General features: G+C 38.5%; 2 protein-coding genes and 1 pseudogene across 3 annotated transcripts; 2 read left to right on the forward strand and 1 right to left on the reverse strand.

The window, feature by feature from the left end:
- Window positions 1-8,167: 8,167 nt before the first annotated feature.
- On the forward strand, window positions 8,168-13,211 carry CLEC4E (C-type lectin domain family 4 member E). 2 transcript variants are annotated; one of them, XM_026502524.4, is made up of 6 exons: window positions 8,168-8,416; window positions 9,237-9,329; window positions 9,952-10,041; window positions 10,750-10,901; window positions 11,560-11,675; window positions 12,879-13,211. In XM_026502524.4, the coding sequence occupies exons 1-6, from the start codon at window positions 8,380-8,382 to the stop codon at window positions 13,027-13,029; spliced, it is 639 nt and encodes a 212-aa protein (XP_026358309.1). In that variant the 5' UTR covers window positions 8,168-8,379; the 3' UTR covers window positions 13,030-13,211. The 2 variants fall into 2 exon arrangements, with proteins under 2 accessions (XP_026358309.1, XP_057159303.1); XM_057303320.1 differs by having other exon boundaries at window positions 10,750-10,781; window positions 12,879-13,205.
- Window positions 13,212-16,199: 2,988 nt separating this feature from the next.
- On the reverse strand, window positions 16,200-23,357 carry CLEC4D (C-type lectin domain family 4 member D). Its single transcript, XM_057303321.1, has 6 exons — window positions 23,130-23,357; window positions 21,896-21,985; window positions 19,357-19,461; window positions 18,500-18,651; window positions 16,986-17,101; window positions 16,200-16,655 (listed from the first exon to the last, which is right to left on the reverse strand). Exons 1-6 carry the CDS (start codon window positions 23,155-23,157, stop codon window positions 16,511-16,513), a joined length of 636 nt encoding a protein of 211 aa, XP_057159304.1. The 5' UTR covers window positions 23,158-23,357; the 3' UTR covers window positions 16,200-16,510.
- Window positions 23,358-38,339: 14,982 nt separating this feature from the next.
- Window positions 38,340-41,943, forward strand: LOC113258093 (coiled-coil domain-containing protein 127-like; annotated as a pseudogene).
- Window positions 41,944-72,089: the final 30,146 nt, after the last annotated feature.

Consider the following 72,089-nt stretch of genomic DNA (forward strand, 5'->3'; position numbering starts at 1 on the left):
ATTTGCGCTCCCCCAAAATTTTACCAAAAATATTTTAAAAATTGTTCATTTTTATGCCGTTAATCTCTCTTCCAAAAGAGTGATATAAACCAGGTGTTTTTAAGAACAAGGACTTCTCTACGATCATTATAGAAACTTAATGGGTTTGGCACCCACCTCCATTCATTCTCCCTCTTGTTTGTTATGTATTTTTTAAACATGAATACTAAGCACTTGAGAATCCAAGAGAAAGAACATAAGCAATCTGACTTCCGGGTGGGGGGAGGAGAAGCAGGAGCAGTAACCATACTGTTGCAAGTGTGTGTGGAAATGTTTGAGAAGCATACTGAAATGACACGCTGCTAATGAACAGCCTGTGGGCCATAATAACAAGTCTGAACTTTATTTTAAAAGATGTGTAGAGAGCTCTTGTTGGATTTAAATTATAGGAATAATATCAGATTTGCATTTTTGTAAGATCCTCCTACCACCCCCACTGCTTGTGGGTTATAAAGGAGATGGAACGTCCATTCAATGTCATTCTTTTGCCCAGTCCTACATATCATGATGTTTGAAATGTGACCCCCAATCACTATTCGATGAGGGTATGGTACCCAGTCTCTTCAATCCCCTGATGGTGACAGCCTGGTTGGCATGGGAGCAGGGGGAACCCTGGGTTAGGCCAGATGCGGCGTCCACAAAACCAGGGCATAGTTAGAACCTTCATTCAGTGGGAGGGGGCCACTATAATCAATTTGCCAGTCCCTCACCAGCCGGGAACTCTGGTGAATGACCCCCGCCACCTTCTGGCAGTTGTCCTGGGCCTGGTTTAGAACACACAAGACACACTCTTACTGCATTAACCAAGTCACTGTCCTTCAGGGGCAGTCCAGCACTCCCAGCAATACGCTATCCTGGGTGACATGATGGCACTGTGATGGCCACTCTTTCTGTGCATCCAATCCACCGTATCTCCTGGAGGGTCAGTAGCAAAGGTTCACACCTGAGCGAAGGTCTCAGCTTCCTGACTGGGGGGCGGGGGGTGTCAGTGCCTTCTGAACTGGGACATGAAAAACAGTGAGGGCCACTCAGGCTTTTGCAGATGGACCCAAATGTCCCTCCACATAGCCTGACCCCATAAGGGCTTATTCATAATCATCCACCCCTTGGGTTCCTATTGTCCAAATCATAGTGTTAATCCCTTTAGAGCAGCACAACTGTCAATACAAAGGGTTAACAGCCAGGGCACATGGTGATCATCACTGAGACTGCTCTGAGCTCAACCCACGGCCTTTACAGTTTGTTCCTGTTTCCATTCAGATGGTGTCCGTCATCGGGTGGAATAGCGACAGCAGTCCCTGTGGGTGGACTTCCTTCACTAGACCCATCTGTACACCAAGCATCTGCAAGAATTTCCTTTGCCCCCTCTTTGCAGGCTACAGGGGCCACCGTAGAAACAGGGGAGGGGGCATCTGCAGGATCTGCATACTCCACAAGCCCTCATAACACCCACCTTTCTAGAGACAGTGGGCTGGTGGACAGGGTGCTCCTCCGCTACAAAGAGACATGTCACTTATTCAAAGCAGGGGTTTAAGCCATGGCCGAGGTGGGTCAATGGAACATTCTCAACCCACCCCCTTAACAGGCAGAGAAGTTCTCAACACAATCTGCTGTTCCTTCATGGGAGGCTCTCCCTGGAGGAGCACTGTGTACTCTGTGAGGAGCTGCTGTTCCATGGGACTACACTGGGACCAAAATCCAAGGGGCACTCTCCCCTTCCGTTGCCTCCGCCACAGTGCCTGACCCATACCTCCCGCAGTCACAGACACATCTAACCCCAATGCTAGCCCTGCTTGGGAGATGCCCAGAGACTTAACATGCCTCTCCAGCACTTAGGCTTTCTCGAAGGCACCTTATATCTCAGATTCCTGGCCGCGCATGTGCTCTTTCTTCACCAGGTGACTGACATAAGGGATGGGGGGACAGTGCTAGGTGGGAAGAAAAGTCCTCCACAGCTCTGCTGTCCTACAAAGCCTTGCACCTCTTTCACATTCTTGGGGGTTGGGTAGGCTTGCAACTTGTCAATCACAGCTTCTGGGACAACATGGTGTCACCAGCTGGACCCCAAGACCTGGCCTTTACTGCCCACCTGCTTGTACTCACTGACCATTGTCCCACATTTTACCTTAAGCTCTTCTTTCCAGTTTATCTCTTCAGTCAGGCAAATGGAAACCGAAACCACCCCTCAAACGAAGTGACTGCCCTGACAAGACCTCCAGCCAGCCTAGACCACCCAGACCAGTTCGAAAGTAAACCCCACTCGTGCCTCGCAGATGACCATGGAGTGACTTCTGGAAAGACTGACAATTACCTTTACTTCATTATAACACTAAAACCTCCACCCAGGGAGGACCACAAGCCTCATTTACATAACATACAATGTCTGTATAGGCATGTTTCCTTAAGGTAAACGCATGGCCTTATGCCCACCTCCATATTCGGTGACAAGGTTTCCCTATCTAAATATTCGTCCAAACCCTAAATAAAAGGAACCCATTCACCCTTGCTTGGGGGAGCCATGGCTTTGGAAGTTATTCCCTGTGATCTCATTTGCTGCAAATGAAGTTTCATTTGTGCAACAAGTCCACCTGGTGTTTCTGACTCACCAAGGAGCAAACTCACAATGATTTGGTTGTAATGGGTTTTACCCAAACAGGAGACCTGCAAAAACTTTACAGCGGTGCCTGAGCCTTGAATTTTCTGTGGGTTCCCTGCCCATCTTCTTCCTCGAAGATCCTCCAGCAAAATCTGCAGAGTGTCCTGCAGCAGAGGCCAGTCTTCCCACATTGTATCATCAATGTCATTATTAGCATTCTTTGAATCGTGTGTGATCATTGGTCATATACCCACATAGGGAGTCATCTTATTTAACCAATGAACCTTTGTGCTCCTTTGGATTCATTGTTAATGCTTACATATTTATTTAAGTTTAATCAAGCAGCAGACATATAAATTGAATTTAAAAATCTCTACATGATCTATTTGTTGAAACCCCTTTCAGTGTGATGAAATACAAATCTATATATATTATCAAGAATAAAACGCTACAATAATGGTTTTGAAAAAGCTGTTTAATTTGTATACAAAGTCAAATATCAAGAATTTCATTTAAAAATTATTTAATATTAAATAGTTATTAAAAAGGTCATTTTTTAAAAAAATTTTTATGGGTTCAAATTGTGACTTTATGGGGCGCCTGGGTGGCACAGCAGTTGGGCGTCTGCCTTCGGCTCAGGGCGTGATCCCGGCGTTATGGGATCGAGCCCCACATCAGGCTCCTCCGCTATGAGCCTGCTTCTTCCTCTCCCACTCCCCCTGCTTGTGTTCCCTCTCTCGCTGGCTGTCTCTATCTCTGTCAAATAAATAAATAAAATATTAAAAAAAAATTGTGACTTTATTTCTTACATCTTAATGCATGGAGCATGTCCTTCAACCTCTCTAACTTGGTTTAATTTACTCATCATTGAAATGAGATTAATAATAGGACCTCATTATTGATTGTTGTGATTATTGAATGAGATAAACAGCTTAACCCAGTGAGTGACATATAGTAAATAACAAATGATTAGTACAGTTAGATGGTAGCTGTGGAGGTATTTCTTGCACTACTGTTCCTTTTTCCTACTTGAATTACTATGATAATACCCTCATGAACAGGTCCTTCCATCCCATCCACATTGCTGATGCTTCATTAAATATTTGGGAAGATGTTATGTAAGGGTACAAACTTGCTGCTAGTAGAGAAATAACTCGTGAAGTTTTAATACTGAGCATGGAGATTATAATCAACAATATTATATTATAAAATAAACTTCCAAGTTGCTAAGAGACCAGATCTTACTTCCGCTCCAAAGAAATAATAATTATATGATGTGATGGAGGTGTTAGCTAGTGCTACAGTGGTAATCATATTGTAATATACAAATGTATCAAATCAGCATAACATGTTGCATACCTTCAACTTATACAATGTTATATGTAAATTATAGCTCAATATAAATTTATGAATTGTTTAATTCATATGTGGAATTACAAATATGTAGAGAATGTGCATTTTCCTTTGCACTACTTTGTAAATTCAGAGAAAAGGCTGTCAGAATTCCATGACTGCTCTTTAAATCCAGGGTTTGTGGTCTTTTGATGGCAAACCGTGGAAAGGCCGCTTTATTTTCTCAACTGCCATTGGGAGAAAACCTACTCGGTAGTAAGGAGGCAGGCAGGAAATAGGAAAAAACAGCACTAACCACTGATACGAGAGATCTGAGTCTTACACCTTGTTCTGCCACTCAATATTTCCATGATCTCCAGCAAATAATCTCTCTTATTTGGGACACAGTATCTTGTATGTAATGAATGTATTAAATTAGATCATTGCATTGAGCTCTAATATTCTTCATTCCCGATGCCTCTGCCTTTCTCTTTGCAAATATGTAGAGCTCACAGAGCAAATCTCCTCAAACATTAAAAGCCACTGTTGATTAGAAACTGAGATGATAATTGAATTTGTGATAGAAACTAATACTTTCCTTTATCGAGATGTATGAGAAGCATAAGGGAAACATTATCAACGTATCAAAGACAGTTTGATGGGGAGTTTCTATTGCCAGAGGAAAGAGATTTGATTTTCAGCTGCCAAAATACAGTGAGAGCTGACTGAAACCTAAAGCAGAATTTTTAGAACCAAAGGCAGTAGCATCAAATTGGGACGAGCCTGGGTAAAAAGCAGATGAATAACTTGTTCTTGTCCCACAAATAGATTTCATTAGGACTTCAATGAAAGATGCTTGTTTCCTTCGTGTGTTTTACATGCCATTCCTGTGACTTAGCTCATCTCTGACTCAGTCCCCAACAGGCCTGTAGTGCCCTCTTCCCAGTCTGCTCCAAACAGATCCAAACTGGAAGGGAGGGGAGGCTACAGACAAACTTAACTGAGGGCTTAGGACCTGCATGTCAAGTAAATTCCTTAAGGAATGTGCATTCTGATCTGATTTAATCATCATCACAGCCATTTCAAGTAGTTATATTCTTACCATCTCTGTTTTAAAGCTGTTTATTTGTAAATTACAAAAATAAATAAGAAAATTGGTAGTGACTACAAATATTTAAAAAGAGTGCCGGGGCACCTGGGTGGCTCAGTTGGTTAAGTGTCTGATACTTAGTTACGGCTCAGGTCATGATCTCAAGGGCTGGGGATGGACACCCGTGTTGGGCTCCACACTCAGTGTGGAGTCTGCTTCAGATTCTCTCTCTCCCTCTCCCTGAACCCCCTGCTCATGCTAGCTCTCGCTCTAAAATAAATAAATACATCTCAGAAGAAAAAAGAGTACAATGTCTGCATAGTTTTAATAAAATTATTCACAAAAATTTAAATAATATGCTTCACATACATTTATAAAATTTGAGATAGGAATACAAATGTAACAGAAATTAATTATAGCATAATTTTAATCTTCACAGAATACCTCCGTTAGACATAATAATCTTTAAAAATGAGAGAAATCATTTGTTTTGTTACTTAACTTCCATTTAGACTACAAGTCTTTTAAGTTAAATTCTACATGAGAATTTTTCACATCTTACACGGATGAATTATCAGCAGAATATCAATTTTGCCAGCTTGAAATTTCATAAGGGAGAAAAATCCCAAAATCTTACTTAACAAAATTCATGGAAAATCATATATGATACAGAAAGAAATTCTTGTTGTTAAGGAATAGGAATAAGAAGGGATTTGAGAAGAGTAAAGTATTCAAAAATATCTTGTTCTCTATTCTCTCACAGTGAAGAGGAAGTTTGTACCGTATGAAAAAATAGCAGCATACCGATCACAAGAGTCATGTACCAGCTGCTCTGTTGAGTAATTAATGCTCCCAAATGTAATGTCATTGTGTTATGCTTATCTAATAAGGTTTTAATATTTAATTGCAATGAAAATTGCCTTCAGACAAAGTTTTATATTTCTGGTTATAGCCCAGAATGTTATTCTATGATGAACGCTCAAGCCAAATAATGATGTTTAACATTTGGCATGTACCATTGAGCCAAAAAGTGTGCACCTGCAAATATGTATAAAGGTAGCCATTACCTCTTGTGTTAGAGGATGGAAAAACTAGAAATTAATTGTGCCCATTTATAAATTACAGGAAAGTTTAAACAATAGAGTTAAGATAGATACCCAAATACATTGATGAATATAAAAGTGATTTTTTAAAACATAAAAGTATTTCAGGTATGATCTTATTTGACTAAAAATGAGTAAGCAATGTATTATATAAACTCAAACGTGGAATATATAAACTTGGAAAATGTCTCAAGATATATACAAGAAATCATTAAGCATGGTTGACGTTTTTTTTTTTTTTTAATTTATCTGAATTAGGGAGAGAGAGCACAAGCAGGGGGAACAGCAGGCAGAGAGAGAAGCAGGCTCCCCACTGAGCAAGGAGCCTGGTGCCAGGCTCAATTCCAGGACTCCGGGATCATGACCTGAGCCGAAGGCAGACGCTTAACCAACTGAGCCACCCAAGCGCCCCAAGCATGGTTGACTTTAGAAGAGCGCACTTAGAACAGATGGGAGATCTTTTACTTGCAACATTCTTCTCATGTTGTTAACCATACAAATAATACATTTATAATTTGGAAAAGGTGATAAAACAAAGGATAAAAACATATATGTATTTTGACTGGTATTAAGATATTAATCTGTTAATTAGTAATATTAGTTAATTGCATATTTATAAAAATACTAACATATGATTATTTATTGATATTGGTCATTACTGATTGATCATTACAAATAATTGACTATAGTCATTATGATTCATCACTTAATAATTCATTTAACTCATCCACTAGGTAATATTTTTTTACTGGTCAAAAACCATTTGCTCATAAGACCCATGTTAGAGATGCAAATATTTTATAATGTATACATGTAGAATTTTTAAATTTTCTTTTTTTTTAAGATTTTATTTATTTATTTGCTAGAGAGAGAGACAGCCAGCGAGAGAGGGAACACAAGCAGGGGGAGTGGGAGAGGAAGAAGTAGGCTCCCAGCAGAGCAGGGAGCCTGACGTGGGGCTTGATCCCAGGACCCTGGGATCACGCCCTGAGCTGAAGGCAGACACTTAATGACTGAGCCACGCAGGCGCCCCTTAAATTTTCTTTAATAAATCTATATAACTATAAAATAGAGAATGCCGAGGAAATTGAGCAATACGTGAAAACAATAAAAAGTCCCTTTGAGAACAAGGGTATTTTCTAAGATGTGAAGTCTGCGTCATTGGCATGGGGATTACCAGTTCATATATATATATTACTAATGCCTCCTGATCCTTGTGAATTTTAACCAATAGAGTCCAGTTTGATCTTGTTCTTAAGTATTTTTAAGAAAGGGATTGGAACACTACTACATCTATCTAACCTTCCAGAGAAGCATTATCTTTTCATGTCTAATTGAAATCGCTTCTTCTGACATTTCAATTTATTTCTCCAAATATAGGCCCTAGTATAAAACAAAAACCCCCAAATAATTTGAAAGAATAGAATGAAACTACCTGCTGCATCTCAAAGGCTCCAGAAGCTGTGTTTGGACATAAGGAATGGATCTGAATTTCAAAGTAGTCCTACCACGTGAGGCAGTTCCACTGGGGTGGACCTGTGAGATGGCCTGGTGGTAAGCACTTTGACAGAAGAGATATAAACTCATAATGCAACATACACAGCATGAGAGAAATCCAGAAGGTTCAAGAGATGCGAGTGAAGGAGGAAGAAAAAACAAACATAAAATAGGAAAAGGAACTCACATGGCTAAGTTGTAAATGCAAATACTATACGCCCAGCTCTGTGCCAAGTGTGAAGATTTGGAGTCTGTCCCCTTTCCAGTTAACAAATGTGTGGTGGCAAGGACTGAAATTGGAAGTGCAGAGGAGGGCCCCACAAATGTCAAGGGCAGACTGAAGGATGAGTGAGGCCTGGAAGAAAGTAGAGAAATTTTATCCACCAAATTAAAACTGTATTTTTAAACCCCTGATGTGCTCACACGCTCAGCCCATTTCTGTTGATGATTAACCACTTCACCATTTCCCCATTTAGTTGTTTCCTAAAGTAAGGAGACAGATGTGTCAACTCGTAAAGCCCCTTGTCCTCCTTATGCAAGAAAGGAAACCCTGACTGAAACACAAAGCCACAGAACACATTAATATTATGAGGTCTTAGGGTCACAGTTCCTAAAAAACAGAAAAAGATTTGTTTTCCTTGAATCTTACCAACAAAATTCTCCTGGACTCAGAAGCTGATGAGAGAAGAAGAGAAAGAGAGAGAGAGAGAGAGAGAGAGAGAATGAATTCATCCCAACCATCTACATCACAAGGCACAGGTAAAATTTGCAACTCTCCCTTTCTCTCATAGATCTTTCTTTTGGGAAGAGGGGGTAAATATTTTGAGGGAAGGGACAATAGAAAAGTCTCCACCAGAGCAAAAGAAGGGAGACAGAGACAGAACACAAGAGAGGAAGCTGAGGCAGTGGTTAGAGACTGTATGCTCTACTGAGGATCGCTGGTCTGGATTCCAGGGAGAGCTGAATCAGACTGCTCTGCCCACCCTTTCCCTGTGTCATGTTGGGCAAGTCACCTCACTTCTCTGGAACCTACTTTCCCTGTCTGTAAAATGTGTATCTGGAGGGAGGGAGAGAGGAGCTACTAGAGGATGGCTCATGTTTTATCTGAATTGATTTACAAAGGGCTTGGGAAATGAGATATCGAAAAGAGGAAAGCAGGAGAGAGACAAGAAAAACAGAGAGGAAAAAAGGGAGAAAAGGAAAGACCAAGATAGGAATAGAAGGGGAAAAACCTGGGAGACTTAGGAAGGAAAAATTGCCTATCTGTCTCAGTTCATGAATGTTAGGATTAGCAATGGCTTATTCTAGTGGTTCCAAAAGATGGTTTCCAGACCAATAGCTTCAGCAGCTTCTGGGAACTTGTTGGCTCCATACCATGTCTAATGAATTGTTAATTCTAGAGGTGAGGTGCCATCACCTGTGTTTCAACACACTGTTCAGATGATTCTGATGCATGCTGAAGTTTGAGAATTACTCCATATAGAACAGTGCAAGTGGAAGGAAATAAGTGGTTGAATAAGAATCTCTTTTGTATCTTGCTAGGGGAAGATTGACCATGTTTGCATATTTCTCTCTACAGAGAAAGGATGCTTGTCTTCCCAAGTGCTCTTATGGACTGTTGCTGGGGTCTCCATGCTACTGCTCAGCGCCTGTTTCATCACCAGATGTGTTGGTGAGTTCAAAAGGTTAAGTTTAATCTCCCTGGTGAATATTAGGGGTAAAATCTTTCTTGCCTGTGGGTTCTCTTCCCCCTCGAAGGGTATTTCTGTTCCACTTTCTTCCCTATTTATCTCCAGGTTATTGCTCAACTAGAACCCCAACTAGTACAGAACAGTTACCAAATTTCAGTGACCTCTGACACATTTTTCATGATAGACAGTTTTCGTCTCCTTGCTGGCCTTGAGTCTTCTCCTTTGTACTCGTATCATTAGGATAAACTTCTCTACGGGATCCTAGCCAGAGGCATGAAAAAATAGTTTTTTGGAAGAAGGGTAGGGAGGGTTGGCATAAGAGAGAGTGAAAACACATTTGTTTTCTCTGAGCCTTTGGACCTGAAATAATATATTCTTCTTCATAAGTCAGGAAAACCATGAAATGTGAATTCTTTGTTCTTTCTTGAGTAAGTAAATCTCAGTGACTTTCTGTGTAGAAGGACAAATAGAAAAAAAAAAAAGAAGAAGAAGAAAAGAAAAAGAAACCATGATGATTACTGGTACTTTTGTTATAAATACAAAATGATAAAATTTATTTTTTATCAAGAGTAATGAACATTAACTCTGCGCCTTTCCTTACAGTGACATATCGTGTCTTTCAACTCTGTGATGAGAATAAGTTCCAGCTACATGAGGCGTTCATGGACTTCTCCTGCTCCAATGATGGATCGGGTATAATAGTCCTCAAATTTGAACATCAACATTTATATATCAACACTTTTTAAAAAATATTTTATTCATTTATTGCAGACAGACAGAGAGCACAAGCATGAACGTCGGGGAGGGGCAGAAGGAGAAGTAGACTCCCCCCTGAGCAGAGAGCCTGATGTGGGGCTTGGTCCCAGGACCCTGGGATCATGACCTGAGCCAAAGGCAGACGCTTAACCAACTGAACCAACCAGGGTCCCCTATATCAACACTTTTTTTTTTTTTTTTTGGCTTCTAGACTGATTTGGGGACAAGTAAAGTAGTTGGATGATGTTTTGTTTTTCAAAAACAAGATGTAAAATCTTGCCTGTACTATATGAGAATGCTGAGGAATTGGTAAAAAGACAGTTCTAGAACTTTGGAAATGCAATTAGCATCAGGACAGGAAATCCTGGGGACATTATAGAAAACTTTTAGAGTAAATTTGAGGTATGTCTCAACAGAAAATCTAGAAGTGGAAGGTACTATCTCCAGGAATGAATTCTCTTTTCATTCCTCACTTGCTTCCAAATGAGGTAAAGGAGAAAAAAATATATAAAATAGGGAATTTAGAAATATCTCAGAAATAGACTCCCTATGCTCTTATATATATAGTCTTGTTCCAAGTCTTACCAAAATGCTACGTGATGCTCCTCTGGGCTAGGACACTCATGGAAACTTCTCTCCTCCTAGGTTCAGTCAAGAATTGCTGTCCATCAGACTGGGTACATTTTCAATCTAGCTGCTACTTCTTTTCTACTAACACCATGTCCTGGGCATCAAGTTTAAAAAACTGCTCCGACATGGGAGCTCATCTGGTTGTTATCAACACACAGGAGGAGCAGGTAGTTGGAGCACAGCCTCCTCCAGCGTCAACGTGACCTTCTTCACAGGATCTATCCCTTTCTCCATATGTGTATACAGTGTTTGGGCCACAATTACTATTTGTTAAATGAATGTATTGAAAGGCATGTCATTCCTACTATTTCTGTAAGTCGATACTCTATTTTCATCACTAGAAGAGCCTTAAAAAGGGGGAATTTCCTTTAAAACAAAGGGGGGGGAATTTCCATGCTCAGTTTCTTTATTAGGAAGACGGGGGGAAAAGGGGGCTGGGAGTTCATTTTAGAATGGCTATTATGTTGATGAACATATCATATGATTTTGTCAGATATGCAGAGATATGTCCACTATCTTTAAGCTATGATTAATAATGTTTCACGCTGGATATACACAGTAGATTTTGCTACAAATAACAGTAGATAAACTTTGAATGAGTTATTGAGAACCTCCTTCTCTGTTAAAGGTTTGATTCGATGGTATGTATATTTTTACCACAACGAAAAGAATCAGATCATCCTCCATGATCCTACAATTTCAGAGCCACTTATCTATCATCTGTAGTCTCTGTCCTACTTTATTTCTCTTAATAACAATTACCCTCAACACTTGTTCAAAATTGAAATAATTGATCTATTTTTTTTTATTGTGTTGCTTCCATAGGAATTCCTTTTCTTTGCGAAACCTAAAAGGAGAGAGTTCTATATTGGACTGACAGACCAGGTGACCGAGGGTCAGTGGCAATGGGTAGACGGAACACCTTTCTCAGAGTCTCTGAGGTAATTTCCTTCTTGCAGGAGAATTTTAACACTGTCTCCAATCCCAAAGTTAGACCATTGTTGAAGGGAGTTCTCAGAACCTCCTTCTGTTCCACGAGGTATCTTCAGGTCAACCCTTGGTGATAGGACGTGCAAGAAGGTAGACGAAAGCAACATGAAGAGCTAGTGCTCCCCCTTCCTGAGACTCTCTGAATAAACGGGAAATAACAGACAAAGAGAAGGAGAGGGTTAGAATTAAAGACTAATTCATTGGGAACGCAGCAGAGACAGAGTGAAATTCAGAGCTTTGTGCCTCAAATTAGTAAATGAGACAAAAATAGTGATTGGAGAAAGTGGATTTACAGAGTGAGAGTGTGGAACTCCCTCAATAATGTCTCTTTTCTCCTTAATAATGACCTTACATCATTAGAGCACAGCACTTTGGAGCTTTCAAAGTTTTTATCTCATTCATTATTTCATTTTACCGAAATTATACCTTTCTGACATACATTAATAGTATTAATGTTCACTCAGCATTTGAGGAAACTAAAGGTCAGGAAGGTTAAGGTCAGTTCTAAGAGTACAGCCCAGATGCACTGAGACTTTAGAAAGTTGCTTCACTATGGCACAGTAACACCGCTGAAGTATGTACGTCAGTGAATACAAACTCAGTGTGGAAGAAGATGAGATTCGAGTGTGAAGGGAACAAATCCATGAGAATATCAATAGCTACTCATTACGGGTCGACAACCATCAAGGAGCAGGACAGAATAGAGTCAGGAATATCCAGTTCAGCTTCACTCCTATAAACTCCATAACTTAGACAAATGGTTTAGCTTTTCTGGGATGCCTTTTCCTTATCAATAAAATGGAGATTATAGGGCACCTGGGTGGCTCAGTTGGTTAAGCTTCTGCCTTTGGCTCAAGTCATGATCTTGGGATCCTGGGGTCGGGCCCCAAGTGGGGCTCCCTGCTCAGTGGGGAGTCTGCTTCTCCCTCTCTCTCTCTGCCTGCCACTCCCCCTGCTTGTGCGCTTTCTCTCTCTCTCTGTCAAATAAATAAATAAAATCTTTTTTTAAATTAACAAATAAAATAAAATGGAGATGATAATGCCTAACTAACAAAACTGTTGTGACGTTATACAGCACAAGTGTCATGTCACATAGTCGGTCACTTGGCTTCTTGTAGCTGGGATTTTAAATCTCCTGCATTATTTTCTTTCAGCTTCTGGGATGTCGGGGAGCCCAATAATATAGTGACAGTGGAGGACTGTGCCACCATCCGAGACTCTTCGAATCCCAAGAAAAATTGGAATGATGTGCCCTGTTTCTTCAATATGTTTCGGGTTTGTGAAATGCCAGAAATAAATGTTTAAAGCAACAAAAAAATTATCTAAGAGCAGAAAGCACAACTTAAATGCATAAATACGGAGACACAAGAGCATGAACACAACTGCACCCTGAGAGAAGTGTGTACTGCACTTGATGAGGACTCCACAGGGGCTTCAGGGGGACTTTGCTCCTTTCACTACCAATAAAAATAAGTCGTTTTGAAGGTTATAATTTGTGATGCTGACTGACGCGCATCTGTCTCCATATTAGTCTCAGGACTTCTCAAAACTTACCTATCAGTTCTCGAACAAACGCCGGGAAAAGTATGCTCCTTTGGGCACATTTGCTTTATTTGTGAACACTGATGTGAAAATAGAGGGACATAAAGCAAGTACAGAGCCCAGCAAGAAGAGGATTTTCAAAGTGACTTTGAACAATCCTCTGAATTTAGGCTCTGATCAATTCTTCTTCTTCCTGGCTCCTGAAAAGTCTGCCTTGCTTTCTTGATTGCATACCATTTTTACCCCTCCCCGAGCAGGTATCCTCGCTATGGTTTCCTGTACAATGAGTAAGAAACTCCCTCAAGTCATGAAACTTATTCTTGCTCCAAAGACATGTGGACTTCCTGGGTAAAGGCCTTGATTGCCCCTTGCTAGGAAAAGGCCATGCTAAGCTTCAGCTCCAAACAATTATTCAGTCCGTTCACCCCAAGAACTCTCTTTTCTCTTTATTCTCTTCCCCTGAATAACTGAATCTCACCTGAGGTTATGGCTATTGCTCAGCTAGGGTCCAACAGCCAAATTGTTCTAAGAGAACATTGAGCTTGACAATTTCCTATCTCCAGCCTATCCACTACTTGCATGATAAGGTTATTCAAGAATATTTAGGTAATATAGCACCTTTAATAACCCTGGCTCTTCCACACAGCACCATAAAGAGACCCTCAAAATTCGTACATTGGAATGAATGTGGAATTATGAAATGGGAAAATTCAACTGAATAAGTGAATAGAATATATTCTCTTTCCTTACAAAGGTTTATTCCTCTTAGGTATAAGGGACCACATGCTGTTTTGAAACCAATACGCCTTTAAACTGAAGGCCATTCAACCTAAAAGTAATCCAGTACATATATCTTCTATTTTCTAATTCCCTTTTTTCAAATTATAAACATCAGTGAAAGACATATGGAAATACTTTTGTTCACCATTATTTCTCTGTTGGCTATAATTGGTTGGCTATAATTTGATATTTTAAATTTTATTTCAATATTGAAAGATATATGAAAGTGTTAGTATGCATTATTTCACCATACATTTATAATTTGTTATGCAATTAACTTTGTCTTCAAAGTTTGTCAAGAAAAGAAACAATCGCTCAGGGTTTAGTGGTTAAAGATCAACAGAACCCAGGTTATTTATCTGGAATATTCTGAGCGGTAGATCATCTGGTTGAAACTATTTTAAAATATAATATTTTACAAGAGGACTTACAAAAATACTTAGGCACCAGAAAATCCAGAAAGTTCCAAAAAATAAAAGAGTAGGTAATCATCCATAGTTCCAAGAACGTAGTCCCGAAGTAAACCACTGTTAAGATGTAAATATTATCATTTGGGCCCCTAAATATTTTAAAGAAAAATCATTCTAATACATTTGGTGAAAATGATACATACTCATTATCAAAAATTTTTACTCGTATGTCATTATGAATATGTAAATATTATTCACAGCTGAATCTTGTACTGTATCATGATTATATATTATATTACATACTTAAACACATTTTGCTTTTCATATAGGTAATATTGGCAGCATTTTTTATTTATCTAGTTTTCTATGTACTGATTAATAATGCATCCCTTAACTCTACAGAATTGTACATCACCTCTCAATGAATTCAAATACATTCTATCAGTCCCATATTTTCATGAGGAAAAGAAATCCTCTTGGAACTGTCTCGCTTTTCTGATCTGAACAGGGATTGTTCTCATGGTTTCTTTCACAGCCATTATTTTGCTGATTTTTATTATATAAAGGAAATATTTTGTCACTTAAAGGTTATTTCAGATTATGATATACCAATATAATGAAACACTACTTAGTTATATGGAACAAGGTACAAAACATTCCCCAAACTATATTTTTAAGTAAAAAATGCAAGATGAGGGGCACCTGGGTGGCACAGCGGTTAAGCGTCTGCCTTAGGCTCAGGGCGTGGTCCCGGTGTTATGGGATCGAGCCCCACATCAGGCTCCTCCGCTGGGAGCCTGCTTCTTCCTCTCCCACTCCCCCTGCTTGTGTTCCCTCTCTCGCTGGCTGTCTCTCTCTCTGTCAAATAAATAAATAAAATCTTAAAAAAAAAAAAAAGGAAAAGGAAAAGGAAATGTGACATTCTGTGATAAAGACATCAGCAGGGTCCCTGACTTCTTTTACAGTGCCATCATGGACTGAATGTTTGTGTCCCCCACCCATGCTGGCACTGTGATCTCAAACATTCCAGCCTCTAGAATTGTGAGATATAAATCCCTGTTGTTTAAGCCACTAATCTACAGTATTTTGTTACAGCAGCCTGAGATCACAAAAACAAGTATCTAGCAGCTTGGAGATCCTTCTTAAATTCTAACTTCCAAAATATGGCCCTTTACCTGCCTTCTTCCTTAAGCTACAATATTACTTTGTTTATATACATATACATACACACACACACACACACACACATATATATACAAACATAAATATATTTAGTGATCTTGAATGAAATACTACTTTGCTATGTTAAGTTGGAAGTGGGAAGAAGTGCCCCTCCTCCTCCTCTCTCTCACCTCCTCTCCCTCTCTCAAATAAATAAATAAATCTTTAAAAAAAAAAAAACTTTTAAAGGGTTTGTCATAACTGGGGCTAAAATAGTGGCATACCACTACCAGTTGGAATACCCCGCGTTTGAATCTTAAGAGCTAAAAATCTGAGCAGAGGAAAACAATGACTAAGAGATTGCATCATTTGAGCCATTCTGTTCGATATATAATCGATGCACACCAATTGAAAAGGAAATACTCTGATATACTAAAAAGAAAGCAAAGTTAATGAAAAGATTGTCACAGAAAAGATGATTCCTGCCACCATACCACACAGAAACACATTATCTTTTTTTATTATTATTATGATATGTTAGTCACCATACAGCACATCATTAGTTTTTGATGTAGGGTTCCATGATTCATTGTTTGTGTATAACACCCAGTGCTCCATGCAATACGTGCCCTCCTTAATACCCACCACCAGGCTAGCCCATTCTCCACCCCTTCCCCTCTAAAACACTCAGTTTGTTTCCCGGAGTCTATAGTCTCTCGTGGCAGAAACACATTATCTTGAATGAATAGAACAAAAATAAATAAGCCAATCATAACTGAAAATGTTCTATTTTCTCAGAAGGTTTTCTCTGTTTCAACGATGCAGGTGCATTCTTTCCTAGTCTATTTGGTTCTTCTTTGCCATCCCCATCACAAGGACTCCTTTGGAGGTTTCTAGTTGAATGCTGTTCCAGGTAATTTACAAATCCTTTTTGTCTCAAAGTTACAAGGAAAATCATTCCAGGCCCATTTGTCTTGAACATTAACGAGGACAACACAATTTTCTTCCTGATTGTTGGGTTCACCCTCATGCCCTAATCTGAAATGAAAGAAAAAATATATATATATTTATATATTTAAGAGGAAAATAGCAGTTGGACTGGAAGGCTCTCCAGTGTGTGTGTGTGTGTGTGTGTGTGACTGTGTGTGTGTGGGTCAGGGGACATGCAGAGAAAATGCCTCTGGTGAAAAATTTAGAGCTGCATTGTCTAATAGAAGTATCATAGTATATTGGTATAGAGGTTACTCAACACATAGAATTATTCTGAGTAAGCATTTCTACAACAGTATACTCCAGCCCAAATGAATTCTGCTTGGTATCTTCTCACCTTTGCCTATAAAGCTCTTTCACCCCAGTCAACATACTCACAAATTATGTGGGTTAAATGGTGTCTTGTCCACCAACGACCACCGGCCTTCATGGTTCTCATCTATATGTCCCAGGAAATACGAAAATCGTCTATCCAAAAATTGAATAATAAAGTTCTGCATAAAAATGTAAATTTTTATAAGTATATTTGCATTTATCATTTAATAGCTATTATGTTAGGAAAAGAGAGAAAAGGTCAGATAGGTTACTAGCTAAGCACAAAAGCGTTGTCATCGGACAGATCTGCTTTCAAATCCTGCCTCTGCCATTTATTGTGAAATGTTAGTAAGTACTCTAATGTCACCAAACCCAAGATTTCTCATCTCCAAAAGGACAAGTCTACTACTTCACAGATAAGATCATACTTGCAAATCACTTAACACAATGTTTAATAGGATCAGATTTTTAAAAAACTTTTGTTTTTAAAATTGTCTTCTTTGATTGTGTGTGTATTAAATTAAGTTCCATTTTTTTCAAAGAGTTGATGAACCTGTAGATATCAAAGCCATGGGAACAGAATCCTCCGAGAAACCCCCCTAAGAAAAGAGTAGAATATGAGTTATGGTACATATATGGAAGTATATTATATGAGGAAATACATTTGTTTTTAAAGAACTGATTTATGGTGCCCTGGGTGTTATATGCAAATAATGAATCATGGAACATTACAACAAAAACTAAGGATATACTGTATGGTGACTAACATAACATAAAAAAAACCATTATAATTAAAAAAAAGAACTGATTTAAACTTTGGAAATTTTTTTAGTTAGAATTACAACCATACAGGGGCGCCTGGGTGGCACAGCGGTTAAGTGTCTGCCTTCGGCTCAGGGCGTGATCCCGGCATTCTGGGATCGAGCCCCACATCAGGCTCCTCCGCTATGAGCCTGCTTCTTCCTCTCCCACTCCCCCTGCTGGCTGTTCCCTCTCTCGCTGGCTGTCTCTATCTCTGTCAAATAAATAAATAAAATCTTTTAAAAAAAAAAGAATTACAACCATACAACTTATTTTTCCTATGCTTTCTCCTGAGAAGCTGTTTCAGTCCTGCTTAACCATTCATTTATTCAGTTACTCACCAAACATTTATCAAGACCTATCCAGTGTGCCTAGCACTGTGCAGGACTTCGGAGATGCAAAGATTAGGAGAGCACGGCTACAGCCCTCTACAAGGTAGAGTCATTGATAGAGATGGGGCAGTGAACAGATTACATCAGTACAGTGATATAAATGCCATGATCACACAGTGCGCAAAGTACCACGGGAGTATGTCCAAATTAGAACAGGGAGGATGGAGTAGGCAAGATGGTCAGGGTAGTTTTCTGGAGGAAATAACACGTGAATCAAACCTGGAAAGACCAGAAGTTGGCCAGATGAAGAAAAATGAGGGAGGAAGACAAAACAGGTGAAACAAAGCACAGAGGTGGAACAGAGAAATTCCTCTTTCTCTGCAAAAATTTCTCTGCAAAGAGATTCAAACCAGCAGAGAGAAGGATGGGAGCCTCCCAACATACCAGCTCAGCTTCTGTGCTGATGGTGGCCAGATGAGCCCCCATGCTGGTGCAGTTCCTTTCACTCTCACCCCATGTCTTGTTGTCATTAAGAGGAAAATAGCAGTTGGACTGGAAGGCTCTCCAGCCAAAAGGACAGCAATTCCAGGTGCTCCCTCGTGAGAAAATTGAAATGAAAATCAGTTACAAAGGAGCATTTCATCTGTAACAGATTGCATAGCTATTCTGCTAACTATCCAGTTAACATTTTTTGGAAATAACACCAGGGTTACCAAAATAATTCTGTTCCCCCTTTTAAAAAATCCTGAAAATTACATTTCTAAATGTTTCTGAGCAAAAGTACCTGAATCGCATGATGACTATACGAAAATTACAAGATATTCTCTTAGAAAACAACATTATTCTTCAATGTCCTTGCATGTATTTACATCCATATTTGAAGTGCTTCCAGAACAAAGTCTTTTACAAGAAATTTTATCTAACGGGGTAGGGAACCTACTAGAATTCTCAAGCATTTCTGCATCCTCCCAAAGGATGGGGGGTTTTACAAATTCCAGCATAATAAAAGAGACAAAGTCACTCAGCAGAGGAAACAATCCTTAAGATATGTCTGAATCAAAAGAAAATGGAATTAAATTAATGTTATGTTTTGGATGCCAAAAACGGATCCTAAATGTGGTGTTATTCAACTGATTACAGTCACAAGAAATCTATTTCTATTTATTGATGTTCACTCTTGCACCAGATACTCCTGTTGTTTTAATCTCTCCTGGTTTACTACTGATTACTTTAAATCAAATTATGAACCTGAATGGAAATGGAAGTAAGAAAGAAATTCTCCTATGCCTTTTTCTATCTACCTTTCGATTTTGATTTCTCTCTGGTGCATGTCAGCTTCGTGTGGTACTCTGGTAACTTGAACACCGTCATGTCTGTGCTGCAGCGTAGAAAGTTGCGATGAGTCACTGTCAAAGGCAAAAAGAGTTAGTTTTCGTTTCCTATATAACCACTTAATTAGGGAAATGGGAGCTGGTCACTCCAGTCCTTCTCTTCCCCTAAGAGTTAAGGTAACTATCCCCTATTCTCACTACCTAGTTCAGCTCCAGGTGAATAAGTTGAAAGGAATTGTCAAAAATTAATACTTTTATTATCATATCCATTTTGTGCTTTATGGGAGTAATTCTGCAAACCTTTATGTGTATACCCTTTTAAGCATATTTTTCTATCAGAATCTGTGTTAGACTGGAGATTTTTAGTGAACACTGGGTTAGTTCTGCCAAGTTTTACGAACCATATACATTTATTTATCTTTTAAATATTTTTACTACAAGGGGAACCTGGGTGGCTCAGTCAGTTGAGCATCTAACTCTTGACTTTGGCTCAGGTCATGGTCTCAGCACTGCGAGATCAAACCCCACACTGGGCTCTGTGCTGGGCATGGAGCCTGATTGATTCTCTCTCTCTCTCTCTCTCTCTCTCCCTCTCTCTCTCTCCCCCATTGCCCCTTGCTCACCCTGTTCGCACACTCTGTCTCCCTTTCTCTCTCAAAAATACATACATACATACATAAATATTTTTACTTTGAAACATAACCAAGTGCAAAAAGTGAAAAACACAAATGTACAGTTTATCAAATTATTGTGAAGTGAACACTCCAGGTAACAACAATCTGGCTTAAGAAACACAATATTGCCAACACCCCAGGTGGCCCTCACGTCCCAAATACAACCCACTTCCTCTGTCTTAAAGGTGACTATGCCATGGCTTTTAAGGTAATCACTTTGTGCTTTGTTTCACAATTTTACCACTTGATAACATATCCGTAAACCATACAGATCAGATTTGCCTGCTTTTGAACTTTTTATAAATAAAGTGATAAAATATGCATTCTTTTGGTTCTGTCTTTTGCTCAGTGTTATTTCTGAAATTTATTTATATTGTTACATACAACTATAAGCCATTCATTTTTATTGCCATAAAGTGATCTATTGTCTTAATGCACTAAAACCTATTTATATATTCTTCTTCTGGTAGACATTTGCATTGCTTCCAGTGTCTGACTATTATGAGCATTCTGGGCATTTTTGGCCATGAATCCTAGAGCACATGAGCATACATTTCTGTGGGCCATATGCCTAGGAGTGGAACTGCTGGTAATAGAATATACATATTGCCAACTATGATAGTGGCAAAGTTTTCCAAAGTGGTTTTACTGCGTTATGCTCCCACTAGCAACAATTCATTGGAGGTCCAGTTGTGCCGCATCATCATCACTATTTAACAGTGCCAGACTTTTTAATTATTGCCATCCTGGTATGTATGCAATGGTATTTCATTGCGAGTTTGAATTTTCACTTCCCTGAAAACTAATGAGCTTGACATTTTTTATGTGTTCATTAAACATTTCAATTTTTCTTTTTCTATGGTGCCTATTCAAAATTTTGCCCATTTTTCTGCTGTATTGTCAGGATTTTTTCCTATGGATTTGAAAGAATTGTTTATATATACTGTACAATAATTTTTTTATCAATTATATGCATTACAAACACTTTCTCCTATGGCTGTTTTCTTTCTTGGTATTTTCGTTGCACACTAATTCTTACTTTAATATAGAATAATTGGTCAATATTTCCTTCATTGGCTTGCACATTTTATGACTTAAGAAATCATCCCCTGCCTTGAGGATATGAATATATTCTCCATTTATCTTCTAAAAAGCATTATTGATTTGCTTTTCACATTTTGGCCAATAATCCACGCCAGGTTGGTTTTGTATATGATATGAGACAGGAGACCAATTTCATTTTTTGAATAAGGATAATCAGTGGTCCTCTAGCACATTAATTGAACAAAATTGTCCTTTCCTATAACTGCAGTATCCCCTTCTGTTTTATATAAAGAGTTCATACATACAGGATCTGTAACTAAGCTCTCTATTCCTTTCCTCTGGTCTATATGTCTGTACTTGCACCTATACTATATTACTGTAATTATAATAACTTTACACAAGGTCTTGCTATTAGGAAGAACAAATCTTTCAACTGTTCTTCTTTCCAAAGCCAGACTACAGTCCATCTGAAAGTTGAGTTTTTGCTGGTTACTCTTTAGTGATAAGATACAGCCCTTTGTAATCTCAGTCAAAAACGGGGAATGATCTACTACAGCCACCAACCTTCGTATGTATAGAAAAGGGTTTAACTTCCATCTTTCATTCCCTGACACGAGACAGTACCATCAAAGAATAGAAGGGGAAAAATGTAGTTTTAAGCAGTATGGATTGAAATGTTGCGGGGGGGGGGGGGGGGGGGGGCGGGAATCAAAGTAACAAAAGGCTTAGAGGAACCTTATGAAAGTTGTTGGGGGGAAATCCACAGAGTTCCATTTCTGCTAAGAACTTACCCAAACAATTTGCAATAAAACAAGCACTGAGTATTGAGATGAAAAAAACAGCAATGGCCCAAGGGATCAACTGGGAATGCTGGCCTCCTTCTAGGACAAAAGGAAAGATAAATACATTGTCTTCTCCGGCATAAGAAGTAGGGAAGATATTCTACTGAGAAGCAAGCCAAATATGAGATCATCCACAATATTTTAGATCTAGAGGAGAGCTTAAAGATTTCCTCCTGAATAAATCCGTGTTAGAGCTTACTGATAAAAACATACATACATAAAAATGTAAACTTTTTTTTGAATGGAAAGGCTTTTTATAAAGCCAATGGTTTTTTTTAATAAAACCAGAAACCAATACTTGCATGTGTATTATTAATAGTACAGATTCTAAATGATGGTGAATCTCTATGATGGAATTCTGCACAGTGAATCAAATAATCCTATATATCAGTATGTATTGACGGAAAGTCTCCAAGACATATTGTTATGTAAAAAGGTGTGTTTCAGGGGTGCCTGGGTGGCACAGTCATTAAGCGTCTGCCTTCGGCTCAGGGCGTGATCCCGGAGCCCTGGGATCGAGCCCCACATCAGGCTCCTCCGCTGGGAGCCTGCTTCTTCCTCTCCCACTCCCCCTGCTTGTGTTCCCTCTCTCGCTGGCTGTCTGTCTCTGTCAAATAAATAAATAAAATCTTTAAAAAAAAAAAAGGTGTGTTTCAGGACCAGTGTACATTGTGGTCCCATTGAAGTTTGCCATGCTGGAGTGATGAGGTGAACCAAAACATTAATTTTAAAATTATATATTTCTGCATTTGTTCTATTTCTCAAGAATAGTGTTCAATATTCTTGTAATACAAATATATTGTGACCCTTAAGTACAGAATAAAATGGGATAAAGTCAGAGCCTCAGGTAAACTGTGAGCCTTAGTCGATGTGTTTTGTCTATCTTCCTTCTGCTTCTTGCCTTTAAAAGAATCTTCCCAAATTATTCTCTTTCTTTCCATCTTATTTTTCTTTTGCATAATTTATCTCTTCTCTTGGCCCAATTTATGTTTCACAAAGTTCTCTTACCCAACATACTTGAATCTATGACCTTCCTCTTCACCAAAGTCATTGCCATTTCCTTTAACTCCTCCTTGCAATCATCCTCAATCTTCACAACTATAACTACCATTAATTTGTATTTTTAAATCTTAGTCATAATTACATTTGCCTCTTTAAAACTGAGAGGAGAGAATGTACTCACTTTTATTTTGAGGTTCTTCTTGTCTCATTGTAGGTTAACTCTCTTGCTGTCCAGTGGTTGGGAGAATGAGAAGCCTCTTCTATTTTTGCCCCAAGTGTGTATTTCTGTGGGTAAGGAGTATGTCCTCAGAAATACTTGAGATTGAACATTAATTTTACTTATTCTGGTAAGATCAGAAAGTTCCCTATATAAAAGACAAGTCAAAAGAAGAAGTCTTTTCAAAGACAAGTTTCCTTTGATTCACTCTGGTAGACAGAGCAAAGACAAAAGGAAATTGGGAAAGCAACACCCAAAAACAGCCAGTAGAAATTTCCATTAAGTATGTTGAGATCACTAGATTAGTGTGTCATGTGAAATTTCTCAATTTGTTTTTCTTCATTCAAACAAAAAGTTTAGCAATGCCCTAAAAGAATAATAATTATGCCTAATAAAAATTTAATAAATATTCCTTCATCTTTCTTTCTTCTTTCTCTCTTTCTTTCTTTCTTTTCTCCTTCTTCTTCTTCTTCTTCTTCTTTTTCTTCTTCTTCTTCTTCTTCTTTTGATGTTATATTTTCGAAGGCAGTTACATGATTGAGGTAAATTCTGCCTTAAAAAGTCCTTTGAGCTGAGTAAGTTGTGTTGCAAGATGACAAGAGATAATGTAAAGCTTTTTGTTAAAATTTATTTATTTATTTATTTATTTGAAAGAGAGAGAGAGCACAGAGGGAGAGTGAGAGGGAGAAGCAGACTCCCTGCTGAACAGAGAGCCCAATGTGGGGCTCGATCCCAGGACCCTGAGATCATGACCTGAGCCGAAGTCACACGCTTAACTGACTGAGCCAGGCACCCCTGAGCTAAAGCTTTTAATGTACACAATGTATGTATATTGTATGTAAAAGACACAGTAACTTTTGTTTCGGGGTTGAGAAAGGGATGGTAGAGCTGTTGATTAAATCCCCAAATCTTCCTAGATGAGAGAAAATAAACTGATTAAGGCAAAGGAAAAGGAAATGTGACATTCTGTGATAAAGACATCATCAGGGTCCCTGACTTCTTTTACAGTGCCATCATGGACATGTTTGTGTCCCCCACCCATGCTGGCACTGTGATCTCAAACATTCCAGCCTCTAGAATTGTGAGATATAAATCCCTGTTGTTTAAGCCACTAATCTACAGTATTTTGTTACAGCAGCCTGAGATCACAAAAACAAGTATCTAGCAGCTTGGAGATCCTTCTTAAATTCTAACTTCCAAAATATGGCCCTTTACCTGCCTTCTTCCTTAAGCTAAATATTACTTTGTTTATATACATATACATACACACACACACACACACACACACATATATATATACAAACATAAATATATTTAGTGATCTTGAATGAAATACTACTTTGCTATGTTAAGTTGGAAGTGGGAAGAAGTAAAATTATAAATTTGACAACACATATTTTTCAACACTGTCACAACCAAAAGTATTCCCACAGCAGCAATAGTACTTACCCACAAACTCTCAAAGCCACCCTAGAAACTACATCTTTGTCTAAAGTAATATGTGTTCTTTATTAAAAGGATCTAGGAGTCTTAGAAGATATATAAATCCCACCTAGAACAGGAAAAAATAAACTACAGCTGGCATATTCTGTGTTCCCAGAAGACAAACATGATTTCAAACACATGAGAGAAACTCTGCTCTAGAAAGTTTCCTGAATCAAGTGAAAAGATGTGTCCAAGATACAGTTAAGATCACAAAAAGACAGGGGCGACCGGGTGGCTCAGTTGGCAAAGTAAGTGCCTGACTCTTGATTTCAGCTCGGGTCATGATCTCAGGGTTGTGGGACCAAGTCCCGCATTGGGCTCCATACTCAGCAGGGAGTCTGCTTGAGATTCTCTCTCTCCCTCTGTCGCACATGCTCTCTCTCTCTCTAAAATAAATAAATACATATTTAAAAAATAGCAATAGGGGAGCCTGGGTGGCACAGCGGTTAAGCATCTGCCTTCGGCTCAGGGCATGATCCCGGCGTTATGGGATCGAGCCCCACATCAAGCTCCTCTGCTATGAGCCTGCTTCTTCCTCTCCCACTCCCCCGGCTGTGTTCCCTCTCTCGCTGGCTGTCTCTATCTCTGTCAAATAAATAAATAAAAATCTTTAAAAAAAAATAGCTATAGCTTCAACAACTTCTTAATGGATGGAGACACAATAAAAATGTAAATATTGACATCAAAAATGTACAAAGAGGGAGAGTAAAAAATGGAGTTTTGGCATGCAAACAAAGTTAAATTGTTATCAGCATAAAATAGACTGTTATATCTACAAGAAGTTTTATGTAAACCTCATGGGAATCACAAAGTAAAAATCAAATGGATACACTAAGATAAAGAGAAAGGAAACAAAGCATACCACTACAGAAAATCATTGATTGCAAAGGAAGGCATAAAGAAAGGGGAAAAAAAAAGGGAACCATGAAACACCAGAAAATAATTAATAAGATGGCATTAGCAAGTTCTTGCCTATCAATAATTACTCTAATTGTTAATGGATAGAATTCTCTAACCAAAGGCATAGAGTGGGTGGATGGTTAAAAGAACAAGATCAACTATACACTGACTACGAGAGACTCACCTCAGCTCTAAACATATACAGAGATTCAAAGTGAAGGGATAGCAAAAGATACTCTATGCAAGCAAAAACAAAAAAGTATCTATCCTAAAATAAGACAAAATAAACTTTAAGCCCAAAATGGTAACAGAAACAAAGATAGCTATTATGTCATGGTAAAAGGTCAATACAAGAGGATAAAACAAATATATATGCACACAACATCAGAGCATCTATAATATTTCAAGAAAATATAAACAGACCTAAAGAGAGAAATAGAAAATAATACGATAATAGTAGGGGATCTCAATTCCTCGCTTTCAACAACAGCTAGATCACTGAGACAGAAAATCAATAAGGAAATAATGGACTTGAAACAAACTTTAGACCAAATGAAGCCAACAGACACATCCAAAGCATTCCATCCAACAGCAGTAGAATATACATTCTTCTCAAGTGCAGATGGAATATTTTTCAGGATAGATCACATGATAGTCACAAAACAAGTTAAGCAAATTCAAGAAGACTGAAATCATACAAAGTATCTTTTCCAAGCACAATGAAACTAATAATCAATAACAAGAGGAAATCTGGGAGAAAACGTAAATATGTGGAGACTAAACAACATGATCCTGAATGGGTCAACAAAGAAGTCAAAAGGGAGGGGTGCCTGGGTGGCTTAGTTGGTTAAGTGTCTGACTCTTGATTTCAGCTCAGGTCATGATCTCAGGCTTAGGAGATTGAGCCTGGTGTCAGGTCCAAGCTGGGAGTGGAACCTGCTTAAGATTCTTTCTCTTCCTCTCCCTCTGCCCACCTACCCAACAAGTTGCATGCACACGTGTGTGCATGCGCTTTCTCTCTCTCTCTCTCTGAAAGAAAGAAAGAAAGAAAGAAAGAAAGAAAGAAAGAAAGAAAAAGTATCTTTAAACAAATGAAAATGAGAGCACAATGTATCAAAACTTATGGGAGACTGCAAAGGCAGTTCTTTTTTTAAAGATTTTATTTATTTGTTTCAGAGAGAGTGAGAGAGAGAGAGAGAGCACTTGCAGGGGGAGGGGCAGAGGGAGAAGCAGAATCCCCACTGAGCAGGGAGTCCAATGTGGGGCTCAATCCCTGGATCCTGGGATCATGACCTGAGCCAAAGGTAGACACTCAACCGACTGAGCCACCCAGGTGCCGCTAAAGGCAGTTCTAGGAGGGAAGTTTATAGTGATTCCAGTCTACCTCAAGAAACAAAAAATAGCTCAAACACCTCACTTTGCACCTCGAGGAACTAGTAAAAGAACAAACCAAGCCCAAATTAGCAAAAAGGAAGTAACAAAGACCAGATAAATACATGAAATAAAGACTGAGCAGGGACACCTGGGGGACTCAGTTAAGTCTGACTCTTGATTCAGCTCAGGTCTTGATCTCAGGGTTGTGAGTTTGAGCCCCACTTAGGCTCCATGACCAAAAATATAAAAGATCATTGAAACTGAGAGCTGACATTTTTAGAAGATTTAAAAAAATTGACAAACTTTTAGCTAGAGTAACACAGAAATGCAGAAAGTACTCAAATAAATGAAACCAGAACTTAAAGAGGGGACACTATAGCTGATACCACAGAAATACAAAGGATCATTAGAGACTACTATGAAAAATTATACACCAACAAACTGGATAACCTGGAAGAAATAAATTCGTAGAAACATGGAATCCACAAAGATTGAAGCATGAAGAATTGGGAGCACCTGAGTAGCTCAGTCTGTTGGGCATCTGCCTTCAGCTCAAGTCATGATCCCAGGATCCTGGGATTGAGGCCCACATCAGGCTCCCTTCTCAGCAGGGAGCCTACTTCTCCCTCTCTCTGCCCCTCCCCTCTGCTCATGCCCTCTCTCAAATAAATAAAATCTTTAAAAAAAAAAAAAGAAGAAACATGAAGAAATAGAAAATCTGAACAGACCAATTTCAAATAAAGAGATTGAATCAGTAATCAAAAATCTCTCAACAAAAAGAAGCCAAGAACCAGATGGTTTCACTGGTGAATTCTTTCAAGCATTTAAAGAATTAATGGCAATCCTAAAACTTTCCCAAAAAACTGAAAAGAAGGAAATACTTCCAAACTCATTTTATGAGGATAGCATTAATCTGATACCACAGCCAGATAAAGATACTACAAGAAAAGAAAATTACAGACCATTATCCCTGATGAATATAGATACAAAATACTCAAAAAATATAGCAAACCAACTTCAACAGCACATTTTAAAAATCATTCACCATGATTAAATGGGAATAACACCTGGGATATAAGGATGGTTCAACATATGTAAATCAATAAATGTAATATACCATATTAATAAGATAAAAGATAAAAATCATATGAACATCTCAATAGATGCAGAAAAAGCATTTGATAAAGTACAACATCCTTTTATGATAAAAATTCTCAAAAATTAAGTATAGAAGGAACATACCTCAACACAACAAAGGCCATATATGACAAAACCACAGCTAACATCATACTCAATGGTGAATAGGTAAAAGTTATTTCTCTAAGATCAGAAACGAGACAAAGGTGCCTACTTTCACCACTCCTATTCGGCATAGCACTAGAAGTCTTAGCCAGAGCAACCAGGGAAGAAAAAGAAATCAAAGGCATCCAAACAGAAAAGGAAGAAGTAAAATTGCTTTTGTTTGCATATATGATCCCACATACAAAAAATCCTAAGAACTCCATCAAAAAACTTCTAGAACTAATCAACGTATTCAATAAAGTTGCAGGATACAATTATCATACAGAAAATCATTTTGTTTCTATAGACCACCAACAAAACATGTGAAAAAGAAATAAAGAAAACAATTCCATTCACAATAGCATCAAAAACACTAAAATAATTAGGAATAAATCTAACCAAGGAGGTAAAATAACTATACTGAAAACTACAAGACTTTGATTAAAAAAAAAAAGTAAGGAGGACACAAACAGATGGAAAGATACCCTGTATTCATGGACAGGAGAATTAATATTTTTAAAATGTCTATACTACCCAAAACCATCTATAGATTCAATGCAACCCTTATTAAAATCCCAATGACATTTTCCACAAAAAATTTTTTAAAAAACAATAATAAAATTTGTATGGCACAACAAGACTCTAAATAGCCAAAGCAACCCTGAGAAAAAAGAAGAAAAGTGGAGCATAACACTTCCTAATTTCAAATTATACTACAAAGCTATAGTAATGAAAACAGTGTGGTACTGCATAAAAATAGACACATAGATCAGTGGAACAGAACTGGAAGCCCAGAAACTCCTGCATATATGGTCAACAAATATTTGACAAGGGAGCCAGGAGTACTCAATGGAGATAAAATAGTCACTTCAAAATGGTGTTGGGAAAAGTGGATAACGACAAGTGGAAGAATGTGGTTCTTACCCTTATCTTACATGACTAATAAAAATGAACTAAACATGGATTAAAAACTTTAAGAAGACATGAAACTATAAAACTCCTAGAAAAAAACGTAGGGATAAAACTCCTTGACATTGGTGTCAGCAATGATTTCCTGGATGTGAGAGCAAAAGAACAAGCAACAAAAGCAAAGATAAATAAGTGGGACTACATCAAATTTAAAAGCTTTCTGCTCAGGCACCTGGGTGGTTCAATTGGTTAAGCATCTGCCTTTGGCTCAGATCATGATCCCAGGGTCCTGGGATCAAGTCCTACATCTGGCTCCCTATAGGGAAACTGCTTCTCCCTCTCCCTCTCCCTTGCCTGCCACTGCCCCTGCTTGTGCTCCCTCTCTCTGTGTCAAAATAAATAAATAAAATCTTTTAAAAAAATTAAAATAAAAAAAAAAGCTTTCTGCTTTTTAAAAAAACCTTTTTTCAGATGTGCAAAAACATTTATTAATAAAATGGAAAGGTAACCTACAGAATGGAAGAAAACATTTACAAAACACATATCTGATAAGGAATTAATGTCTAAAAAATATAAAGAATTAATACAACTCAATAAATAGCAAAAAAACCCACAAAAAACAAAAAACAAAAAAAACCCCTAACAATCCAATTTAAAAATAGGCAGAGGAACTGAATAATATCCAAAGACATACAGAGAGCCGAGAAGCAGATGAAAAGGTGCTCGACATCACTAACTATCAGGGAAATGCAAATCAAAAGCACAGTGGGAAAAAAAAGCACAATGAGATATCACCTTACACCTGTTAAAATTAAGGTTATATCAAGAAGATAATAGATAACAACTGTTGACAAGGGTATGGAGAAAAGGGAACCCTGGTACACTGTTGGTAAGAATGCAAATTGGTACACACACTATGGAAAAGTGTGGAGGTTCCTCAAAAAATTGTAGATAGACCTACCATATGATCCAGTAATACCACTTCTGGTTTCATATGTATTAGAATATTTTAGGGATATCTGCTCCACTATGTTCATTGCAGCATTATTCACAATAGCCAAGATACGGAAACAACCCCAGTGCCTATCAATGGGTGAATGGATAAGGAAGATATGGTATAAATATACAGTGGAATATTATTCAAACATGAGAAAGAAGTAAATCCTGCCATTTTCAACCATTTGGGTGGACATTGAGGGCATTAGGCTAAGTGAAATAAGTCAGGTAGAGAAAGGCAAATACTGTGTGATATCACTTATGTGTGGAATCAAAAAATGACAGATTAAGGAACAGAGAGTAGAGTGGTGGTTACTAAGCGTTGGGGAGTGGGGGAGTAGGGAGATATTGGTCAAATGGTACAAACTTCCAGCTGTAAAATTAACAGTCTAATGTACAACATGGTGATTATTGCCAACATTATTGTATATACTTGAATGTTACTAAAAAATAGATTTTAAAGATTTTTGCCACACACACACAAAATGGCAAATATGTGACAGAGTAGAGGTGGTAGCTGAAGTACAGTGGTAATCATTTTGCTATTTATAAATGCACCCAATCAATACATTGTATACCTTAAAATTACATAATGTATGTGTCAACTATATCTCAATAAAACTGAGGGGGAAATGTTGTATCCATACAACAGAATAGTATTTGGCAATGAAAAGGAATAAAATACTGCTATATGCTACAATATGGATGAATCTAAGAAACATTATGCTAAGTGAAAGGAGTCAATCACAAAGGATCCCATATTGTGGGATTCCATTTATAGGAAGTGTCCAGCATAGGCAAATTCATAAATACGGAAAGTAGATTAGTGGTTGCCTAGGGCAGGGGGAGGTGGTATAGATTTTGGAGTAATGACTAAGTGGTGTGAGGTGTGGGTTTTTTGTTTTTTTGTTTTTTTTTGGTAATGATATGTTCTAAAATTGTGATGAAAGTTGCATAAATCTGTGAATATGCAAAAAAGCCATTGGCCTGTGTACTTTAAATGACTGAATTATATGGTATGTAAATTATATTTCAAGAAGGCCCTTAAGAAACAAGATTTACTCTACATCTGAATGTCTAACAACTCATGAACGAATAAATAAAATGAGCTAGATTTATAAATGAAACTTTATTTAGGAATAAAAAGGTATAAAATATTGACATATACAACAACCTTAATGAACCTCAGAAACATTATGCGAAGAGAAAGAAGTCAGACACAAAAGAACACATGTTGTTAATTTTTTTAAATGAAATATTCACAAAAGGCAAATCCACAGGGGTAGTGAGGAAATCAGTGGTTGCCTGGGACTAGGAGTGAGAATGGGGAGTGACTGTAAATAGACACAAAGAATCTTTTTGGAGTGATGAAAAAGTTCTATATTTATATTGTGGGGATGGTTTTACAACTCCATAAATTTACTAAAAATCATTGAATTACATATACTTAAAACACCTTAATGGTACATAAAGTATACCACAATTAAGCTGTCTTATACTACTACTACTAACAATACCAACTTTAAATGGAAAAGACTAAATTATCCAATCAAAAGACATAGAGTGGCTGAATGGATAAAACAAAATTATATGCTGCCTCTAAGAGCCTCCAGCTTTAAGGATACCCACAGTCTGAAAGTAAAGAGATGGAAAAAGATGTTTCATGCAAATGGAAATGAAGAGAGAGCAGATTGCAGCTATACTTGGACAAAAGAGACTTTAAGACAAAGACTATAACAAGAGGCAACGAAAGTCAAAATAAAGTGATAAAAGGGTCAATTCAACAAGAGGATATAACATTTGTAAATATTTATGCAACCAACATAGGATCACTGAAATATATAAGGCAAATATTAACAGAGCTGAAGGGAGACATAGCAGCAGTACAATAAGAGTAGGAGACTTCAATGCCCCACTTTCAACAGCAGGTTGGTCACCCAGACAGAAGATCAATAAGGAAACACTGGACTTAAATGACACATGGACCTAACACACATGTACAGAACACTCCATCTAAGAGCCGCATGATACACATTCTTCCCAAGTGTACATGGGACGTCCTCTAGGAAAGATCACATGTTAGGCTACAAAACAAGTCTTAATAAATTTAAGTAGATTGAAATCATACTAAGTGTCTTTTCTGACAGCAATGTTATAAATCTAGAAATCGGGTGCAAGAAAAAACCTGAAAAATTCGGAAATATATGAGGTTAAACAGCATGCTCCTGTAAGCATATGTACTATTCATTGAGTTACTCTGTGTCTTTTGATTGGGGAATGTAGTCCATTTCATTTAAAGAAATCATTATTATTATTTGATTATGGCATACTTCACATACCATAAAATAATGTTTTAACCAATAGGTCAAAAAAGAAATTTAAAAAAAAAGAAATCAAGCTAGAAATCAAAATATGTCTTGAAACAAATGAAAATGGAAATATGGAAATATACCAAAAAAAAGAAATACGACATACAAAAACTCATGGGATACAACAAAAGCATTTTTAATAGGGAAGTTCATAGCAATAAACACCTACATGATAAAAAATATTTTATCTTTGAAGTAAAAACAAGAACAAAAGAGGGCAAACATCCTTTAAAAAAGTGATATGAAGGGGCACCTGAGTGGCTCAGTCAGTTGTGTCCACCCTTGGTTTCAGCGCAGGTCTAAATAAAATAAAATAAAATAAAATAAAATAAAATAAATTAAATTAAATTAAATTAAATTAAATCTTTTTTTTAAGAAAATGAAAAATCAAATCAGGCTACTAAATTCATTACGATGTTGGTCAGACAACCCTTCCAAATAAGCAAACCATTGTGTGGCAACCAGGCCCAGAAATGGATAGGAGTCTACGGACTGCAAGCCTGAGAGGTTTGTTAGAGTGAGGGACCCAGAATAATCTGCTATCCAAAACTTCACAGTGCATTATTGCAGCGCCGATTGGTTGAGAAAATCCTGAGCTGTGCATTCTTTTGGGTTGTGCAACCCCCTCCACACTACGAGTTTCCGTTTTTGCCTTCAGTTTTTCACTTTAATGGCTTTTGTCAGACTGTCCCACAGTATCTCACAGATGAATTATTGCTCTAGAGTGAAAGAAACATTTCAACCTCAAATCTTGCTCCAAAACTTAGCAAAGAAGTAATTCTTTTCATTCAAAAGGTTTGGACTCATCCTGATGTTGGAACATGAAAAAGATATATAGGAAATAAACATAACAAGGAAATTCCTGATGAAGAAACCAAGGCCAGGAAGGTGATGGAAATAAAAATGAATCAGTTGATTGGTCGTGAATATTTGGAAAGTATCTACTAGGTGCTAAGCACTTTGCAGTTTGTGGGAATACAACAGGGAACATTGTCTTTCACCAATTCCACAGTGTACCTATTATGTACCAGGGACTTTTCTAGGCACTGGGGAAAAGGCCGTGGGCAAAATAGGTCCAAATTATGCATCCTTTTAATGCTGACACTGTATTAGGGAAAAACAGAGTTTCTACAAATGCTTATATATTTAATGAATACTGCCCAGAAAGAATTAGTGGATAATAGTGAAGAAAAATGGGAGCACATAACCCAGTCTGGTGCTGGAGTACGGCTGCAGAGGAAGGAAAGAAGGCATCTGGAGGAAGGGATGACTTAGGAGATGAGAGGAGTTGTTTGTCCCGCCACATCCCACAACGCTGGGAGATTGAGAGACAATAGGCGGTTGCGTAGTTAGTAAATGATTCACTAATTAGCTGAAACAGGGTCCCTTTCAAATGTGACAGAGACTCAGTATTTTACAAGAAATTTCTCATTCTTTGTTCTAAAATAATGTTATGAAGAGCAAATACACAAAAATGACAAACTAATGCTCACAGCCTCAAAGTATTTTAAAAGATTGAGCATTAAGAAAGGGCTCTAAACTCTTCCAGAGAGAAAAAATGCAGATCTCCTCAAAAGAAAGAAAGAAAATTGATCTTTGACCACTTACCATTGTAACTGGGTACTAGAAATAATGAAATTACACCTTCTTAGGTCACCAGGCCTGTTTTCTCACTTCAGGGAAGGTATGCAGTATAGGGCCAAAAAGAAAAATTTCCTGGTAATGAACGATATCCCTTTTTCCCCTTTGTTTTTCAGAAGATGGTGATACTTGGAGTGATTCATCTAAAAGGCAAATAAAGAGATGGGAGATTTCCAAAGACTTAGGTGTGAACAAATGTTGTCGCATTCCGTTAACCCTAAGGACTTGTACTGTGCATCCTGACAGAGATCCCCAAAGTGGGTAGACTTCGGAGAAGAAAAACTGTTTAGTTCACTGAGAGAAAATGGACTGTTGTCACAGAAAATCTGATGCCATCCATTACGCAGATGCCACACAGACTTAAACAATGGGACAGGCAGTGGTGACCCCAATGCACTGAAGATTAAGAGTCCCTCTCTTTTTCACCGGACAACACATAAGCTTCCCGGATCCTCCTGCCATTGCAGGGAGGGGAAAGGAGCCCCAAGATGACTGAGACTGGGTTTCCTACCAGGCTGGCATACCAGAATCTCAGAATCAGATTTATTTTTACTTAAAAATGTGAAATTATTTGCACACTTAAATTTGTAGATAAAGAGTTATGCCCACAGCAGCAAAGAGAAAGGCACAGTGTACAAGAAACAGGAGGTCTAACCAGGAAAGCCAGGAAGGGAAGTCCTTGGATGGCCACTGTGAATAGCAATGGGTCCAGTACAGAGCAGCAGAAGGAGGTCTCTGAGAAAACCAGATTAAAGCTGAATGCCATATAAGAGGCACATTAATTGGAAGGATTGAAAAATAAGAGCATAACAGAAGCAGGATATCCAAGAAAAACCAATTAGCAATACCAGGGGGAAAGGCTGTATGAGAAAGTACAGTCCAATTAGGAAACAAATTAAAACCTAACTTGAGTTAAAATAACTTATAGAATCTAAGGAAATAGAATCCATTTGACCTTAGTGAAAGGAGCAATCTCTTCTAAATAAATCAGAATTAAGACATGGGATCTATACATAATCTTAGCCCATCTTTTGGCCCAGAAGATTCATGATCATGTAAAAGTTTGTTGACTAGAGTTAGCCTCTGTACAAAACATGGACTTTGATCATGACTATAGTAAGCAATGTGGATGCCAACAACCTTGACAAGGTAAAATTAAAAATGTGACTGACAGGGGCACCTGGGTGGGTCAGTTGACTGAGCGTGCAACTCTTGGTTTCAGCTCAGGTCATGATCTCAGGGTTGTGAGATTGAGCCCCATGACAGGCTCCTGTGCTCAGCAGGGAGTCTGCTTGAGATTCTCTCCCTCTCCCTCTGCGCCTCCCTCCACCCGAGCTCTCTCTCTTTCAAATAAAGAAATAAATCTTTTTTTAAAAAACTAACCAATAAATTAATAACTGAAAGTAATAATCATCATTCAATCTTCAAAATTTGAAGAAAAAGTGAAAATAGAAAGAAAGTCAAAAAGAATTAGGGGAACAAGGAGTACTAGATTATGATGTTCAAAAATAGAGATAATCAGAGTCATGGAAAACATCACCAGAACAGAAAGGAAGGAAGGAAGGAAGGAAGGAAGAAAGAAAGAAAGAAAGACAGGAAAGAAAGAAAGAAAGAAAGAAAGAAAGAAAGAAAGAAAGAAAGAAAGAAAGAAAGAAAGAAGAATACAGCTAAAACAATTTACCTCTGTATAGCAGGATTAGAGTGGGAAAGGATGATGTGAGAGACTATTGCTTTTCCTCATGAACTCTTTTGTACTATTTGAATTATCGTTTTGTGCATATTTTATTTCACAATAGACCTTTGTGATTGCAGAGTTTGCATTCTTTCTGCTATTCCATACTACCCAAATTGGGAAGAGTATATAAATTAGTTCAAGAGATTAGAGTATTACAAAATGGCAAAAGCTAACTAACCTCTCAGTGCGTTACAGCACAGGATTTAAGAATGAGGAATCAGTTACACAGTGACTGGAAAGCATGTCTAACTCAGCCATGGTTGAAGACATTGTCAATCTCTGAACAAGCCAAACTCTGGAGTCACGAATCAGGTGCAAGAGAATGTTCAAGCCAATGGTTGTAGTTGAAATCAAACAAGTAACAACACCGAGAGTCTTGATAATACATTCTTTTAGGTTTGGAGAACAGCTAGAGGAGAGGGTCAGAAAGAATAAGATTGAGTGTCAATTAAGAAATTTTTAGCACAGGGCCCAAAACTCAGCAGAAACCCAGAGTCATGGGCATAAAAACTGAGGCAGAAACCTAATCATATTTAATGGGTCCAAAACATGGGTGTATTTGCAGACAGTATGACGATAGTGTAGAGAATTTCAAAATTTATACACAATGCATGTACCTCACACGGTAGATATCAGGTCTATCAACAGCAAAATTAATTTCAAGCCTACAAATTAGAGGAGTTGATGTCTTTTGTGATTTCTCAGGTTAACTCAGAAACTAAGCAAGACTGAGTGTGTACGAGGTCGACATTGGTGGATGCAGCTGGAAAGCCTGGAGAAGAAAGTGGCTGACAAGTATGGATGCTGTGTAGACTGATTCTAACAAGGTGCCATACAGGTTGTCTTTGATTCATTATCCAAATATTTTGTTGTATCTTTAGTGTGTCCCCCTAACACACCCACACACTTCTAACATAGTATGTCAAAACTTAGAGTTTATCATCCCTAAGGACAAAATTCTAGCCTTTCTTTGTCCCATCCTCAATGAGGGGGTCATAATAAAATTATGCAAATTATTTTAAGGAAATTTGAAAACTAGCATTGACCACACCGGTGTAAGTTAAATGTTGCATGAGTAGTCACCATCATTATTCTTACCACACAGGAAAATCGTTTCTCTTGCACAGATGTCCTTAAATTGAAATCATGCAAATGAGATCAAAAAGCCCTTAACGATGGGGGTAAAGGCAGGATCACTCAAGTTATGGGAAGAAAAAGCCAAGCAAGAGTAATGTTTGAAATCCATGAATTGAAGTAATGCTATAAAATTTCAAATTAGCAGGGCAATGGCATACTCAAGCCATTAGTCAGCTCTCTACATCTTCTAGAAAGGAGGAATACACTCCCCATGGATTGGAAAAGAGGTACGTATGTGCCTCAGTGAAAGGAGGACAACAGGTGTCGTCTACTAACTAACGAGCTTCATTTTAATGATTGTCACTAAAGCAAGCACAAGATATTTTGAAACTAGCTTCTAAAGAGCATTCATCATGATTTAGAAAATGTAGATGAAGGCATCTTAATACTCGGTTTTGATGAAGATAGCTATTATAAACGGGGAGTAAGACAAATTTGCCCTGTTTTACAGACTTCAGTTATGGCAGCTCAAAAACCGTGTGCTTTTCACATTAATGAAGAAAATGAACTATATCCACAGTTTCCAAAGCTGGAAATGCCTCAGGGATTTCTCAAACAATAAAATATTTTATAAAAACAAAACACCGATTTATGCTGTTTGAATACTTTAAACATTGGTCAAAAAAGTTAATACGAGAGGCGCCTGGGTGGCACAGCGGTTAAGCGGCTGCCTTCGGCTCAGGGCGTGATCCCGGCGTTCTGAGATCGAGCCCCACATCAGGCTCCTCCGCTATGAGCCTGCTTCTTCCTCTCCCACTCCCCCTGCTTGTGCTCCCTCTCTCGCTGGCTGTCTCTATCTCTGTCGAATAAATAAATAAAAAATCTAAAAAAAAAAAAAAGTTAATACGAATAACCCAAGCAACACACCTGGGAGAATATGAGTGCCAGCTGTACTAGCTGTAACCCCGGAGCATTATTAAAAACATAGCTCTGAAGTGTCAATAGTTAATATTTGTTGATATGCCGGCCAATCTTCTAAGCACTGAACGGAAATTAACTTGCTTACTCCCCATCCAATCAAGTAAGTACTATTATTTCCCCCTTTACAAATAATATATCCAAGTCTTTGAAAAGTTAAAAATTTGCCTGAGCTCCTGCATAGAGTATGCTAGAACTGGAATTCAGATCTAGGTAATAACGTGGCACTCCAGCCCATACAGTTACCCACTAGGTTATAGTCCTCTGAGAAAAAAAAGACATTTTATCAAACAAAAAACGACTAACAGAATAAATACTAGCTGACATAATTAGAAAAAAAAAACTAACGAGGAATAAGAACATGTTTAGTATGGAGAGCAGAATGAACTACTCTAAAAAAAAATAAAGGAGTCTGTGCAAGCGGCAGAGATGAACACCAACAACAATGGTGAGGAAACCAACATAGGCAAACAGGATGGAAAATATAGCAACAATCCAATGACTCAGCAGGAACCCACAGTTTCCTCTTTGGTTCAGCAAGTAAAGAGCCCTAACCTGGGACAATATGTTTCTCAGAGGCCGGACTGGCCAGAGTAAACCAGAAATGGTTATGAGTGAATATGTCTAGACCAACATTAAAGCTTTGCTTTTCTTCCCACGAACTCTGTGGACACATTCTAATGGGAAGAAGCAGTAAATAAACAAATACATTGTATATCATATGATAAGGGCTTTGCAGAAACATTAAAACAGGATAAGGATATAGAGAATGATGGCGGGATACCGCTTAGCATAGGTGCTCAGGGAAGCCTCTCTGTGAAGGTGACATTTGGGCAACAACCTCACAGAAGAGAAAAACTGAGCCAGGCAGATATCTGAGGGGAGGATCCAGGCTAAGTCATCTTCAAGATAAAGACTCTGAATTTTGAGACTGTGTAAAATAAGAGGCCAGTATCAATGGATGTGCATTTGCAGGGAGAAGGTCGGTGAGGTAGACAGGCTAGAACATGTGATACCTTGTAGGCCATGATAAGGGCTTTTAAATGTTATTCTGGGCAAGATAGAAAGCCAGCCAAGGCTTTTGAGTTGAGGAATGACAAAATTTCAATTTAGCCTTATTATTATTTTAGACTGTAATATATATGTGAAAAGGAACTCTGTTTTTTACTACTTTATCCCTACCTAGGAGAAAACTTGCACATAAAAGGTTTGCAATATATGTTCTCTGAATGAGTATTAAATGCGGCTTTTGGTTAGACTTAGTTTGTATCAACAACGCTTGTTTGTTTTATGAATTACACATTTAATTCTGTATTGCCGTACGAGCTTGGGTGTCTAACCTCTGCAGCCTATATCAGTGTTTCCCTAACAGACATATCACAAAATACTATTGTGGCAGTTACTTATAACTACCACAAAAAATCAGTTGGAAAAACCCCACATATCCTACAATATCCCACTTGAAGACTCACCATGCCTCTAGTCCCGTAAAGAAAAGTCCTCAGGTTCTTACATAAATTAGTAATTTATGTACATAAATTAATAATTACATAAGTCCTTAAAGTTGAATAAGACGCTGTTCTGAAATTAATTTGAGTTGTGAACTCTTTTTTCTTGGTATACCCATGTGATAACTGCATCCTATAAGAGCTCTCTTCAACAAACCACCAAAGCTTTAGTCCTAAGACCTGGGTTAGGCCATGAGTTTCCCAAGCAGCGAGCACTCACAGTTACCCTGGTGAGTTCAGTTCTGAGCTCCACTGATGGTTACAGTGGTTCAAGAACCAATCCATCCCATTCTGAATTAATCAGGAAATTCATAAAGAAGAGTCAAGCAATCATTTTAGGAAATAAGCTAAAATTGTGGGGGAAATGCAGATCACGTATATTGCAGATACGTGGGCACAAAGCTACCTTGAAAATGTGCCCACTTCCTCCAACCCACAGCTAATCTGATTTCTTTTAAATGAAATGTACCCCTGTTCATTATATTCCAGATTGACCATATGGGGATTTGAAAGCATAGTCTACTTTATCCACCTCCTTTATGCTCAGAAAACAAATGATATTAACAGGAGACTCGGCACAATTCGGAATGTCACTTGTAGTGAGAGAACGCATGACTCAGAGAAGCCACACTGCCTTAGAAGAAGTTTCTAATCATCTTGATTTATCTAAACCCCTGAGCTCCCATACACACAATGGGTTTAAGTCCTAGCCTAACGTCCCCTTCACTGGAATATTTCTGAAAACAACTTTCTAGATGTGATAGTTCAGCTTCCCCACCGTGAATGAATGTTTCCAGGACTTTTATATGCTAAGCCCACAGTTCACATCTTTTCTGCTCTCTTGTGCTTTAAGAGAGAACAGCAGGTGAGCACCTGTGTAAGATAGCAGGCATCATAAAATTAGGACTGGTGGTCAAGCTAGGGACCGAAGATTCTGCTGGAAATATGGGGCAAGTCACACACTTCGGCATTATTTTTTTTCTTAATAGTAAAATATGCTGACGATGGTACACACTTCATAAAGCTGTGACTTTGAAATTCAAGAATGCATGGAAAGATCTTGGTATTTTAGAAAACACTCATTAGGTGTCCAGTTTCACACTCACTTTGGTGTCTAATGTCTATGATATCATCTCCTGAGGCAAGAAGGATCCCATTTTGACAGTTTTGCACAGAAATAAGCCCCCAAAAACCTTAACAGCAAACACCACCACCACCTTCACCACGGCTTCCTGCAAACTGGAACTGTATCAACTCTCTGCAACTTGACAGTCTCTGAATCGCAGTCGGAGATGGAGACAGAAACTGAAACCATGCATTCCCTAGGGAATAAAGGAGCACTCACTAGCGACTGGTCACCCAGAGATGGTGCCTTCAATTTGGTTTTCACTAGCCCCAAGCTGAATGGCCGCACGGCATCAAGAACAAAGGATTACATAAGAACGACAGGAACCCCTCAATTGTGAGTTTAAAGTAATTTTTTGAGGAACTACTGGAAATGAAAATAAAGTATTTTTAAATGCTCCAGAAAAAAAGTTGTTTTTTTTTTTAAAGATTTTATTTATTTATTCGACAGAGATAGAGACAGCCAGCGAGAGAGGGAACACAAGCAGGGGGAGTGGGAGAGGAAGAAGCAGGCTCATAGCAGAGGAGCCTGATGTGGGGCTCGATCCCATCACGCCAGGATCATGCCCTGAGCCGAAGGCAGACGCTTAACCGCTGTGCCACCCAGGCGCTCCAGAAAAAAAGTTTTTGGTACTACACCTGCTGATGGCCTCCTTGCACAGAGTCATAGAAAACCATTCCCATGAATGAATGATAAAGCAATTGTTTTCAGAAAGCAATTTAGGGACCACCATTGTGGATAAGTTTAGTATTAGAAAGAAAGATGCGAAGAAAGAATTAATATGCTTATGCTAATAAAAATACATTTTCATCACAATTTTAACTACTGCAAAGTCAGTCCTGAATTTGAGTTAAAAGTATGTATCCAGGACCTGCGGACAGTGGCGCAAGGGGACCCGAGCCGGCCACTCCCAGCCCAGGAGTATAACTCCATGAATAACTTAAATAACCCCATGAATAACTTAAATAACCCCCCACATTGTAATATCTGGAACAGGCGCGGGCTCAGGTCATGCAAGAAAAGAGCCAGTTACAGCCCTTGAGAAGTGCGGACTTGAGCTTCCTGGAAAAGGAAGACGACTGGCAAAGGGAGGCCAGGTTCATGCTGAAAGGTTTGATGCTAAAATGGAAAAGACAGAGCATGTACTGCAGACTGCTCCTCCCTCGGGCAGGCTGCTGGAAATGGAGAAGGACTTACTGGTCCGAGCATGCAAGGTCCCAATTGCCCCTGAGCTGCAAATGCAGCTGCCCTGACCGACATATGTCAGCAAGATACATACGGTGGCGATGCCTGGAATACCAACACACGCCAGAATGAGAGACTCGTGTGGCCGTATCTCAAATACTGGGAACGGATTGCTGCACGGACGAAGCGGAAGAGAGTGCAGAAAGCACGCTAGACAAGAAGGACGAGGGTGAAGTACGCCTGCCACAACGGTAAGGCGTTCGGGGATATCTACCCTTGCTCCTTTCCTTCTGCCCCGTGCGCGGGCGGCCACCCTGCAGCACAGCGGTCTTCTGCTCCCGCCACTCTCTGAGCGGGAAACAGGGTTTCTTCGTTGACCCTCTTCAGCGACTAAGGATGCAGTTTCTTGGGAGGATTCTTTTTTTTTTTTTTTTTTTCAAGCTGTAATGTTTTATTAGGCCGAACAGTATAAGCTCGTATCTTAGCTGTAGGGGAAGACCGTTTTTAAGAAGTCCACTACAGTATTGATCCTCGCTGTAAGTAGTTTTCTGTTTTTATCACTCCCTAAATCAATACAGTTTTCTCCTCAAATTACTTTTCTCACTCCTACAATCGTATTTAGAAGCTGACTGGTAATGGATAGAACTGCCTAATGATGATAACAGAAAATAGTAGTATTATCAAGGTTTCATGCTGGTGTGCGGGGCTCTCTCACCAAAAGGAAAGAGTTTTTTGTATCCAGTTGATACCTTGGTATGTATTTGGGATTTGGCTTATGTCCGTATTTAGTAAGAACAAATTATTTATTAGCAATATTAGCAATGACGTATAATAAAAGATACTTTCCACTTTAAAAGCCAAAAAAAAAAAAAGCATGTATGCATAAAACACTTATTTTAAAAAACTTCTTCCAGCTGAGTCATGACCGTCCTTAGCACTGTGACTGTGGTCTTGAAATGCTATTTACCACTACGAGAAAGCCAAGTTTCTCATAAAAATGGATGATTTCATGTCTGGGGGAAGGAATGTAAAAGATGAACCTGGAACCGTTCCAAATAGCAAGGAAATTTTCAAATACTTCCAGGGTCGTGTCAGAAATACTCAGAAGCCAACTTAAAGAGTCTTTCTCTGGTCAAAAGTGATATTATTTGAGCTTTAATATGAAGAATCCCAATGGATTGACACCCACCAAATATCTTTAAATCCATGAGTTTATAATGGTATTATAAGAACTAATTTAACTACCTTCTGCGAATTACTGAGAACAAATTCATGAATGTTGATAATCAGCAAGTGAGTTGAAAGAATCAAGAATATATCCTGCATTTCTTAGATGAAATGTTATAGGTACCATAGTTGAGAGGAAAAAAATCTCTTAATAAAAGTATCTCAGCTGATAAATGACAAGGAAATTATACAATTACAGTATCAGCATCTTGGAACCCAATGAATTAATGGATCTAGTCATCAAATACCCACCAGTGGCTACTAGCATCACAAAATAGAAAAGCTGTATGATACACTTATGCAGCTGCTGGGTAATGAAATTTTTTTTTTTTAAGATTTTATTTATTTATTTGACAGAGAGAGAGACAGCCAGCAAGAGAGGGAACACAAGCAGGGGGAGTGGGAGAGGAAGAAGTAGGCTCATAGCGGAGGAGCCTGATGTGGGGCTCGATCCCATAACGCCAGAATCATGCCCTGAGACGAAGGCAGACGCTCAACCGCTGTGCCACCCAGGCGCCCCACTGGGTAATGAAATTCTTACTAATGCAAAGAAAATAAGTCACAGGATTTTTCATTTTGAATAGAATTATGGCTTTTGAAAGGGTTCATAGTGTAATAAAAGCTAGAGATACAATTATGTATTAAGAAAAATTATCATAATTTAAGAATACCAAAGATTGAAGGAGCATTTTTATTTTTTATTTTTATTTTTTTAAAGATTTTATTTATTTATGTGACAGAGAGACAGCCAGCGAGAGAGGGAACACAGCAGGCAAGTGAGAGAGGAAGAAGCAGGCTCCCAGCGGAGGAGCCCGATGTGGGACTCGATCCCGGAACACCGGGATCACGCCCTGAGCCGAAGGCAGACACTTTAACGACTGCGCTACCCAGGCGCCCCGAAGGAGTATTTTTAAAAATTCCAGAGAAAAAGAACAAATCTTCTACAAAGGAAGAAAAATCTGATTTGCCTCATGTTTCTCAATAGTAACATTGGATACAAGAAGACAGTGGAATAATATTTTTTATCTATTTTTTAAAAAAGTATTTGAAATCTAAAATTTATATTCAGCCAAATAGTCTTTTCTATACAAGAACACTATAAGAATATTCTATCCAAATAAATCTATCACTGAAAATACTTGTAAAGAGGCCCGTAAACATATGTAAGTAAATGCAGCCAAGTGCTGCCAGAGATACAAGAAGGGAGAATCAAACATTTTAATAAAATTTATTGTGTTATAAAATGACCTAAGACCTTTAGTGAAGTTTATTCTTGTCTCAGAAAAAACCTAAGACCAAACAAATTTTTAAAGGAACGTATATCTGTAACAATATAGAAGTTTAATTACAGACAATAGCAACATGGAGCCTAGGGGGGAAATAAAAACTAAGAATGTACTAACATTGCTTGTCTCTCTCAAAATTAAAAAAAAAAATTAAATTAAGTTAATAAATAATATGAATGAATGAAAGAAAGAAAGAGAAAGGAAGAAAGAGAAGGAAGGAAGGAAAGGAAGGAAGGAAGAAAAAGAAAGAGAGAAAAGAAAAGAAAGAAAGAAGGAAGGAAGGAAAAAGAAAGAAAGAAAGAAAGAAAGAAAGAAAGAAAGAAAGAAGAAAGAAAGAAAGAAAGAAAGAGAGAAAAAGAAAGAAGGAAGGAAGGAAAGAAAGAGAGAAAAGAAAATTCTGATACATACTACAACATGGATGAAACTTGAGGCCATTATTCTAAGTGAAAATAAGCCAGTCACAAAGAGACAAATACTGTCTGACTCAACTTATGTGAGATACCTAGAGAAAAAAATAGAATAGTGGTTTCCAGAGGTTGGGGGATGGGAGAAAGGAGAAGTTAATGTTTGATGAGTATAAACTTTTATTTTGGAAGATAAAAAGAGTTCTGAAGGTTGATAGTGGTTCAGCTCAGGTCATGATCTCAGGGTCCTGGCATTGAGCCCCGTTTTGGGCTCCATGCTCAGCGTAGCGTCTGATTGAGATTCTCTCTACCTCTTCCTCTGCTCCTCCCATGTGTGTGTATTCTCTCTTGCTCTAAAATAAATAAACCATTTTTTAAAAAATGGTTAAGGTGGGGGTACCTGGGTGACTCAGTCAGTTAAGCATCTGCCTTCGGCTCAGGTCATGATCCCAGGGTCCCGGAATGGAGTACCAGAATGGGCTCCCTGCTTAGCAGGGAGCTTGCTTCTCCATCTCCCTCTGCCCCTCCCCTCTGCCTGTGCTGTCTCTCTCTCACTCTCTCAAATAAATACAGAAAATTTTTTTAAATGGTTAAGATGAGTAAATTTTATGATATGTATATTTTGCAACAATTAAAATTTGGTTTTTTTTAAGATTTACTTATTATTTTAGAGAGAGCAGGCAAGATGGGGGGGGGCAGAGGGAGAGAGAGGGTCCCCACTGAGTGTAGAGTCTGACTGGGGCTCCATCTCATGACCCTAACATCATGACCTGAGCTGAAATCCAGAGTCAGATGCTCAACTGACTGAGCCACCTAGATGCTCCAAAATGTTTTTTTTTTAAGAAAAAAAAACTAAATTACAATACATCTCAAAATTTATCCAAGAAAGCTAAAATGCACTTAAAGGAAAATTTATGAAGTACTTAAAGCGGTCATTAAGAGAACTGTATAACATAACTATTAAGAAAACAATCTGACACCAATTAGCCATTAGCTGGACAGCTTTGACTCTAATTAGCTTTACCCCGGATAATTTGCTTTAAATATATTCATAAAAAATCAATTAACTAATTAATTTATTTATTTATCAAGAAACTCAACCAAGTAAAACATTCTTTTTAACAAGTTGAAAAAAAAGGAAGGAGGGAAAGAGAGAGGGAAGAGGAAAGGAGAAAAGGAGGAAAAGAGGGAAAGAAGGAAGTAGGCAAAGAAGGAAATAAGGAGGAGGGAGGAAAAAGGAAAGAAAAAAACCAAAGATAAAAGGAGAAGCTCATAAAATAGAAAATAAAAATGGAGAAATTGGCGTAACTAAAAGGTTATTTATCCAAAAGATTAGTAAGATATCAGAATTTCGGTAAGACTCATCAAGAAAGTAAAGAATTGATTTTAAAAAATAGAATAAACAGGAAGAAATAACTATGGATAGAGATTTCAAAATAATAAAATCTCTTTGGAGTAACTATTTGCTAAAGCATTTTTTTAAACAGATGAAGTGGAAAAAATTCTAGGCAAATATAGGATGTTAAAATTGATGCAAATATAAACAGAAAACTTGAGTGGATAGATATGCACGTGCCCCGCCAAATACTATGATATCACAAAGCTGTGGGAAAGCAACAACAGTATTATATGAGCACAGAAAAACAGGTCAGTGGAACAGGAGGGAGAACGCTTAGAGTTATATATAGGAGAGTTGATATAGGATAATGTGCCACCACATTTCAATGGAAAGAACACAAATTTTACTATAGAGTATTGAGAAACTTAGTTATCTAATAAAGTAATAAAGTCAAGATCTCAAGATCAGATATAAATCATTACCTCTCCACAGTTCTCCGGTCAGAAACGATGAAGACAAACTGGAGATAGGGAAATTGAAAAGATAAGCATAGAGGGTTTCTAAACTTATAAGGGGAATTTCCAAAGGTGTGTATATTTAAGGGTATAGAGATGCTGCACATGCCTTGAGGAAAGAAGTATGGGAAACATATATTTTTTAAAGATTTTATTTATTTATTTGACAGAGAGAGACAGCCAGCGAGAGAGGGAACACAAGCAGGAGGAGTGGGAGAGGAAGATGCAGGCTCCCAGCGGAGGAGCCTGATGTGGGGCTCGATCCCATAACGCCGGGATCACGCCCTGAGCCGAAGGCAGATGCTTAACAACTGCGCCACCCAGGCGCCCCAGAAGTATGGGAAACATATTAAGTCACATATCAAAGACAGTGGTTCTCAAACTTGGCTTCATATTGGAAATACGTGAGGTTTAAAACAATACCAATGCTTGGGTGCCACTCCCACAGATTCTGACTGAATTGGTCTGGGATAAGTATTGAACTTCAGAATTTTTTAAATCTCTTCAGGGGATTCTCAAGGGCAAGCCAAGTTTGATACCCACAACTCCAAGATAAAAAGTACAGACAGTTTATCCTGAAGGGACGCCAGGAAAGATAACAATAGGTGGATCCTTAGAGAAAGGGACGACTGGTGATTCATGGGAAAAAACCCACCTGGTAGTATCCCATTTTCATGGAAGTGAAAGTATACAGTTGTTATCTGAAGGAAACTCTATCAAACAAATAATGCATTTTTTTCTATACATAAATCCTACATAGAGGAAGAAAGGATAAAGGAGAAAACATTGAACAGATATCAGACAAAATATCCTAAGGAAAACATGATCATTATGGAAGACTTTTTTTTTTTATGATATGTTAGTTACCATCATTACTTTTTGATGTAGGTTCCATGATTCATTGTTTGCGTATAACACCCAGTGCTCCATGCAATCTGTGCCCTCCTTACTACCCATCACGGGGCTAACCCGTCCCCACCCCCTCCCCTCTAAAATCCTCAGTTTATTTCCCAGCGTTCATAGTCTCTCAGGAAGACTTTTTTAAAAAAAACATGGAAATTCTAGAGATTAAAAAAAAATGAAATATCTGAAATAAAATTTTCATTGGATGGCCAAGAAAGAATCGAGTCATCTTTGGTGCAAAAAGGTGGTTTTATTGAAGCAGAAAGAGCTGCACTGGGGTTGTGAGGAGCAATTGATTATATACTATGCGGTTGGGAGTTATAAGGAAAAACAGAGGTTTTCAAAAGAACTTTCGTATGCTAAAGAGGACCTGCAAGATACTGAGGCCTTGCCATTGTCAAGTTAAGGTTGTTTTTCCCTCTAGTAAAGCAGTAACATTAAGACCATTGGGAGCTTCCTGGAAGAAATCACACACATCCCACCCACCACCCAAGAGTGGGGTGTGGGGGGTAGGGACGGGTTGCAGGGTGTCAGCTTATGCTTTGTCTTTAGCTAGGCTTCTGCTCTCTCATCACCCCCCAAACCCGTATGTTGAAATCCTAACCCCAATATGATGGTATTAGGAGGTAGGGCTTTGGGAGGTGATTAGGCTGTAAGAGCGGAGCCCTCTTGGATGGGGTTAGTAGCCTCATAAAAGAGACCCAGGAAAGGATACAGTGAGAAGACAGTAGTCTGCCATCTGAAAGAGGGCCCTCACCAGAACCAGACCATGTTGGTGAGACAGGGAAACTAAAGGGACTCCATGAAAAACTGCTTTTGTGGCTCCCTTTCCTGCTTCTATTCTTGGTAGAAACTACACCCCCACCTTCCACAGTCTTCTAGGACAGATAACTTATGTCCATGGCCTCCTTGTAAAGGTCAAGGAGGTTAATGATTTCTTTGGAGTCGTCCAGCACAATAGATAACATCTAAGGAGTGACAGGGCAGGGTGTTCTCCAAGACCCCTGGCTCCAGGGCATAAGTGACTTTTGGAGGACCCCTAAACACTCCTCTTTGTTCCTGGGTGCCTAAGAAGACACGTGCACGAGACTACAACCTCAACAAAAACCCCAGACCCCAAAGTAAGATGAGACTCACTCATCTTTCCTGTCCAAGTCTCCTGGCATTCTGTCTGTATCTATACTCTCTCTCAGTCTTCAATAAACCCTGCTCTCTCTTTCTCTCAGCTTGCATTTGATTTCTATCCCACACAAAAAGCCAAGGGCCCTCTTGGCTGGTCCTACAGGACCTCCCCCTGGGTCCTGGGACCTGGTCATCTTGCATCATTAGAATCCTGATATCAGACTTCCAGCTTCCAGAACTGTGGGGAAAATTTTTCTGTTGTTTATAATCCACTGGTCTATTGTACTTTGTTTTAACAGCCTGAACTAAAATAGTTGTATTTTATTATATATAAGTTATACCTCAATAAAGTTGATTCAAACAAGGAAGGCAATGAGCATGGCAAAAACCATTCTCTCTTCTCTGTATTTCTTCTCAATCCATAAAGAATTTCTACTAACACTTACAGCACATTTCTGTGTCTCTTCATTTCTCACAGATTCCTAGACTCTAGAAATAGGAGTCGATGCTTTCATTATTTCCACTGGGAAGAATTAATTAAAAACCAGGATTCAACATCGAGCCTTACATCGAAAACCGGGGATGTACTGTATGGTGACTAACATAATATAATAAAAAATCATTATTAATAAAAAAAAAAAAAAAAAAAAAAAACCAGGATTCAAGTGTCCCTTTTTTCTCTGGGCTCTCTCCAGGAAGGGGAAAAAGAAAACTTTTTCTATGTAGCCTGCACACCTTTCCCCAAACAGATTTCCATTTCAGACCTGAAGTTGAGAGAGTAATAGGAAACACATTTTTTTTAAAGATTTTATTTATTTATTTGCCAGAGAGAGCGAGAGCGAGCACAAGCAGGAAGAGCAGCAGGCAGAGGGAGAAGCACTCTCTCCACTGAGGAAGGAGCCTATGCAGGACTCATCCCAGGACCCTGGGATCATGATCCAAGCCAAAGGCAGATGCTTAACGGACTGAGCCACCCAGGCGTCACCAGGAAACACTTTTTAGATGCAAATCCTATCCACATTTCCAATACAGCTTTACCAATAATAAAGCTGGTATTCGGATTCCTTCCTGATTCCTTTGTCTATCTCATAACTTCTCCAGAACCCGGAGAGGAGAGGGATGTCAGTAATCATTATCTTCAGGTTGTAACAAATAGGATTTGATAACAGATTAGATGAGAGGGTATAGTATAAGTGCCTGACAGTTTGGTTTTGGTTTTTATGGTAATGCAAATGCCTGACTTAAGCTTTTAACTGAAAACGTGGCTGTCAAATAAACACATTGCCAACAACATAACTAGATAAAGAGCCAGGCCTTCTGCTGGCCACGGTCTCAGGCGTTTCCCAGGTGGGATCTAAAATTGGCCCCATACATGGAGGGCAAGGAGAGACTGAAGGAGGAGGCTGACCACTCCAGGTCGGTGGTGGCAGTTTTAAGAAGCGAGGGAACTCACACATGAGGTTTGTCTTGTTTGGCCACAAGCCAAATAGACCACCACACTTGCCCCCAGAATTTAAGTTTATATAAAGGGCTTAGTGGGGTTCAATCACATATTCAGTCCAGATAGTCTCAAAAACTCATTACTCTCTCAAAACTACATCCTTAAAATGATTCCCAGTACAGACCAGGAGGCAGCACACACACCCCAAGAACAGGAGAGGGAATGAGGATTTCTAATTACTTGGGTCCAGCTCACAGGGCAACCAGTGGTGGCAGCAGCCCCTGGCCGAGAACTTATGCTAAGGATATAATAGGAAAACATGTTTGTGACCTTGCGGGCTTTAGCGTAAATGTCAGAGCCAAGGGACCGGGAAGCTCCGCCTGGCCAGCGGCCGGGAACGCCCGGCTTGTCCAGCAGTTGGGAACGCCCAACCCGTTCAGCGCAGAACACCGCCGAAACCTGATTGCTCTTGACAATCGCCCGCAGGGTCCATAGAAACATGTTTAAGAATAGGCCTCACTTGCTGAACGTTACATCATCTGATCCCCTGACCTTCCCCGTGATGCACCACTATCCCCTGACCTTCCCGTGATGCACTACTATCCCGTGACCTTCCCGTGATGCACTACTATTCACTAGGATGTAATACGATCACTCCTTGATTGTCTTTGTTTATTGCCAGTAAAAATGTGAGGTGGCAGCTGTTCGGGGCGATCACACTTGTGGCGGTGGTGTGCCTGACGGTCATCCCCTGCACCCACGCTCTCTTTGCAAGCTAACCTGTCTGTGCCTCGTCCTTCTCCCAAATCAACGGCCGCGGCGCTGCGGGCGGTGCCGCAGCAAGGGGTCACATCCTTTTAATGACTTCCTCCAATATTGCCCCCCACTCCCTGAAGTTTCCTTTTGTTTTAGAGATCTTTGGTTGGCTTAGATAACAGACCATTTGTTTGCTTGCTTATCCCTTTCTATGCTTTAAATACCACTCTTACGTTTGTTTTAAATTCATCAATAAAGAGGTTAACCCACAAAACTCTAGGACCTTCTCACCCTTACCTCCCAATAAAAGCAGAACCCTAGGCCTATGCATACTCTTTCTCCCCCCTGACTTCACTGTGGCCCCAGGCATGCTGGTATCCTGCAGGACTTGTGGGTAATAAACCTAATGTTTTTGTTTTTGTTTTTTTTCCCCTCGACGTTTCCTGATGGTTATTGCTAGAGGCGTTTTGCAATCATAAGGACCACAAATGCTGGTCCAGACAACATTGGTTTCATAAGGGGAGATATATCTGTGGATTTGCAGTGGGCCCATGCAAACTCCCCAGCCGTGTCTAGCTGATAGCATCACTATTGATAGGCTAAGACCAACACAAAACAGGGTAAATAGAGAAAAGTTACTGAAAATGACTCAGATATATAATCTGAGCACCTGGGATACACTGAATCCAATTACTTAAATGGGGAGCACTAGAAGAGGAAGTTTTTGGTAAAATCTAGGGCCTCATTTCCACATTTTTAAATTCTTACTGAAGATCTCCAAATGAAAGAGCAGGACCTACTTATTTGGAATGTAGAACAGAGATCAAACTAAATGGAAATTTAAACAGAACAGGAAGTCTGATTACACATTACAAAGTAGTGTCTTTCGATAGGATTGCGTTCTGCGAGTCATAAAAAAACCCTTGTCAGGGGTGTCTGGCTGGTTCAGTTGGTGGATCATGCAACTCTTAATCTCAAAGTCATGAGTTTGAGCCCCACAATGGGCAAAGAGCTTACTTAAAAACAAAAATCCACCCTTGTCAAATTTCCATTATGTAAAACGTTGATGAATCATGGGGAAAAAGGAAGAGGATTAGTTCCCTTACACTTCAGCATGTGTTCGTTAGTCTACAAACTTGTATATTTTTACAAACCACCAGAACACAAGCCTCTCACAGATCACCTTACTCCTGTTCTCCCACATTTATTCTGTCTCATGTGTTTTAAGATCAAAATCTGCCAGCATGACTCTGACCATTTAATGGCAACTCTCTTCAATCCTCCTAAATGTATTCACTCTTCTCTGTGCCCAACCTTAAGAAGGAATACTCTGCTATCTCAGAGTTTGCTAATATTTATTTTATTTATAGGTTTATGTATTTTTTCAATGTCCATCCTGTTAAAATGTAAGAGCTACAGTTTACTTATTTAAGTAAGCTCTACACCCAACGTAGGGCTTGAACTCGTGATACCAAGATCAAGAGTCCCATGCTCTACAGACTGAACCAGCTAGGTGCCCCAGAGTTCTAGTTTAAAGCAGGGACTGTTATGGTGCACCTGGGTGGCTCAGTTGGAGACCAGGAGACAGAACACACACCCCAAGAACAGGAGAGGGAATGAGGATTTCCAATTGCTTGGGTCCAGCTCACAGGGCAACTGGTAGCCACATTGTTTTGATGACTTTCTCCAATAAAAGAAGAAAAACCTTTCTCCAACAAAGAAATGGGGATCCCAGATGATGGAGGAGCCCAGAGTCCCTGCTGCTGCATCTTTTCCAAGACTGGAGTTATTCTCTGGATGACACTTGCCCCCAAAAGTCACTGCTGTGCCCCATTCTCCAGGATCAGGATGCCACAGCACCTTGCTATACACAGACCAGAGCTGCCGCTGCTCCACCTGCTGGGTACCAAGTCACGCTTTCACTACCATTATCAGTGTGAGCTGCAGGGTTCTGACCCCACCCTGGGCTTCCAGTTCTCAGCTCTAACCAGTCGTTCCAGGACTGAACTGTCACTTCTCTGCAACCCATCCCCTGGGTTCTGACATGTCCCTAATGGGCCACCACCAGGGACGTGCTCCTACTATCCTGTTACTGCCCTGGGAAAGGAGTTGGACTGTGACCCAGCATGCCCAGGCTGTGCTGAACAGCTGAATAAATAAAAAAAACAAACAAATTCTGGAGCTGAAGCATACAATGAATAAAATCAGAACTACAGTAGTGAGCTTCAACAGCAGCCTCAATCAGGCAAAAGGAAGAATCCGAGAACCTGAAGACAGATCTCTCGATATTCGCCAGAGGAGAAGAAGAAATTAGAATGAAAAAGAGAAAAGAAACCCATGTGAATTATGGACCTCAAAAAGAAATCATATTCACATTATGGGAGTCCCAGAATGAAAAGATAAGGAGAAATGGACAGAAAATGTATTTAAAGAAATAATGACTATAAACAACTCAAATCTGGGAACACTATTGGACATTCAGGTACAAAAAGCTCAAAGATATTCAGACAGATTCATCCCAGAGATCTTCACTGAGACACATTATCATCAAGCTCTCAAAAATCAAAGAAAGAGAATTTTGAAAACAGCAAGGGAAAAAAAGTCGCATTGCATATTCCCTAGTATCCCAATAAGGTTATCAGCAGATTTGTCTCCAGAAACCTTGCAAGCTAGGAAAGACTGGGATGATATATTCAAATGCCGGAGGAAAAAAAAAAAACAAAAAACAAAACCTTTCAGCCCAGGATACTTTACCTGACAAAGTTGTCCTTCAGAAGAAGAGGAGATACAGAATTTCCCAAACAAAAGCTGAGGGAATTTATCACCACTAGATATGCCTTATAAAAAATACCAAAAAAAGTTTTTCAAGCTAAAATGACAGGATACTAATTAGTACTATGAAAACATATGAAAATATAAAATTCACTGGTAAAGGAAAATATGGTCAAATTCAAAATATTCTAATACTGCAATGGTGGTGGGTTAGTCACTTTAACTACAGCTATTAGATTAAAGACAAAAGTGTTTATAACAACAATATTTTGTTAATGGATACACAATATAAAAAGGTAGAAATTGGGACATCCTCCAAGGAACTGTTGAAAAGGAAAAACAAAGCTGGGGGCATCACAGTGCCAGATTTCGAGCTGTACTACAAAGCTGTGATCACAAAGACAGCATGGTACTGGCACAAAAACAGACACATAGACCAATAGAACAGAATAGAGAGCCCAGAAATGGACCCTCGGCTCTTTGGGCAACTAATATTTGATAAAGCAGGAAAAAACATCCGGTGGGAAAAAGACAGTCTCTTCAATAAATGGTGCTGGGAAAATTGGACAGCTACATGCAAAAGAATGAAACTTGACCACTATCTCACACCATACACAAAAATAAACTCCAAATGGATGAAAGACTCGATGTGAGACAGGAATCCATCAAAATTCTAGAGGAGAACATAGGCAGCAACCTCTACGACATCGGCCAAAGCAACCTTTTTCATGATACATCCCCAAAGGCAAGAGAAACAAAAGATAAAATGAATTTATGGGACTTCATCAAGATTAAAAGTTTCTGCACAGCCAAGGAAACAGTCAGAAAAACTAAGAGGCAGCCCACGGAATGGGAGAAGATATTTGCAAATGACACTACAGATAAAAGACTGGTATCCAAGATCTACAAAGAACTTCTCAAACTCAATACACGAGAAACAAATAAACAAATCAAAAAATGGGCAGAAGATATGAACAGACACTTTTCCAATGAAGACATACAAATGGCTAACAGACACATGAAAAAATGTTCAAAATCATTAGCCATCAGGGAAATTCAAATCAAAACCACACTGAGATACCACCTTACGCCAGTTAGAATGGCAAAAATAGACAAGGCAAGAAACAACAATTGTTGGAGAGGATGTGGAGAAAGGGGATCCCTCCTACATTGTTGGTGGGAATGCAAGTTGGTACAGCCACTCTGGAAAACAGTGTGGAGGTCCCTTAAAAAGTTAAAAATTGAGCTACCCTATGATCCAGCCATTGCACTACTGGGTGTTTACCCCAAAGATACAGACATAGTAAAGAGAAGGGCCATATGCACCCCAATGTTCATAGCAGCAATGTCCACAATAGCTAAATCATGGAAGGAGCCGAGATGCCCTGCAACAGATGACTGGATTAAGAAGTTGTGGTCCATATATACAATGGAATATTACTCAGCTATCAGAAAGAACGAGTTCTCAACATTTGCTGCAACATGGACGGCACTGGAGGAGATAATGCTAAGTGAAATAAGTCAAGCAGAGAAAGACAACTATCATATGATTTCTCTCATCTATGGAACATAAGAACTAGGATGATCAGTAGGGGAAGAAAGGGATAAAGAAAGGGGGGGTAATCAGAAGGGGGAATGAAACATGAGAGACTATGGACTATGAGAAACAAACTGAGGGCCTCAGAGGGGAGGGGTTGGGGGAATGGGATAGACTGGTGATGGGTAGTAAGGAGGGCACGTATTGCATGGTGCACTGGGTGTTATACGCAACTAATGAATCATCGAGCCTTACATCGGAAACCGGGGATGTACTGTATGGTGACTAACATAATATAATAAAAAATCATTAAAAAAAAAAAAGAAATTGGGACATCAACAACATAAATTGCAAGGGGGTAAATAAATGTATAGAACTTTTTTACACAATTGAAGCTAAATTGTTATCAAAGTATAAGATGTATTATGAAATTCTAATTATAAGATGTATTATGAAAGCCAGATGGTAATCACAAAGCAAAAGCCTATAACAGATACACAAATGATGAAGACAAAGAAAGTATACCATTACAAAAAATATTCCACTCACGAAGAAAAGTAGCAAGAGAAGAAGAAAGGAACAAAGGAACTACAAAATAATCAGTAAGCAATTAATAAAATGGTAATAGTAAGTCCTTACTTATCAATAATTACTCTAAATGTAAGTGGTTAGGGGTACCTGGGTGACTCAGTTGGTTAAGCGTCTGCCTTTGGCTCAGGTCATGATCCCAGGGTCCTGGGATTAAGTCCCGCACTGGGTTCCCTGCTCAGCAGGAAGCCTGCTTCTCTCTCTCTAACTCTGCTCCCCGGCTCCTTCTCTCTCTCTCTATCTCAAATAAATAAATAAAATCTTTTTTAAAAAATAAAAATTAAAATAAACGTAAGTGGTTAAATTCTCCAGTTAAAAGACATAGAGTAGCTAGATAGATTTAAAAAACAAAAACAAGACCCAACTATATGCTGCCTACAAGAGACTAACAAGCTTTAAGGACACCTATAGCCTGAAAGTAAAGGGATGGAAAAAATTTTTCCATGCAAATGGCAACCCAAAGAGAGTAGAGTAGCTATACTTTTATGTAAGACAAAATATGTGTGAAGTCAAAAATATAACAAGAGACAAAGAAAGTTGTTACAGATGATTAAAGGATCAATTCATAAAGAGGATATACCAATTATGAATTATATACACACAATATTGGAGAATCTAAATAGATTATACAATTATAAGTGTGTCTGAAGGCAAAAATAGACAGCAATGTAATAATTGTAGGAATTTTAATACTCTACTTTCAAAATTGAATACATCATCCAGAAAAAACTCAACAAGGAAATAATTAAAACTAACAGTCTGGCTGATTTCACTTCTGGTCATCAATTTTTATTCTGCATGAAATTCCAAAATGGGGAGGTGAGTCCTACACCAAAAAGCAATTCTCCAACACCAGCAGATTGTCCTAAAACTGAACTCAATTCTAATACTATCTGACTGGAGACAGTGTCAGATCTCACTGCCCTTCCCCCTCCCCCCAACCGAAACTCCAAATGCAAGTTTTAGGTCCAGATTCTCATCTCTGCTTCTGACTGACTGGCTGTAGATCTGGGGTTCCCATGACCCCCTCTTTGGACTTGATTAATTTGCTAGAGAGGCTCACAGAACTCAGAGAAACATTTGGCTTACTAGATTACCAGTTTATTATGAAAGTATAGCTCAAGAACAGCCAGATAGAAGAGATGCATGCATAGGGCAAGGTATGGGGAAAGGACACAGAGCTTCCATGCTCTTCTCCGAGCACACCACTCTCTCCAAATCTCCATGTTGTCATCAACCCAAGAGCTCTCTGAGGCCAATCCTTTTAGGTTTTTATGGAGATGTCATTGATCCAATTGATTAACTCACTGGTTATTGGTGATTAATTCAAACTCCAGGTCATCTCCCCTCCTTCAAGGTCAGGGGGTGGGACTGAAAGTTTCAACCTTCTAATCACATGGTTGGTTTTCCTTGCAACCAATCTCCATCCTTAGGGGCTTTCCAAAAAATCACCTCTTAAATAGACCAAAAAACACCTTCTCAATTTCATCACTTAGGAAATTTCAAGAGTTTTAGTAGAAAGAGACCAAATATGTATTTCTTATTGTAAATCACATCACCATTACACTTTAGATGAAATGGAACTAAAGACATACACAGAATATTTCATTCAAAATCATCAGAATACACATTCTTGTCAAATGCACATGGACTATTCTCCAGGATGGATCATATGTTAGGTCACAAAACAAGTTTTAACAAATTTGAGAAAACTGAAATCATACCAAGTATGTTTTCCAACCACAGTGGTATGAAACTGGAAATCAATAGCAGGAAGAAACCAAGAGAACTTATAAATATGTGGAAATTAAACAACATACTCTGGAACAACTGATGGGTCAAAGAAGAAATCAAAAGGGAAATAAAAAACTATCTGTGAACAAAGAAAAATGAAAACACAATAAACCAAAACTTATGGAATGCAGCAAAATCAGTTTCAAGAGGAGAAGTTTATAATGAAAAATGTCTACATTATGAAAAAAAGAAAGATCTTGGGATGCGTGTGTGGCTCATTCAACTTAGGGTCTGCTTCAGCTCAGGTCATGATCCCAGGGTTCTGGGATTGAATACCACATCAGGCTCCTTGCTCAACAGAGACCCTGCTTCTCCCTCTGCCTGCCACTCCCCCTGCTTGTGTTCTCTCTCTCTCTTTCTCTCTTCTCTCTCAAAAATAAATAAAAAAATTTTTTTAAAAAAGATCTCAAATAAACAACCTAAACTTACACCTAAGGAACTAGGAAGAAACTAAGACAGAGTTAGCAGAAGTAAGGAAATAAAGATTAGAGCAGAAATAAACTAAATAGAGATTAGAAAGACAACAGAAGAAATAAATAAAACTAAGGTTTTTTTTGAGAAGATAAAGTCGAAATTACCAAAAAAAAAAAGATAACTAAAATTTTATTAAAAGAAGATACATTACAACCGATACCACAAAAATACAAAGGATCATATGAAACTATCCAGAATAATTATACACCAAAAGTTAGATAACTTAGAAGAAATTAATAAATTCTAAAACATACAACTCATAAGACTGAAATCATGAAGTGATAGAATTCTTAACAGACCAATATTAAGCAAGGAGATTTGATTGTTAATTTAAAATCTCTCAACAAATAAAAGCCTAGAACCAGATGGCTTCACAGGCGAAACCTACCAAATACTTGAAGAGTTAATACTAATCCTTCTCAAACTCTTCCAAAAAATTAAAGCCAAAGGAATACTTCCCAACTCATATTATGAGGGCAGTGTTACCCTGATACCAAAGCTAGATAGGGACACTGAGAAAAAAAACCAAAATTATAGGCTAATATCCTTGCTAAACATAGATGTGAACATCATCAAAATACTATCAAACAAAATTCAAGAGCACACTAAAAGGATCATACATTATGATCAAGGGGGACTCATCCCTGTGGTGCAAAAATGTTTAAACATACACAAATCAATAAATGTAACTAATACATCACAGAATAACAGAAAAAATCATATGATCATTTCAATCATGTAAGAAAACACATTTGACAAAATTCAACATGCTATCTGGATAAAAACTCTCAAGAAATTAGGTATAGAAGAAATTTTCCTCCACATAATAAAGGCCATGTATGACACGCCCAAAGCTAACATCACACTTAATGGTGAAAAGTTGAAAGCCTTTCCTCCAAGATCAGAAACAAGATGAGAATGCCCACACCTACCACTTCTACTCCACATAATACTAAAACTTCCAGCTAGAGTAAGAGGCAAGAACAATAATAAAAAATAAGTAAAATCAAAGGCAACCCAACCAGAAAGGAAGAAGTAAAATCATCTCTCTTTGCAGATGACATGATCCTATATATAGAAAACCCTAAAGATGCTACCAAAAAATTGTTAGAATAAATGAATTTAATAAAGTTCAGGATACAACATCAACATAAAAAATCAGTTGCATTTCTATACACTAAAAACAAACTATCTGAAAAAATTAAGAAAGAAATCTTATATACAATAACATCAAAAACAATAAAACTTACAGGGGTGCCTGGGTGGCGCAGTCGTTGGGTGTCTACCTTTGGCTCAGGGCGTGATCCTGGTGGCATTCTGGGATCGAGCCGCACATCAGGCTCCTCCACTGGAAGCCTGCTTCTTCCTCTCCCACTCCCCCTGCTTGTGTTCCCTCTCTCGCTGGCTGTCTGTCTCTGTCAAATAAATAAATAAAAATCTTTAAAAAAAAAAAAACAATAAAACTTACGAAGAAATTTAACCAAAGAGGTTAAAGACCTACACTGCAAACTGTAAGACCTTGATGATAGAAAATGAAAAAAAATAATTAAATGGAAAGATATACTGTGTTCTTGGATAGGAAGAATTAATATTGTTAACAATCCCAAAATGATTACAGCCTACACTACCCCAAATGATCTACAGATTTGATCCACTCTCTATTAAAATTCCAATGGCATTTTTAAAAAGATTTACTTATTTATTTGAGAGAGAGAGAGAGAACGGGGGGGGGGCACATGGAGAGAGAGGGAAATCCTCAAGCAGACTCCCCACAGGGAGCCAACATGGGGCTCAATTCCAGGACCCTGACATCATGACCTGATCTGAAACCAAGAGTTGGATACTTAACTGACTGAGCCACCAATATGCCCCTCCAGTGGAATTTTTCAAAGAAACAGAACAAACTATCCTAAAACATGCATAAAGCTACCAAACAAACAAACAAACCCAAAGAAATCCTGAGAAAGAAGAAAAAAGCTGGAGACATCACACTTCCTGATTTCTAGTTATATTACAAACTATAGCTAAAAACAGCATGGTACTGGCAGAAAAACAGGAACATAAACCAGTGGGTTGGAGTAGAGAGACCAGATATAAACCCATACATGTATGGTTACCTAATATTTGAAAAGGGTGCCAAGGACACACAACAGAGAAAAGATAGTCTCTTCAATAAACGGTCTTAGGAAAAATGAATACCCACATGCCCAAAGGTGAAACTGGCCCCTATGTTACACACTCACAGCATTTACTTGGAATGGATCAAAGACTTACAGGTAAGACCTGAAACCACATAACCCCTAAAAGAAAACAGAAAAAGATCCTTGACATTGGTCTTGGCGATGGTTTTTTTTTTTATAATACAGCAAAAACACAGGCAACAAAAGCCAAAACAAACAAGTGGGACTACATCAAACTAAAGAGCTTTAAACAGCAAAGGAAATAATTAATAAAATGAAAAGGGAACCTACAGAATAAAAGAAAATATTTGCAAAACATCTATCTGAAAAGGGATAATATCCAAAATACATAAAGAACTGATACAACTCAGTATCAAAAAAGCAAATTTAAAAATGGGTAAAGGATCTGAACAGACACTTTTTCAAAGAACACATACAAATGGCCAATAGGTAGGGAAAGGTGTTCAACAGAACTAGTTATCAGGGAAATGGCAAATCAAAACTACAGTGAGATATCATCTGATACCTGTGAGGATGAGTATTACTAAAAAGACAAGTGACAACAAGAATTGGCAAGGATGTGGAGAAAGGGGGATCCTTGTACACTGTTGGTGGGGATGTAAATTTGTATAGCCTTTAAGGAAAACAGAATGGCAAAAAAAGTAAATATTGAACTACTCTATGATCCAGCAATCTCACTCCTACGTATATATTTGTAAGAATTGAAATCAGTGTCTCAAGGAGATATCTGCACACCCACATTTATTTCAGCATTACTCATAATTGCCAAGATATGGAAACAACCTAAATGTCCTTCATTGGATAAAAGAATAAAGAAAATGTGGTATATATACAATGAAATATTATTCAACCATGAAAAAGGAACTCTTGCCATTTGCAACACATGGCTAAATCTGGAGGGCATTAGTGAACTAAGTGAAAGAGGCCAAAGATAAATACTGTCTGGTATCACTATTATCACTTATGTGTGGAATTTTTTTTTAAGCCAATTTTATAGAAACAGAGAATAGGGCATCTGGGTGGCTCAGTTGGTTAAGCATCTGCCTTTGGCTCAGGTCATGATCCCAGAGTGCTGGGATCCAGGCCCGTGTCGGGCTCCCTCTGCCACTCCCCCGCTTGGTCTCTCTCTTCCTCTCTCTCTGTCAAATAAATAATAAAATCCCTTTAAAAAGAATAAAAAAGAAACAGAATAGATTGGTGATTGCAGAAGCTGGAGGGAAGGCAAATTGGGTGATATAGTTCAAAGCGTACAAATTTTCAGTTAAAAGATCTTAAGTCTGGGGCGCCTGGGTGGCACAGCGGTTAAGCGTCTGCCTTCGGCTCAGGGCGTGATCCCGGTGTTATGGGATCGAGTCCCACATCAGGCTCCTCTGCTATGAGCCTGCTTCTTCCTCTCCCACTCCCCCTGCTTGTGTTCCCTCTCTCGCTGGCTGGCTCTCTGTCACATAAATAAATAAAATCTTTAAAAAAAAAAAAGTTCTTAAGTCTAATGTACAGTACCAATAATTTATTAATTCAGTATTGTATACTAGAAGGTTGCTAAGAGTAGCTCTTAAATGTTCTTACCACACACCCTTAAAAGGGTTCACTACGTGTGGTGATGGGTGTGTTAATTATCTTGACCTTGGTAATCATTCCACAATATATATGTATATCAAAACATCACACTGTACTCTTTAAATATATACATTTATATTTGTCAGTTATTCCTCAATAATTTTTTAAAGAAAAGAATCCAAATTGGAAAAATAGCCAGAACCAGGCAAAGTTACTAAAAATGGTAGTCAATTGGGGCGCCTGGGTGGCACAGCGGTTAAGCGTCTGCCTTCGGCTCAGAGCCTGATCCCCGCGTTATGGGATCGAGCCCCACATCAGGCTCTTCCGCTATGAGCCTGCTTCTTCCTCTCCCACTCCCCCTGCTTGTGTTCCCTCTCTCGCTGGCTGTCTCTATCTCTGTCGAATGAATAAATAAAATCTTTAAAAAAAAATGGTAGTCAATTAATTTTTAAAGGCTTATTTTAGCATTTTAAGAGCTGTCAAAGGGTCAAGAAGGAAAATAAAACATGTAATCTATATTTTGAATCCTATTTGATAAAAAAGGAGAAAACTACAGTAGAAATTGACATATTAAAAGAATAAGGAAGGGACATTTAAGGGACATTTGTTTAAAAAGCTGTATTGGAAGTAATGAAGAGATGTCTCCATTTCTTTTTTTATATAGATTTTTTTAAAGATTTTATTTATTTGAGAGAGAGAGAGAGAGCATGAGCAGGGAGTGGGGTAGGAGTGGCAAAGGGAGAGAGAGAAGCAGACTCCCCGCTGAGCAGGGAGCCCAACCTGGGACTCAGTCCCAGGATCCTCATGACCTGAGCCAAAGGCAGACGCTTAACCAACTGAACTACCCAGGCATCCGAGATGTCTCCATTTCGAGCAAGAATTTACACAGTAGGGGCTCCTGGGTGGCACAGCGGTTAAGCGTCTGCCTTCGGCTCAGGGCGTGATCCCGGCGTAATGGGATCGAGCCCCACATCAGGCTCCTCCGCTATGAGCCTGCTTCTTCCTCTCCCACTCCCCCTGCTTGTGTTCCCTCTCTCGCTCGCTGTCTCTATCTCTGTTGAATAAATAAATAAAATCTTTTAAAAATATATATTAAAAAAAAAAAAAGAATTTACACAGTAAACTACAATAAAACAGCCCCTGAAGGGTGGAACAGAAATGGGAGAGATACTCTGAGGCTTCTCCTGGGACCACCAGCTCTTCCTTCTGTCAGGTCTGCAAAATAAAAGCAGAAAGTCACAATACCCTCAATTTAACGGTTCAGGAACTCAGTTTCCTAGGAGTCTGGAGCACGGAAAGAGATGACTGACAACCTAAGATTAATAATAATGGGCAAAATGTAAGCTAGAAGAATCCTAGAAACACCTTCTGAACAAATGGCCAAATACGAACTTTGGCAATTCTGAGGCGTCCATACTGCCTATTTTCCTATTCTCTTTCTTCTTCAATGACATTCTCCCTTTACTGCCCTAACTTTCCCCAAACTTTACTATTTTCTCCAATTTTTCATCTCCCAGAATTATGTTTTTTTTAATCTTCCTAATTGTCCATAAGGCTCAGTTATTTCTCTAACTTGATCTTTTTCTCACCTATTACCTATGCTCTGAGCTCTACTGCAGTACTAAGATTATCTAATTGTATAATTCTTTCACTTGTATGCTTACTTTATAGAACATTGCCCTTGGAATCACATCATTTCCTAATCTTCCATTCTTGGTTTTACTTCTACTCTCTTACTGGAGTGAAAAAGAAAATAAGTACTCACTTCCACTCTGAGGTTATTCTTCTGGAAACACTGTGTTGGTGAGGCATATCAGGAACCTCTTATGTCTGTTTCTCTGACAGCTTTTTCCAGGAAACCTGGATTTATGCAGAAAGGTTGGGCCTTAGTCATCATACTCTTAAAGGCAGGGAACTCCAGATACAGAATCACCTCAAAAGACGTAAATGCTAAAGTCCCCCCCAAATTTAAAAGCTTTCCCTTTATATTCAGAAAAATGCAAGCAAAAGAACATTCAAAAATAAAAGAATGTTAAGGACTTCTCCAAATATGTTAAAATCATTTACTTGGTGTTTCCCATTAAGTTTCTCTATTTAATTATCATGTTAGATCTTTCAAAAGACAAGCATGTACATGACACGAAGGTAATTCATTTATATGTCTTCAATGTATGAACAAACGTTCACATCAATTGCTATTCTTAGGATTTTCTTCATGGTAAATTTTCACTGGAAGTTGCACCCGTGAAGTAAATATCTTAGGAGGAAACATAAGTCATTTCCCTCTAGAAAGATAAGCAACAGCTCAATTTTACAGATATGAATTAGAGTTTAAGGAAGGAAATAATAAATAGCATGGGATCCATGAATATTTTATAGTGTGGGGCATGTTCATAAAAATAGAATTCTTGAAGTGTCAGAGCCTAAGATAATTTTTTTTTAAAGATTTTATTTATTTATTTGACAGAGATAGAGACAGCCAGCAAGAGAGGGAACACAAGCAGGGGGAGTGGGAGAGGAAGAAGCAGGCTCATAGTGGAGGAGCCTGACGTGGGGCTCGATCCCATAACGCCAGGATCACGCCCTGAGCCGAAGGCAGACGCTCAACCACTGTGCCACCTAGGCGCCCCGAGAACCTAAGATGATTTTTGATCAGTATTCATGAGTCAAGGTTAAGATGAAGCACATGTTGGAAAAATATTTCATGATTTTCTTGGCTAAATAACAGTAGAATTTCCATAACAAGAAAGGATGACACAAGAGTTTTGGAAAGTCAGAGGCAGGTTCCCTGTCTTCAATATCACTAACTTGGTGAAGGTCTTTAAATCATCCTTACCCCAAATCATTGATCAAAGGCACATTCTTTTTTTTTTTTTTGAATTTTTAAATGTAAATTAAATTAACATAATGTATTATTGGTTTCAGAGGTACAGGCGTGTGATTCATTAGTCTTATATAACACCCAGAGCTCATTACATCACTTGCCCTCCTTAATGTCCATCACCCAGTTACCCCGTCCCTTCACCCCCTCCCCTCCAGCAACCCTCAGTTTGTTTCCTATGATCAAAAGACTCTTATGGTTTGTCTCCCTCTCTGATTTCGTCTGGTTTCATTTTTTCCCTCTCTTCCCCTATGATCCTGTTTTGTTTCTTAAATTCCACATATCAGTGAGATCATATGATAATTGTCTTTCTCTGATTGACTTCTTTCACTTAGCATAATACCCTCCAGTTCCAACCACATCATTACAAATGGCAATATTTCAGGGTTTTTTATGGCTGTGTAATATTTCATTTTATATATGTGTATATATGTATATATATACATATATACATACACACACACATATACACATACCACATCTTTGTTCATTCATTTATCAATGGATATTTGGGCTCTTTCCATAGTTTGGCTGTTGTGAACATTGCTCCTATAAACACTGGGGTATGGGTGCCCCTTCAGATCACTACCTTTGTATCTTTGGGGTAAATACCCAGTAGTGCAATTGCTGGGTCATAGGGTAGCTCTATTTTCAATTTATTGAGGAACCTCCATACTGTTTTCCAGAGTGGCTGCACCAGCTTGCATTCCCAACAAAGCACATTCTCAAGGAAATAGTATAAAATATACAGAGACTTGAATAATATGAGATTTTGTTTTCTTGATGGGACTTTTCAAATGGAAGAATTACTGATAAAATGAAAACCAGGAACAAGCTAGAAATAGTACAGATTCCTTCAGAGTTCAGTGAGATCAATAGTTTATTCAGGAAAAAGGAAGAGCAGATTCTGCAATGTCACTATCAGTTTTCAGGTCTTCTTGGTAATGGAAGATGCAATAAACCAAAGGCTTAAGAATAATTTAAGGTCCAGGGGCGCCTGGGTGGCACAGCGGTTGGGCGTCTGCCTTCAGCTCAGGGCGTGATCCCGGCGATCTGGGATCGAGCCCCACATCAGGCTCTTCTGCTATGAGCCTGCTTCTTCCTCTCCCACTCCCCCTGCTTGTGTTCCCTCTCTCACTGGCTGTCTCTATCTCTGTCGAATAAATAAAAATAAAATCTTTAAAAAAAAAAAAAGAATAATTTAAGGTCCAAACATAAGAGCAAAGACATTTACTAAATCAAGTCATGTAAGTAATAAACCAACTAATAGTCCCATTTTGCAACTCATGCACCTATTCTTCATACCCTTTTATTTTTTATTTTCTATTTTCAACTGTAGCTGACATACAATGTTACATTAATTTCAGGTATAGATTTGCCCTCTGGGTGCTGAGGGGAAGGGAAAAAATAAAAACGGGGGGATGCTAAAGTGAAAATAAATTAAAATAAATAACAACATAAACACATGGGCAAGGTGTGAAATTAATATAAAGCAAAAGCAGACCTGGATGTGGCCTCAGGTCACAAATGGAGACAGCAGAAGATCTTTTGACTCTGACCAGGTACAAGTACAAAAACAAAAGACCACAAGAGAAAATCCTAGATAGCCTGGTAGGTGTGGAGGAAAAATGTATACATTGTTCAAACAATGAATAGTGTTCCTTGGGACTTGACCTCCTTTAAAAGGGTAAGTTTCATCCTAGTGTATACCCCTGCTTCTCCTAAAGTGTAATCTATGAATCAATAAATTAAATTACCCAGAGTTTCTGTTCTCAGAAAACATCTCTGGATTCCTCAATAAAGATGTGTGCCTGCTAATTAGAGGAAAGATCAAATTTTCTTGCTCAAGAGTTCGAATTGACAATAACAAGTGGAGTCTGAAACTGCATCTAGAAAATCTTCTTGTATCATAAACTAGACATTAAGAAATATGCAGAAAGAATGAATTTCTGTTCAAACACTCAGTTGTACAATAAACATTAAATCTTTTTTTCTGAATCAATTTATTTTTACTGTTTATCCATATGCCATTGGACTAGACTGGAAGAAATGTGACCTTGGTTATGCTGAGATTCTTCTCTGCCACAGAAGACATATCAAGTCTCCTTTAGTGGGTCAGTGCCAAGATATTGAAAGAGTTCAGAACAAGTCTCCCAAAATGGGGAGACTATTTGGAGCTGAAGGCAATCAAGACTCATCAGATTCAAGAAAAATCTTTTACCCCTCCCTTGACTGCCCAGAATTTAGATAGAGGGCCTTGTCCAGAAAGAGAACTATCACCAGTGATAACTACGAAGAATATGGGTTAGGTATGATGAACTGGGATTGTGGGGGGAGCTTGGTGAGGTCTGGAGATCAAATTCCTCTCTGTGTCCCACTGTCTCTGCATGTCATGGCAAACATTTTTTACTACATATTTGCTCTTCCCATCCTATGAATTATCTTCTTTCCTTTTGAAGTATCAGACCCTTAGCACCTTCCCCTTAGCTCAGAATGACATATAAGCCTCAATTGCCTGACTGCTGGTGGGTCTTATATTTTTATGGGGCTGCCATAGGTACATAATTAAATTTGTTTTCCTCCTGTTAATCTGTCCTATATTAATTTGATTACTAGACTAGCCAAAGAACTAAGAAGGGTAGAGTAAATTTTTTTTCTCCCCAGCAATATTCAGGGGCACAAGGGAAGTCAGGTGCATGCCCTTCATCCATTTCTCCACTAGTTATCACTGGGAGAGTCATCATCTCTATCCACATGACCCTCTGAAACCCATTGGTTCTCAACTCCTTTTGTTACGTGATTTACACAGCTTTTGTTACTTCCTTTTAACACACTCCCTTTTTTCTCAGAACCTCTATTTTAATTTCTACTTTCTCCAAAATCCCTATAATTTTCCTAAAGGTTATGATTTGGAAAACAGATGCTAGGAAGTCTAGTAAGCTACTGCTTCTTCAACTCTGACACTTACTTACCTTGTTGCAATGCATTATAAAATCAGCTTGCTGCCCGAATGAGAAGGAAGCAAAAATTCCCACAAATAGGAATGTATATTTTGATCTCTGATCAGGTATTTTTTGCTATTCTCCCACTACAAAAATTCTTTTAATCAGTAATACTTGTGTTGTCCACAATTAAGAGCTCACTATAACTCAAGAAAACCACCTTAACTTGGGGTGCCTGGGTGGTACAGTTGGTTGAGCGACCGACTCTTGATTTTGGCTCAGGACATGGTCTTAGAGTCATGAGATGGAGCCCCGTGTCAGGCTCTGTGGAGGCTGGTTGGGATTCTCTCTCTCCCTCTCCCTCTACCCCTCCTCCTGCTCGTGCACACCTGCACTCCCTCTCTCTCTCTCAAAAAAAAAAAAATGATAACACAAGGAGTCTGGTCCCTGGTCAAAAATCTATGTGTAAGCTGGCAGCTTAGCTCTGTTGTCAGTTCTGCTGAGCCCTTGATAACACTCAAGCTAAAATTCAAAGGAAGTATATTAGTTCCCTAATGCTGCTATAATGAATTAATATAAACTCCGTGACTTAAAACAACATAAATTTATTATCTTATAGCTCTAAAGATCAGAAGTTTAGAATGAGTTGGCAGGGGGCGCCTGGGTGGCACAGCGGTTAAGTGATTGCCTTTGGCTCAGGGCGTGATCCCGGCGTTCTGGGATCGAGCCCCACATCAGGCTCCTCTGCTATGAGCCTGCTTCTTCCTCTCCCACCCCCCCTGCTTGTGTTCCCTCTCTCACTGGCTATCTCTATCTCTGTCAAATAAATAAATAAAATCTTAAAAAAAAAAAAAAAGAATGAGTTGGCAGGGCTGTATTCCTTTTGGAGCTCTGGAGGTGAATCCATTTCCTTGTCTTTTCCAGCTTCTAGAAACCATGTGCATTCCTTGATTCATGGTCCCTACCTCCATCTTCAAAGCCAGTAGTGTAGTAGTTTCAAATCTCTCTCTCTCTCTAACTCTGACCCCTGCTTTTGTCATCATATCTCCTTCCCTGACTCTCATCCCTCTACTTTTATCTTGTAAGGTTCCCTTTGAGTCCATTAGACCCACCCAGATAATCCAGTATAATCTATCTCAAATCCTTAATTTATTAATATCTGTAAAATCCCTTATCCTATTGAATGTAATACATTCACAGGTTTCTGGACTTAGGGTGTGAACATCTTTGGGGGCCCATTATTCAGTCCACTACAGGAAGGTTCGAAATATCTTCTTGTCCCAATAAAATATTAGATGTATAGACTTCCATATCCAGTCACTTGCAGACTTGATAAATTAGACCAGCCTTTTGAGGAAGACAATTATAAAAAGCTAAATGAACTGTATTCTTTTTAATATCTTTAAAACATCAATGGCTCTGTCAAAGTTTATCTGACCATACAGTTGTGGGTTTATTTCTGGGTTTTCTATGTTGTCCCATTGATCTATGTGTCTATTTTTGTGCCAGCACCATACTGTCTTGATCATTACGGCTTTGTAATATAACTTGAAGTCCAGAATTGCAATGCCTCCAGTTTTGCTTTTCTTTTTTCAAGGTTGCTTTGGCTAATCAGGATCCTCCGTGGTTCCATACAAATTTTAGGATTGTTTGTTCCAGCTCTGTGAAAAATGTTGTTGGTATTTTGATAGGAATTGTATTAAATCTGTAGATTGCTTTGGGTAGCATAGACATTTTAATAATATTTGTTCTTCCAATCCATGAGCTTAGAATGTCTCCATTTCTTTGTGTCTTCGTCAATTTCTTTCATCAATGTGGGTTTTTTTTTTTTGAAGATTTACTTATTTGTTTTAGAGAAAGAGGTCACGAACAAGAGAGGACACAAATGAGGGGGAGGGGTAAAGGATGAGGGAGAGAGAGAGAATTTCAAGCAGATTCCCTGCTGAGCACAGAGCCCAACATGGAGCTTGATCCCACAACCCTGAGATTTTGACCTGAGCCAAAATAGAGTCAGAAGCTTAACTGACTGAGCCACCCAGGTGCCCCTCATCAATGTTTTATAGTTTTCATAGTATAGGTTTTTCAGCTCTTTAGTTAGGTTTATTCCTAGATATCTTATTGCTTTGGGTGCAGTTGTAAATAGGATTGATCCCTTAATTTCTCTTTCTGCTGCTTCATTATTGGTGTTTAGAAATACAACAGATTTCTGTATGTTGATTTTGTGTCCTGCAACTTTACTGAATTTGTGCATCAGTTCTAGCAATTTTTTTGGTGGAGTCTTTCAGGTTTTCCATATACAGTATCATCTCATCTGCAAATAGTGAAAGTTTTACTTCTTCTTTGCCAACTTGGATGCCTTTTATTTCCTCTTCTTGTCTGATCGCTGTGGCTAGGTCTCCCAGTGCTATGCTAAATAGCAGTGGTGAACGCAGATGTCCCTGTCTTGTTTCTGATCTTAGGGGAAAAGCTCTTAGCTTTTCCCCACTGAGAATGATATTCACTGTAGACTTTTCATATATGCCCTTTATTAAGTTGAGGTATGTTCCCTCTAAACCTACTTTGTTGAGGGCTTTTATCATGAATGGGTGTTGTACTTTGTCAAATGTATTTTCTGCATCCTTTGAAAGGATCATATGGTTCTGCTCCTTTCTTTTATTAATATGGCATATCACATTGATTGGTTTGTGAATATTGAACCACCCTTGCAACCCAGAAATAAGTCCTACTTAATCATGATGACTTATTTTTTTAATGTATTGTTGGATTCAATTTACTAGTATTTTTTTGAGAATTTTTGCATCTGTATTCATCAGGGATATTGGCCTGTAGTTCTCTTTTTTAGTGGAGTCTTTAGCTAGTTTTGGTATCAGGCTAATGCTGGCCTCTTAGAATGGGTTTGGAAATTTTCATTCCTTTTCTATTTTTTGGAACAGTTTGAGAAGAATAGGTATTAATTATTCTTTAAGTGTTTGGTAGAAGTCACCTGTAAGGCCATCTGGTCCTGGACTTCTGTTTTTTGGGAGCTTTGTGATTAGTGATTCAATTTCTTTGCTGGTTATTGGCCTATTCAGATTTTCTATTTCTTCCTATTTCAATCTTGGTAGTTTCTGTTTCTAAGAATTTATTCTTTTCTTCTAGGTTGTCCAATTTGCTGGCATATAGTTTTCCATAATATTGTCTTATAATTGTCTGTATTTCTGTGGTGTTGGTTGTAATTTCTCCTCTCTTATTTGTGATTTTATTTATTTGGGTCCTTTTTCTTTTCTTTGTAACATAAAGCAGGAAAGACTATGCAATGGGAAATAGCCTCTTCAACAAAAGGTGTGGGGGGAACTGGACAGTAACATGCAAAAGAATGAAACTGGACCACTTTCTTACACCATACACAAAAATAAATTCAAAATGAATTAAAGACCTAAATGTGACAGCAACTTCTTTCTAGATATGTCTCCTGAGGCAAGGGAAACAAAAGCAAAAATAAACTATTGGGACTTTATCAAGGTAAAAAGCTTCTGCACAATTGAAGGAAACAATCAACAAAACTAAAAGGCAACCTATGAAATGGGAGAAGATATTTGCAAACGACATATCTGATAAAGGGTTAGTATTCAAAATGCATAAAGAACCTCTAAAACTCAACCCCCCAAAAACGAATAATCCAATTTTAAAATGAGCAGAAGACATGAATAGACACTTTTCCAAAGAAGACATACAGAGGCCAACAGACACATGACAAGATACTCAGTATCACTCATAATCAGGGAAATACAAATCAAAACTACAATGAGATACCACCTCACACCTGTCAGGGAATGGCTAATATCAAAAACACAAGAAACAATAGGGGTTGGCAAGGATGTGGAGAAAGGGGAACCCTCTTACACTGTTCGTGGGAATGCAAACTGGTGTAGCCACTCTGGAAAACAGTATGGAACGTCCTCAAAAAGTTAAAAATAGAACTACCCTATGATCCAGTAATTGCACTAGGTATTTACCCAAAGAATACAAAAATACTAATTCAAAGGGAAATCTCTACCCCAATGTTTATAGCAGCATTATCTATAATAGCCAAATCATGGAAACAGCCCAAATGTCCATCAACTGGTGAGTGAATAAAGGAAATGTGGTACATATATACAATGGAATATTAGCCATAAAAAAGAATGAAATTTTGCCATTTGCAACATGGGAGGAGCTAGAGAGTATAATGCTGAGTAAAAAAAAGTCAGAGAAAGACAAAGACCATATGATTTCACTCACATGTGGAATTTAAGAAATAAAACAAATGAGCAAAGGGAAAAAAGAGAGAGAGAGGCAAACCCAGAAACAGATTCTGTACTATAGAAAACAAACTGATAGTTACCAGAGGGGAGAGGCAGGAGGAATGGGTTAAAAAGGTGATGGGGAGTAAAGAGTGCACTTGTTATTATGAGCACCAGGTGTTGCACAGAAGTGTTGAATCACTATATTGTACACCTGAATCTAATAGTACACTGTATGTTAACTAACTGGAATTTAAACGAAACTAAAACAACAACAACAACCAAAAAAACAAAACAAAACAAAACAAAACAATGGCTAACAAGCACATGAAAAGGTGCTAATCATTAGGAGAATGGAA

This window comes from Ursus arctos, unplaced genomic scaffold (assembly GCF_023065955.2).
Source record: "Ursus arctos isolate Adak ecotype North America unplaced genomic scaffold, UrsArc2.0 scaffold_26, whole genome shotgun sequence".
Taxonomy (NCBI): Eukaryota; Metazoa; Chordata; class Mammalia; order Carnivora; family Ursidae; genus Ursus; species Ursus arctos.

What these genes read in the sequence shown, in the direction of transcription:
- CLEC4E (XM_026502524.4), top strand. Translation starts at nt 8,380, where the DNA reads ATGAATTCATCCCAACCATCTACATCACAAGGCACAG. An exon ending in ATCTACATCACAAGGCACAG is followed by an intron (nt 8,417 to 9,236) that starts GTAAAATTTGCA and finishes TTCTCTCTACAG; the next exon opens with AGAAAGGATGCTTGTCTTCC. An exon ending in CTGCTCCAATGATGGATCGG is followed by an intron (nt 10,042 to 10,749) that starts GTATAATAGTCC and finishes CTCTCCTCCTAG; the next exon opens with GTTCAGTCAAGAATTGCTGT.
- CLEC4D (XM_057303321.1), bottom strand. Translation starts at nt 23,157, where the DNA reads ATGAGACAAGAAGAACCTCAAAATAAAA. An exon ending in AGAGAAATCAAAATCGAAAG is followed by an intron (nt 18,652 to 19,356) that starts GTAGATAGAAAA and finishes TTTTCTCACGAG; the next exon opens with GGAGCACCTGGAATTGCTGT. An exon ending in CCATTTAACCCACATAATTT is followed by an intron (nt 16,656 to 16,985) that starts GTGAGTATGTTG and finishes CTTTCATTTCAG; the next exon opens with ATTAGGGCATGAGGGTGAAC.